Raw genomic sequence first — 72,089 nt, 5'->3', positions numbered from 1 at the left:
GTTGTTGTTTTCTCCATTCTGAAATTTCTACTGGCTTGAAAGATTCCTTGAATGGGAGTCTGACTATCACGGATCTCCTGAGACTGATATTGCTTTTTAGCTTTTAGTCCAGAAACATGAGGCTCAGAGGGAACTCCACAATCGTCAAGGACCATAATTTGCAGGCAATCACTTTATGTAATCTGTCTTTGAAAACTCACCTATCTCTGTCTTAAATATCAGTCTTCTCCCTTGTTCCTACTAAAAGGCTGTACAGAACCTTAATACCCTCTGTCTTTGCAAGACTTTCTCTACTTTCCAGACTGAATGTGCTAATGACAAATGTATGCTTATATGTTTTTTATGTCCAAACTGTGTTATTCTGTTAACTGGTGCACTCCTATAATTTCTGCCTATATCATTAATAAATTACCAAAAAATATCAAAAATCTTCTTTTAGGGACATTAATAATTCCATAACTTAATGCTTCCTTCTTTGATACAACTATTTTTCTTCTCCTTCTTAGCTTCCTCACATTTTTGAACCTTTCTCCTTCAGAGTTACTGTCTCAAATGGCACCATAGCATATAAAAACGTGGTAAAAACATGTTACATTCTTGTCTTCCTTGGATCATTTACTTCGATGGTATTAATTAGTATTTGTTCCAAATGTATTTTAGAGATTTGCTTACTACTGAGATAAATCTCTTGTGGCTGATATTTCTCCATATTTTTCTTTTTTGAAATATGCAGTTCTCCAGTCATGAAGCACCACCCAGAAATGACAGACTAATTTTAAAACTTGAAGTTGAGATCTGTGATTTCATATGAAAGTTCTTTCCAGATTCTTGGATGTTGATTCTCTGATCGTATTGCATTTCTTGAGTGAGCATATTTCATTTCTTGAGTGAGTTTTCTACTCTGCTTGAGGTAATTTCATTTTTCTTTTAATGCATGCCCATTATTTGCTCTGCCTTTACTTTCTCAGTCAATAACGTGGTAGTTATTTAACTAAAGATGCTGTGGAGGATGGTAAAAGAGAAAAACTAAGTCTTATTTAACTTCAATAATACAATTTCTGTATAGAAATTTCCTTCTTATTTCCCTGCTTAGAAACATAGAAAAAATATACTGGGTCAGACTAGAGGTCCACCTCCCACAATACCATCCTTCCAAGAATAACCTAAGTTTTCACTCCAGTAGGAGTAATAACATGGAAATTTAGATGACATTTACCTTGTACTGTCAGCCTTTCAAGACCTGGTATTGTGAGATTCATTTAAGCAACTTGGAAAACTCATTTTTTGTCTATTTCAATTTCAGCTGTAAAACCTAACCTAATTTGACCTACGGTAAGTCTGAATTTTCTCCTTCCTGATATATGTTGTCTTCTTTCTTGTTCTGTCTCTTTTTTCTACTCCACATTACTCCTGGTGTCTTTTCAGAAATGGTAGTTCAGCCTGTTAGGCCTAGAACTCTCACCTGCATGTTTCTTCTTTACTTTACTTGAGATGCAAATTCTAAAGACCTTTTACATCTTTGATTTAAGGAAATTCCATACCAACAACTTAGAGACCCCATTCTGTACAGTTTAAATCTTACAGGCTTTTGTTTGTTTGCTTGTTTGTTTTTGTTTTGTTTTGTTTTTTGAAATTGATTGTCTTAGACAAAAAGCTAGTTTTTCTCATAAGTAAATTTGCATGAAGCAAAGCCAATGTTTTATTGCTGAGTCCAAGATTATATTCTAAAATATCTTAGAATAACATTCTCTCACATTTTAAGTAACTCAGTCTTAAACAGCACCGTTTCTTATTCATGTAAGATTTATGTGAAGAAATGTTTGAGCCAACATTTCTAGAAATACCTTTACCATACCCTTCATTTTCATTCTATCTGTTCTTCACTTTTATGTGGGTAGTTAAAATCTCCTACCATCACACAATTCCCAAAGGTATCTTCTTCTAGTGATATTTCAGATATCTCTGTTTCAGTTCACATCCAATTCTTGGATACCACATAACACCTCTAATCCTTAGACTGTTTTTTAAAATTCTTCCTCAAACAGTTTCTGACTTATCAGATTCTGTTTTGTCTGTACAATAACGGCCCAATTCATAACGATCTATCACATCATTATCTAGTTCTAACACAATAGCTTAATTTTTTTTTCTTTTTTTTCTTTTTTTTTTCTTTTTTTTTTCCTGAAGAGTATATAACTTTTAACAAACCCAATCCAATCATGTCTGCTATTTTACCATGATTCCATTATCCCTATTATGTTCCTAATTCATCTTCATTATACTTCCAATTCTTCCATGTCTTAAAAAAATAGAACACTTTCCTTACTGGTGTAAAGATAACACATCTTGACTTGGTGTATTTTTTTTATCTGAAAGAGGTATGGACTGTGTACCCTTGACAGCAACTTTAAGTAATAAGATGTTTATACTTGAAATTCTCAGTCTTAAGTGCTTGTACAGTCCATTTAAAAAGAAATCTGAAAATACATGACTGTGAAAATATACAAATATTTTGAAAGTTAATACCAGGTTATATACTATTCCACTTCAAAACTGTTTTCCTGTATTAAGTATATGCAGTCAGTCTTAGAAACACAAACATCTGCGCACAATTCAGGAGGTAGTATTTTCTTTTTGAACAATTTTAAAAACATTTTTAAGAGATATTTTTATTAAAAATAGATGACTGCGTGTGGTACATGAAAAATGTAAAATAAAATAATATTCAAATGATAATTGTGTGTTCGGTGAGAGTTTTTGGACATTCTGAGACTGCTAGTTACTCAGACCTGAGAGATCTAAATAGCAACTTTGGAGTCTAAACACCTCTTAGCATTTTCAGATACACCCCAAAATTCTCAGCGTATTCCTACACTGGTTCTCTTTCAGGGTAATTATTGTACCTATAGAAATGAAGCACTATTCTTTGACAAAATATCATCATTCAGTGATACAAAGTTGATGTTTGTGAATGTATGGTTAGATATTCAGAAACATGTATTTCCTGTACTATGCCAGTGTCCCATATTAATTTATATATTTCAAAATCTGAATGAAGAATTTGTTTTAAACTGGAAGAGGCTATTAAATCACCTTCTAGTGCCTCCTCCTTTAAAGACTTTGATTCTGTGGAGGCACTGCTTGAGGCTGTATACCTCAGGTTTCCTTTAGCAACTTCATCTTTCATTATTGACCCGCTCCACCAATACTCTGCACCAAGAAAAGCTGCTGCCTCCTCAGCCCCATGAACTGGTAATGTCTAGAAATAATGCAGAAAAAGACACTTGTGGTTAAGCTGTTGGATTGACATCTCCAAATTGCCCCATAATACATATATGACAGTAGGTTGTATTTATCATATATAACTGCAACAATTTATCATAAATAACTGTCAGACATGTCTAACATCTGTTAGCACTCTCCACAGAGCAACAAAGACAGTCTTATTGCAGGACTCTAGTTAGGTGCCTAAAGTTAGGTGTCCTGAATCTTGGGAGATTGCTTCCAGTTCAGAGAAAAGCTGAAATTTTGGACTAGATGATCTTGTATGTCCTTTCCAACCTTCTGTTTCCATGATTCTATGATTCTATTCTCTTCTTGATGTTTCTATGAAATATGGGTAAATTCAAGTTCTTGACTAGAATTAAGTGAAGTCAGTGGGTTTTAAGAACATGCTAAAAATAAAGTTTGTATGTGTTTTGTTTAATGGAGTTGAAATTCTGAAATTAAATATGCGAAAATATATTAATGAATTTTCCTTCTGTGTATCTCACTTTGTCAGTAAGAAACAGAAGACATTTTTCTGCTTTATTTTATTCAGCTTGTGATATCTCAGAAGGAGTCTCTGAAAGTGGAATCGACAAGGTCTGATGCTGTCTGTGACTCTGTATTTCTTTGAAATGTTATTCTCCTAAATTCATCTGGATACTCTGGAATCTTTCATTTCAAAAATGGAAAGCCATTCTGCTTCACAGAAATGGAGAAAAGTTTGAATACATGTTAAAATTTATCTTGGCAGTTTAGCAATCAGATAACAGAAAAAAAAGGAATGAAAATCTTTAAAGCATCATTACTTTTAAATTGAACTGATGATAATTGGAGCTTCATTTACAGGTCTTGAAATGTTAAAATTGGCAATTCTGATCTCAGTAGTGCAATGGTATAAAATGTTCACAGGAATCAAGCACTGTAAAAAAATGCCTTATTAGCAAATGTACACTTTGATTGCATGACCTCACATACAGACATTTCTTTTTTATCTAGACATATTCCATATTCTTTGTCACAGATAGGGACCCAGAACATATGAGCTCTCCCCATCACCCTTCTTAGTTGAGGCACTTATTTCAAACATCCCCAGTTATGGGCAGCAAACTGAAAATGTAAAATCAGACATTTCAGGTGGAGGCTGCTTCTTCCCTGTTTTTATTTTATTTATGTAATCAGGTAGCATATTCCCAAAGAATAAAAATGTCCAAGATGTGCTTAAGTTTGTTCTTCTGTTTTAGAAGGAACCTAATCAACAAAACTACTGAGCAATCAGAAGAATCTTTTAAATTTTTTTCCCAGGTTTATACGAAACCTAGAAACACTTTTGGTGGTTACTACTTGCTGTACCTTGAAAAACAAACAAATAAAACCACACTTTTTTTTTCATCTCGTGAAGGTTTGGCTAGGGCTTATTTCATCTGTATCCATTTGCCCATCCACAACTGTTTGCATTCTGTACAGGAGTCTGGTCCCTAAGATAGCTTCAGGTATTAAACTATGTCTCAGCAGGTTAGCTACTTATAACTGCAGCCACTTGAAAACAGTAGCAGTAGGAGAGCAAAGTGAGATTATCATATGCTTTTGAGAACAGAACAAGAAGTCAAGGGAAACAAAAGTGTCTCAGAGAAATAAATACTAGAAAAAGAACCCAATTATAGAACAAGCACATCTTATGTTCTGTTTTTTGTTTTTGTTTTTTCCCTTCCTCTATACAAGAATAACAATGCTTCAGTAACTGAGGAATCTTTTCGTATTTAAAGACCAAGTACTTTTCAATTACTTCAAATTAAAGCTTGAGTGAGGTAACGGTGTATTTTTGCCTCAATAAATGTACTTCAAATTAAAACTAGTGGAAATGAAGAACAACATCTTACCAAATACATGGAAAGCAGGATATATCCTAGTACCCACATTATAATAGATTTCACCAAAGCCATTCATTTAGCCAGCCAACCAGTGAGAGGAAGCATAATCCTTGATACTTTATTTGTTTGGATTATGTCTAGTTAGTAATTCAAAATTGGAGTTGTTAACACCCAGATAGCCAATCCATACCCTGAAAATTAAACTGAAGAGTAAGAAAGGAAAGAAGGAGAACAGAAATGCTCTCCAGAGATACTGACTTCTCTCCAGACAGCTAATAAGGGAAATTTAGAAATTTATTCAGAGTATCTACTGAAGTCTCAAAATATATAAAGTCAAGTGAGATATATACCAGAAAAAGGAAATAGTGACAATAGGGCTTGATCAATATATGTTTCTTATAGGAATCAAATATATTCCATACACTATTTAATTTAGTTAATCAACTATTAACAGGAATATGTTAGGAGTTAGGTATAGTTGTGAACAAGAATATCAATATTGATCTGCTAAGAATAGTCTGGAGATTTATTTCTCCTAGGGCACTTTCTGGTTTTTTTTTTGTTTGTTTATTTTCATTTTTTTTTTCTAATATAAATTGTCATATATATTTTTGTTTGTTTTTTTTGTTTGTTTGTTTGTTTTTTATTCCCCATAGGATTTTGTGTCTGTCCTTTTTATGCTTGCAACAGAATGATTTTGTTTCTTCTTAAAAATATTTTGCTCTTTATCTGGCTAGTAGTGGGGAAAATGTTGACTGTTTGTTTGTTTGTTTGTTTGTTTGTTTTACCAGTTCCAATTACACATTAATCGGTTAATTTGTGATTCTGTCATTTAGATGCTTCTGCAGCCCTATTTCTTCCCCCTGAATATTTGGAAGGGATCAGTTTCTACACAAACCATACTTGTGCTTTTGGTAGGAGTCCTCACCAAGACATTCCATCTTCTCGAGAATGCAAATATTTAAACAAGACTAGAGAAATGTTGTAAAAGAATTGGCTTTTCTCATACAAAATAATCCAAGCCTAAACATCAGCAGCAGTGAGGCAGAGAAAGTTGGATGATCAAACATTCTTTGACTTAAAACATTTACATTTCTTTCAAGTACAGTGCATAGAAAAAGTTATCAGTAATGCAAGCAAATACCAAGGCAGAAGGCATAAATATTGCTGCCTCTGTTGACTCCAGCAACATTCATTTATGCAACATTCAGGATTCTGCAGCTTATTTCTGTTAGGAGGATGAATGGGTGGAACCGGGTACCTTTGATGCTGTCCTTTTTATTTACAAACAGTGGAGACAAAATCCTTGTTCTCTCAACACGGCGGGAATGAAAAAGCCAGAGGCAGTTTTCTTGCTTGCAATTCTACCCCCCTTCTCAGCTCACCACTGTTTAATAAATAGCTTCCTCTCATAGCAGAAATCTGAGAAAAGGTAACTGTACTTCTCTGTTCGTATCGTGGCCTCCTTGTTGTTTCTTTGTGGTGAATGGTGGTGGTTTTAGTAATTCTCTTCAGTTTATCACATCAGTCTTCCTTTACCTCCTTTGTTGTTGATATCAGACATTCAGGAAAATCCTGGAACAAGAAGACCAAAGTTAACATTCAGATACATTATTGCAAAACTAGGAAAAGATTTCTCAATAAAATGAAATAAAATAAAGATTAAGGGAGGTAAACATCCAAAGTTCTCTAAATTGTAATATTTCTATTGGTTGTTTCTTCTTCGGAACCATCACAAAAAGGAGAATAGCTGGTCAGGAGCCAACTAACCTACGTAGCCTCAATGATAGACATCAATTCCATTCAACTAATTTCATTGAACAGCATAAGCGTACTACTGGTTATTTGCTATCTGGGGGCACTTTTTCACACTGAAAAATGTAATTGCTTCTATCATAACCAATGTATACAGTGATACTGACAGGCCCCTGAGCACATCACTACGCTCCTGGGGATTTATCTGGCTAGGCTCAGGGTCAGCAGGTAATGGTGCAGGTGCCTGGCCTTGAAGAGAGCTGTTGGTGAAAGCTCTGCTTAAATGCCTCAGTGAAGGATCCCATAAACAAATCTGCTAAGACACCCCTGTGAGGAACCCACCTCCTTGCCCAGGAGCTGATTTTAAGATGAGGTTTGTTCCCCAAGTCACTGCCAGAGCTACATGGCAGCATGGCCATTCCCATGCCTTGCCATGTACACATGTAGGTAACCAAAAGACAGGCGTATCTGCACTGTTAATAATGGAGGCTACAGTCTATTTTCAACGGTATCCAAAGGTGCTACATGTTCTTACTCCTAAGCAACCCAAAAGACGCTTTGCAAACTATGCCTATCATCAAGCACATGGTCATGACTTAAATCAGGATTTGGCCCTGACTTATTGCACAATCTCAAAAACAAAACAAAACAAAACAAACAAACAAAAAAACCCATGTAAATATAATCTTTGTTGTCTCTCCATATAATGGATGACGTATTCATTTTTAATACCATTTTGTTTTAAAATGTGTCTTAGTTCATTTAACAAGACACAGATTTTAATGAAAAAATATTTGACTGTCTCCAATAAGTATGATAATAATTAAAACTATTTAAACTGTATTATTGTTAGAAGCCTTAGGTTAAATGGATTCAGATCAGCTTGTAACAGCTACACAGATCATAAATCCTCTTTTCCTAAAAAAAAAAAAAAAAAAGTGCAAAAAACATTTGAAACTTGTTCCAATAATGCTTCTTGTAAGCATCAGTTTACAGGGAAACAGTCTCAGCCACATTATTTTATTATTTCTGTATTTCTGTGCATTTATAGAGAAGAATCTACTATTTCTAATGAAAGCATGCTCCATAAACGGAAGTGCACCACTGAAGGAATAATAATCTTGATTCAAAATGTAAGTACTTGGTAAATTCTTACTTAGCCTGTAAACTAGAAGTATGTGGTGCTTTTTGCATTCCAAGTAAAACGTTGATGCATTCTTGGTAAGTGTTATCTTACTCTGTAAGTTATTTAGATGAAATCAGGAAGAATAATCAGACAGTAAAGTGACACCTATTGTGAAAAAGTAACAGGGAATCTGATCATCATTGGATAAAAATAAAAGGCCAAGACTGAAAAATACTATTAGCATTCAGGAATACTTTCAGGATGGAAAGGAAGACAATGTTAAAAAATAAATAGAACAAGAATAAAAAAATATATATGCTAATTTGGTGGTGGGATGAAGCTTGAAGTTAGCTGTATAGACTATGATCAGAATATGATACAGGAAAAGAGAATGGCCATCAACACTAAAGAATAATCAATGAACAGAATGTTAATAACACAAAGCGTACTGCCATGTAGACTGAAACAGTTCTGAGAATTTATTTGTAAACATGGAGTTTATACTTAGTGTGGATGAATTTCAGGGAACAGAATGTCACTAAAGAAATATGTCTGCTAAACTGATGAAATCATGAAAAACACAACTTTAAATCTAGAAGGTATGCCTTACTACAGGGAGAGAGAGAAGTATGAGTAGTATAGTCCTCTGGAGGTCCCATCAGGCAAATCATACTGTTCTGATTATCTGTGTTCATGGTGATGAATTGAGATAAAATAAACTCAGGGAAGATTAACTAGACTGTTCCAGAGAATGGAAAACACATTTTAATAGCTGAGACTGAGAAGTGTGGCTTGCTTAGACAAGCAGAAAGAATGCTGTGAGGGGGTGTCATTGTTGTCTATAAATATCTCAAGCAGAGAAAGAACAAGAATGATACAGATCTGCTTATGCTAAAGAGCAGCTTTGACATAGGTATGAATGGACCATAAATGCATTTACTGATTCTTTCTAAATATCACAATGAAGTGCTGAACAGATTCTTTGGAGATGTCTCAGCAATTCCTTTCCCATCTTGTTGAACATGTTGTGGCATAGAGGAGGTAACAAAGACTAGCAAAAAAACCCTCAGATATCCTAGGAAGAGGTTGTTGGACACCAGATTAAGATTGCCTTCCTAAGGTATCTTTTGCATAGTATTGCTTTGAAATACTTGAACAATTACTGTTGGTGGAATTATTTACTATTGTGCACAGAGAATTTATATACATTTCTATTGTGAAAACAACAATGACAGCAAAATCATTGTAACGTTAGAAAATGCTATTACAGGAGCATTTATTGTAACATCACTCTTCCACAGAGCCATACCTGATTTTATTCACAGTCTGTATTTAATGTTTAATGTGGATAAAGAATGGGTAAGGGCAAAAAGGTAGCAGAGTTGTCTAGCTTCTCCCAGAGTTAGACACTACAATGTGGAGGGAAGTTAATATCCTGATACTCAAAGTGTTTCCAAGATTGGTAGAGCTTACTGAAAATAATCTTTTTTTTTTTTTTTTCTTTCCCGATGACAGAAATCAGTTGTGTTTTGCAACTTTCATATAACTTATAATTGTGATATCTGTTACTTCAGCTCCTTTCTGACCTTCCAGTTTGTTCTTTGGCTCACTGAAACTCAGCATGGTTCTCACCAGTGAAGGTGGCATATTTTTCCCTTTATGCTTCTGTTTAAGACCACATTTCTGCTGGGTCACCAGTATCAGAAATTGCATGGAGATACAGAAAATCAGAGTTCTATATTGCTCATGCTATGCTCATTTCTTCACTGTTTGCTGTGACATTTTTTTTGTCCTCATGCCTCTCTGCATGGCATTTAGAATGAGGGAACTCTTTAAATCACAGTGCCATCAAAAAGCTGGAGCTCAGACAGGGCTAGAGGAGCAGTCAGTGGCCAGTTAATGTGGCAGCTACAGTTACAGATTTTTCAAATCAATGTTGTGGGCTTTCTGAAGATAGTTGTTTAGGGAGGGTGACTTCCCATCCAGATCCTCTGCAAGGGATAGAAGAATTGTTCTGAAAAAAAACTAGATGCTCAGTGCCTTGCTCTGCATCCTGCAGTACTAAAGGTCTGTTCACCATTTTGCTCTATACTGCCGGTCTAAGCATACTCGATATTCAGAAATCATATCACATATCCCAAGCACTGTGTGAATGATTCTCCATACAATTCTCTGAGCTACTGTCCTGTGTATAAATACAATATTTCACACATACTATAAGGCCAACAACTATAAGGTCAATTCTTTGGTCCTGCTGACTTTGGGGCTAGGAGTGTCCCCAGCATGGATAATGAATAACAGACAGCAGAGTCCCATGAGAAAGTGCTTTGAAATCCTACATCTATGCTACCTTCTGTTAGATTGTTCCCAAAGGACATGCCAGCAAGGAAGGCCAAGACTTCCTCACTTATTTTGGGTCCATAAAATACCTTCTGCCCTTCCCAGTCATCTTCACACATTGCAAGTTATTTGGGGATTCTTTGGGAATACCAGCTGTGCTACAGGTCCTTGTGATACCTTTGGCAAGGCCATTCCAGACCCCAGGTCACATTCTAATTTGTCTTCAGTTCATATGTTTTTAAACATAGAATCATAGAATGGCTTGGGTTGGAAGGGACCTTAAAGACCACCCAGTTCCAACCCCCCCTGCCATAGGCAGGGATGCCACCCACTAGATCAGGTTGCCCAGGGCCCCATCCAGCCTGGCCTTGAACACCTCCAGGGATGGGGCATCCACAGCTGTTCCAGGACCTCACCACCCTCTGAGCGAAAAACTTCTTCCTAAAATCCAATCTAAATCTCTCCTCTTTCAGTTTAAAACCGTTCCTGCCTTCCTCTCTAAGGGAACTGCCTCTCACAGTGCCTCAGGATCCACACTGCTCCTGCTCTGCAGCACACTGGTACAAGCTATGACTCAGAAGTCTGAGAAACAGTAACAGAAAGAGCAAATATGCTGCAGCATCACAGTGCTACTGCATCACTGTATACCCAGGCGAGAATGTCATTCTTCAGAATGGGATGATCAAAAGCACACAATTAAATTTAGGATATGAAAAATCTGCTTTATAGATCTTTACTGTTTTCTGGAGAGCAGCACAAATGCTTCCAGGATCCCATCTGAGTCCACGAGGAGAGCATCACTTTCAGAACTCTAGTGTGGTCTTCTGAGAGACAAACTTACACCCTCTACTTATCAGACATGCTGAATCCATGGCATGAGGGTACACAAAGTCTCTGGAAGCCATATGTACCTTGTTTGTGATGCAGTTTGTGATAGTCCCAAGCACACTGGGAATAGACATTCTCAGCCTCTTTCCTTTCTTTTTCTGTGTGATTGTCAGATGCTTCTTGCAGACACTCAAAACCATCAGTGAAGCCTACATCACCCTGAAGTTGGTACCGTGTACTGCTGTGGTCTGGGTTGTGCTTTCTCACAGTAATAGCTCTTAACGAATTTGAGTTTGTGTTTTATTTTTTTATTTTTTTTATTTTTTATTTTATTTTTTTTTTATTTATTTATTTTTTGTATCTGGGAGACTAGAAAGCTCATGAGCATCAGCAGATCAGTCCCAGACCTGGTCCCCCAGTTGCCCAGGCATTAGTTTATTCTTGAGCTCTCTTGCCTGGTGGACTAGTTTACTCTAAAACAAAATCCTGTCATGGTTCTGGTGAAAGATGATTTGAGATGGCTATCAAAAAGCGGTCACAACAACAGTACACCAGATTTGTCTCCTATCATTTTGTGTACCTCCAAAAAACTTCACATACCTGTATCCTTGTTGGCATGCTATGCTCTAGGGTGTGTAACACACATCGTTAGTTTCATAACATAAATAATCGGTTATGTATGTGTCCTGGTTTCAGCTGTTATGCAGCTAATTCTCCTCATAGTATATGATATGGTGCGGTGTTCTGGATTTAGGATGGAAATAATGTTGATAGCACACTGATGTTTTAATTGTTTCTCAGCAGTGTTTGCACTAAGTCAAGGACTTTTCTGCTTCTCATGCTGCCCTGACAGAGAGGAGTCTGGGGGTGCACAAAGAGCTGAGAGGGGACACAACCAGGACAGCTGACCCAAATGGACCAAAGGGATATTCCCTGCCATATGATGACACACTGAACAATAAAACTGGTGAGAGTTGGCCCTAGGGGTGCTCAGGGACTGGCTGGGCATTGGTTGGCTGCTGGTGAGCAATTGCATTATGCATTTTTATATATGTATTATTTTTAAGAAAGACATTCTTTTCAATAAAGAACAAATAAAGAACAACCTTTGCAGGGTGGAAGATGTTAGTTTAATGTTAAGGGGACTTGTCCTGTGTGAATGCAGTCACCCCATATCAGAGGCTAAATTTTGTACTCTGAAGCAGACACTTTAGTCTTAGCCCATGTACATATCATTTGCATTTACAGTCCACTATAGCCTTAAATACCTGCAAAAGCCAACCTTTGCCTAGCCTCGAGGTGCCTATTCTGTCTTTACCAACTCTCTTCTTCAGACTTCAAAGGACCTTCCCTCACATTTTTCTACATGTTCCATCATTTTTCTGTTGCCATAACAATACCATAACAGCCTGAATTAAACAGCTAATCCATGGCAAATTTCTCAGCCCTTTCTCATCTAAAGTTTTTTATTTGAGAAGATATTTATTTATGTTCTGTACACTGATCAGAATGTACTGTGAAGTAAAACAGGCAGCTTCTCCTTCCTCCTGCAAATCCGAGGAACTAGGCCTACCTTGAACTACATATATAGTTTAACAATTTTCCAACCATTTTCCACTCCTTCCCAGACTTTCTGCCAAGAGGCCAGGTCCCAGTACTGTACCCTACATTCTCACCTTATTTCATTCTAAATGTAAGACTTGAGAGTGCTCTCTTTTCAATGAAATGCCACCATACTGCCTTAACCTATGTAACTGGCCCACACTTCCAAGGACTGCGCATAAAATACAGTACTTGGGGTGCTACTAATTCCGGAGGATATTGTGTCAAGGGAACTAACACATACTAAATGTGATAACTATTTTTTTTTTTTCTGTTCTATTGCAGATAAACTTTAAGTCTGCAGATAAACAGGCCAATGAAAAAGGCAACCCTAAAAAACAGCCCACATCTAAGAGCACTACGCTGTTTAGAAGGGCAAATGAGTGTTCAGAGAACATATATATAAAGAATAGGTGCCTTCCAGAGCTAGCATGCCAAATCTGAAAAAATCTTATAATACATACGGAGAGGCTCATATTTCTACTGAGAACACTGTGTGTTACTTAGAATCAGTGGCTCTGAAACACTTTTTTCCTCAACCCATTGTTTACTTGAGCCCACTTCAATTACGCCAAGTGCTGTCACAGAGCAGTGACATTTCAAATATCTTTATTTACTTGAGTCACCAGGAATCCCTCAATGACCCTTCAGACTAAATACACAGATTAAATATCAATGACAGCAGGTTATTTAAAGAAAAAAAAGGAACAGGAGCATGCTATTCTCTGAGAAACAGATTTTCTTCTTGTGTCCAAGAACCAGTTACATGGCAGTGCTGAGGTAATGCCTCCCAGGTGCACAGAGGAGGTTCTGTGGTGAGGACAGAGGAACCTCGAACAGCCAAAGGGGGTCCTACTCCATCTGATGCACAAGAGCAACTTCAACACCTACCTGCCAGGTTTGCAACCCAAAAGGGTGTTGTTTAGCATCATGCCCTGGATGAACAACATCATTCTGCTGCTTGCTGGGTTAGTAATAGGTCTCTAGTAAATATCAAGTAGACTCCTGGGTGCCTGTGGGGAGAGGAAACATCCACATATATGTTTGTAGCTTTAGTAATTCCCTCTGTGTACTAAGTTTGAAAGTCTGGGGGTCTTCCTCTTCCTTCCCATAATGATTTTTTTCCTCAGTCAAGATTAGGCTAAGCATGGCCAAGGGCCACCTAGCAGCTTTGTTGATGAAGCCCTTATATAAAACCTTTTAGCTGTGTCAGGACTGCTCATCTCAGATGCTGTTCGTCAGTGTCAAACTTTTAAGCAATTCTTCCTTAAATGTCAGGAAGATCTGGGCAAAGACTCATAAGCATTCAGTCTATCCATGGAAAATTCAAAATTATAGACTCAAATTTCAGCTATCAAATAGTGTGTAGGTTTTTTTGTTGTTTTTTAGTTATACACTTAATTCTGTAGAAACAGAAAAACTTTGAAGAATATCTGTTTGTTGTTGTTGTTTTTGTTTTAATACAGAATCCAATATCCCTTGTCTGATTTAGTTCCCAGTGTTGTTTTATTATACAAATAAAGTAAATACTTTTCTTAAGACTATTACACTTCAGACAAATGTGAACAGGCCACAGTGTAAATTATTACTAGGCCCATGGATTTTCTTGACCTTTTTCTTTCAGAAATTTCCTTATATAATTGTGTCTTTCCTTTTCATTGTTGTTGTTCTGCTATGCTTTTGAAAGGCTTGGATAAAGCAATTTATTTTACTGTATTTTCTTGAATAAAGGGGTTAAACTAATTGTCTAAGGAATCACACTTGACTAAGATCAGACATCATTGTTGGAAGCCTAACACTTAGGATTTTGTGAAGAGAATGAAGAACATAATGAGTATTCCTGTACAGCCAAGGTAAAGTAACTCTATGTCTGAAAGTTAAGAGAAGCTTCAAGAGGCAGAGGCATCATTTTACCCTTTAATATACCATTCACTGTTTGCACATGATGATCCAAATTTAATGTGAAGAAGCTGTCATTCTTAAAAAACAGCCAAAGGGAAAACTTGTCTTTCAATATACAGCAGATAGTCACTAAAGGTATAGCTTTAACACTTTAACAAATAAAAGGTCATATGAGTTAATTAGGCTTTTTTTTTTCCCTCTTCCATTTAATAAGAAACAAAGTTACCATGGAGACTGACTGGATAATGCATTCTATTTTGGTACAAAAACACCTTTTAGAAAGAACATATTTAGTGAGGAAATTTCAAAGGCAGTGAGTGCTGTGGAAAAAAAAAAAAGTTTTTTTTTTTTTTTTTTTGTGAGTGCATTAGTGGTTCTGACCCTGTTGTCTGGGGGTTGCCTGCAAAGATTTCTGTGCTCTCTGTATAATAAATATGTTGGAATAGCAATTTTGGCAAGGGTAGCAGCTATACCTTTGTTGAGATTGCAAACTAACAGTCCATATTATCCATGGATCTGATACTTGTGGCTCCTCCAAACCCTTTGAAACTCCACTCAGTTGCTTTCTAATGCCATAGACCCTAAATTCCCTATGTCTAAGTTGTCTTAGGTCTCACATTATAGCTCCTAACCTACAGTAAGGCCTTCACAGGAAAGAGAAATGGGAGAGAAGAATCTTTCTGGACCTCTCTGTATTCATTCTTGCCTCAGGGAGCTGAGCCATGACTAGGAAAAAAGGTGTTAAAAGGAACGTTTTCCCTCTTATTTATTTCTTTGTTTATTTATTTATTTATTTATTTTCATTTGGTATAGGCACCTCATTCAGATGAAGGCCTCCTTGGGTAGGTTTTCTACTGAGACAAATTTTTCTATGCCATTTGCATCTTGATAGGTGGTTGTAAGTACTTTCTCAGGCACCAATCCTCTGTTTCTCCAGACCGTGCTTTGAACAGGTGACTGACTCAGACTACTATTTGCTGAAACACCTAAAAGTTTCCACAAGCCAAGGGGATTGCCATTGCTATTTATAACTATTTTAGTTTTTATGAAAAGAAATTTGTCTTATGGAATATATTGAGACTGTGACTGTATCTCTGAGACTTGTTAACTATTTAGTATTCTAGCTTTATATTTCTCAGTAATATTTCATTCAGGTTATTGGAAGATCCATTCTTTACCTTGAGAAACAGTTCCAAAACCTTTTCTGATTTGTAATTAAGTTTACCTTGACAACAGATTTTTCATGTGGGCTTTCACATGAACTCAGCATGAATTTGCTTCTTCAGTCACAGAAAAGCTAATGAAAATAGACAATAATAATAAAAAATTAAATTATATTCAGAAGTGTTTGAAATGTTACTTAATGTTTTTTTCAGTATTCACTCAGTTTCAGAATACTAATGTTTAATAAAAATATATTACCCTTACTCAGAAACCAAGCTTATACATGAATTATAAAATGCATGTAGTAAGAATATTTTGAAGGACAGTCATTATCTGTTCACTAGATTAAATACAAACTGAATGTAAATTACTTATGCAGCCTATCATGTGGAAAACTCTCTACAATGGCAAAGGCCTTTTTTTTTTTTTTCCTCACTGATTTTTAATTCCATTCTTTTTCTTGTACCTAAAACAATTTAAGGAAATAACTGCACATACTCCAGTTTAAATATTTATTTTAAGTAATATACCATTCTTTCAGCATTTATATACACAGAAAAAACCTTGACTGAAAGTGGGCTATTTTAAAGTCTCACAAAGAGTCCTTATCTAGAAGGCAAGGAGGCAAAAACATCTGGATGAGCTTGATTATGGTCTTCAAACAAAGCAGGTAGTAGCTGTGTGGAACCAAGCATAATTTATCATACGAAAGGCTTACTCAGGGCACTTGGTACAAGTGAGACCATTTAGAAAGGAAGTCATTTTTCTTAAATTTATTCCCTGAAGGACAAGAGGAAATATTAAATATTTAATGACTGTGCAGAAAAATAAAATTGCCAACTTTAACTCAATTTCCAAGATTGATTGATGCTGTATTATTTCTACAGCTACATAGGTGACATGTGCCCATAGTTTGTTATAGATGTACAGAATTGTAAGCAAAATATTGGAAATACTACTAACTTTGATACATTTGGTAATTGACCAGAAGAATATTACAGTGTATTTCTCGAACACACAAGCCAGATAAATACTTCCAAAAAGGACATGCTCAGGTTCTCATTAACAGTGATAATGGGAAATTCAAATAAAGTGTTCGTAACATAAAATTGATTTATAATATGCACTTCTAATGATTTTTCCAAGACTTAAGTCTTAGCATACAGCTACTTTTAGTATTTCATTGATTTTTGTTTGATATTTACAGAGAAGGGATGAAAACAATTTTGCAGTAGAGTACTAAATAAGTAGTATGTAAGGTCTTAAATCTGTTTAAATATGAATCTATAATACAATTTAAAAAAATAAGGAAGGAAAAGCATCAAAAAGCATCAACAAGAATAAAATTGGATATGTATACAAGAGATGTCTAGTAGTGTTGTTGAAACATAAAATCATCTTTTCTTTCCACCAGCTATACTTCTAAAGGCAAGTAGGAGAGGACTTGTTGAGTGGGAGCCATATTGTCTAGATTAAGTTATCTGACAGTGAGATGTCAAGAATGATCTAATAACCTGTAGGATACTTTAAGATCAAGAGATGAAAGTACACACTACAAAAGAAGAGTTAATATCCCATTTGTTGGACTCTGATCACAAGACAACATAATTATTCTTTTTCTCTCCACTGGTAATAAAAGGAGCCTAAGGTGCCTAGACCTAATTTTCAGATGCGCAATCTAACAGTGACTCATTCCCCTTGTTTCTTGTGAAAACATACTTTCCTTTCAATTTATTCTCCAATTTAGGTACAAGAACTGATATGAAAGAGGAAGAGTTCACTGTGTTTCACTAATACAGAGAACAGACTGAGCATCCCATGATTGCTGGCATCTTGAATTAAAGGCAAGGTTCAGGGAACGTTTTGCTTGGTTTTTTTGTTTGTTTATTTATGTGTTACATTCATTGCTTATATTACAGCTTTTCATGGATATACCAGTGCTTGAGCTGAGGATGCAAAGTATAGTTACAAGTTCTTTTCTGTAGAATTATAGGTTATTTAGTTACAGTCTTATAGCCAGAAACTGCACTCAAAAAATGAATTCAAAACTGAATTTGTGTGAAAATGATTTTCCAAATTCTAGTATTTATTCTGTGTGTGCCTTGGGATCGAGTGATTACTAGTGCTCCTCATGTCCTTCCAAACACGTAATGATTAGTAGCCCTAAAAGATAAAGAAAGAGAAGTGTTACTGTTGCCACAATATACCCAATTTGTATATGCATTCCACATAAACTCAATTGTATGGGAAATTATAAAGAAACTCAACACTGAAGAGACCAGAAGAAGTAAAGCATTTCTGTAATGTTATTAATATACGTAAAATCAAACTTCTGACTTGTTAGAGGAAGGATCATGTCCTGTGTTTTGTCAGTTGAACTGCCCTCCTGTGCTATGGCTATGCCCATGCCATGGCTGGCCTGGGCTTTGATGCTCCACAGGCACCAAAGACACAGAGAGAAAATTACTGGTTGCTGTAATGAACAGTGCTCTGCTGGCTGGAAGAGCAGAGATACTGGGAGGCTTTAGAAACATCAAAAAACACATAAAAGCATGGAAACAATAAAATTTCTGAATGAAAATAAGAATTTCTCACCTCTCAAACTGCCTCATGCTGGTCACTGCTGGTTCCAAATGGCTCCACAATCAGCTGTGCTGACCCACCCTTTGATGAAACCCCATCCTTTCAGAGGAGTCTGTGGCACCGTGGCTCAGGCACATTTCATCTCCTGCAGCCAGAGACAGGAGAAGACTTGTGGGGACACATGTGAGGGCTTATCAGAGGATACAAGGAGGGACAGAAGGTGCTTTCCCTAAGTGTTTATTTAATGTTTGTCTCTTTTGTTTCCCAACAACCGAATTAGTAATTGAAAACTTACCTTAACTGGCAATAAATAAAATCAAGTGAAATTTCCTGAGTTAAGACTGTTTTGCTCATGACAATCTGATATTGGGCTTCATTTCAACCAGGTTAACTCAAAACTCACAAAATGAGCTGGTCTGGTGGCAGATGGGACAGAACTCTTTTCATCGTCACCTGAATGGAGACAGCATGAGCAGTAAGATAACACATTTCTTCAGTGTCCTGTCAATGAAATCTACCTTTAACTCTAGCCAGAGAGCATAAGTGGGTACAAGGCATGTTCTTATTTCACAGTTCAAACCTCTGCTAACACCTGCAGAACAAGCAAAGCTATTTGGCTTTTTCCTCTCTTTGTAATCCTTACATGACGTTTACAAGATTCTCCACTCTCACTTTGCGTGATTATGCTTCCATGTATATAATCATATCCATATCTATGAGAACCATTTACAAAAAATATCCTTCTTACTCACACAGACAAGGAACAAAACAAATGCATCAAATCTGCTGCAGCTTCAGTCTGAAAATACTGGCATCTTCAGCGTCAGCCAAGTGGACTTTTGCCTTGGTATAGGCAAAGTGCTTAAGTTCTATGGTAGGATTGAACATGCTTCTATCAGGGCTGACTACCCACAAATGAGTTAGAAATGCCTATGCCACCCTGGAAATCTTTAGCTGAATCATTTGGTATTGCTCTTCTTATCAGAGAAAAAGAGATTCCTCCAATACTTGCTGATGATAATACATACACCAGACACAGTGCAAATCAACCAATGACAATCTCTTCAATGTTTTCATTTTTCTCTTCCTTTTTTAATCCCAAAAGAACAGGCAGGCATGTTTTTTTTTTGTTGTTGTTTTTTTTTTTTTTTGGGGGGGGGTACCCAGTAATTGCATGCTACAAACCTTTTAAATTTTAATTTTAGGGACACACTTATTTTGCTTTAATCTCTGTCTTCTTTTATAGTGTCACTGGAACTCGTTTTACTCAGATTTAATAAAGAAAGAAGACAATGTGTAGACCTCCCATGTTTGCACTATTGATTTTCCTACATGCAATATTTTTCTTTTCTTCTTCACTGTAAACAACTTCATTATTGTGTTGATGAACAAGTAGGGATGTGCCAAGGCATGCAGCTCAAACTGTTAATTGTTAATGATGTGATTCTTCAAGCAGGAACAGCAGCCCGAGAACACAGGGTTTGTTTTTAGTAATTTACAGAATTTACATCTGTGTTCATCACTCCAGTGTAATTTAAAATATGAAGTAAGAAACACATTTTGTACACAATTTCAGCATTTGATGAATGCAAGTCTATTATAAGTAGTGGCATGCTTTGCTTAGGTAAATAATTTTGAGAACTTGGTTCAGTTATCTGACATTTTCCAAAAAAAAATTAAAAAAAAAAAGAAAAACAACAGTAATTCAATAGATGGGTATACATCTATGCATCCTGCGGAGGATCAGCTTGTGACATTTTAAGGATTTGCATTATAGACAGGGGAGAATATCTTTTTCCCAGGGTTTATCCCATAGGCTTAGACTGTTGTTTGTAGAAGCAAGTAGAAAAAAGCAACAACTTAAACATAACAAAAGATGTGTTTTTGACAGAAATAGCAATTGAACAGAAACATGAGCACACAGAGCTACAAAACAGCTCAAAAAATGCCATTTAATATTAAGACTAGATATTTTCACAGCATCCAAATCCTCTTGAAGCCTGACTGGACTGTTCCTCTACTGTATCACTGAAGGAAATGTGAGTAGGAATTTTACCTCACCAGTTCCCATGTTGGATTTCTTCCTACTGTCTTCAAAACCTGGGATCAAGTGTCCAAGTTGTCCTTTCAAATATCTTAAACTCAGCCCAAATTCAGGCTGCCTACAAACTCCACCTGCCCTTGTGACTTGGCATATGAAAATGTTCCTGGGAAAGGCTTGGTGTCCTGTCGAGGAAGGACCCAAATCATTTGTTCCACCTGACATACTCACTGCAAGGTTTCCTTCAAGAATGCCAGCTGTATAGCCTCCTACTGCTAACTTATAATTAAGTTGCTACTAATAATAACTATATTATTCTTAGTAGTAATCCTTATAATTAATTAATATGAAACTGTTTGGGCTTGAGTCTGCCCTATGGCAATGAAGGCACAGTCTTATAAAATTACAGCAGGGTTTTTTCCATCCTGCATGCCTTCATGTGCAGAACAGAACCCCAAACCAGTTAAAAATTGGATGTGTATTTAACCAAAGTGTACATGGAAATCATGCAAAATTTCTCAGTCCATCTTTTAGTGATGAAAGTAATTTACAGCATCTCTTTTCACTTAGGTGTCTTACTACTCAATCAATCTAGAATGTAATATTTTCCTCTTTACTGTATCTGCATTTATAAATTTGAATTGAGTTTAGTTTACCAACTTTATTTCAAATTTATTTTGCATTAAATTTTTTTGAAATAATTGTAGACAATAAAGGTTAGTTGTTTTGTTGTTGTTGTTGTTGTTGTACAATATGTCTTCACTGGAGACACTTTAAAAAACAAAATAAATGCCCATACGACAAGCTGTTTTAAAAATTGCTTTTAGCAAATGTAAATACAAGTGAGAATTAAACCACTATATCCTGAATGGAAAAAAAAAGCATTACAGCTTTGTTGGTATGAAGGGAAAAGACCTGTATTCCATATTTGATACCCAAGCCAAAAATTGAGCAGTAGCTTTTTTTTTTTTTCCAAATTGAATTATAGCCTGTTTTGTGGTTCAGTTTCAAACTTTTAATCACATTCACTATACTCTCTGAACACCAATAGAAGGATTTAAACATATTTCACTTCCTCATGAAATGAAGGCTACCATTAGAAATTTGGCAACTATAGTACATTTCATTTAATATTCAAAATAAAATTCACTACAGCATGTTAAAACAAAAAGATAAAATGCTCTGAATCTTCACTAATTTAGAGAAAATAAATAAAACATTGGCAGTGTGGGAGGGAAGCCCATTGAATGGGGAAAGAAGAAGCTGCAGTGCCCTTCAAAATATCTCCTGTTTTGGGTAACTAAGGGAGGAAGACCCACACTACATATGAGATACAATCATTTTACAAAACTTATATATTATGTTTATTTGGTCATGCTTTTTCCATTTTGTCAATGGCGTCTGAAATCTCAACAGCATAAGTCAGCTCTGTGTAAGACTCTTACTTGTCAGTATTTATTGACTTCCAGTTTGAGTGAACCCAGAAATTTGAAATTTGTTGAAGTAATTTCTCAGAGAAAGATAATTCAATAAAATGTAAGGTAGCCCATTAATAAATACCAATTCAAGACAGCAATACACAGTTTAGCAATTTTAGAATCAAATAACTGGTTTTAGCTTGACCTTCCCAAATTAAAATATTAGGTGTTCTATATATTTTTCTAATTGTGATAAGCTATTACATGACAAAAAAATTGATGTTTTCACTTATTAAAGTGTTTGTTGTATTTGTATTTGCATTTATATTTATGAATATGTGTGTCTATGCTTAAGTCTTCTTGAATAAGTCCTTACTTTCATTCATTGGTGGTTCCCAGGCTTAATTAGAATCGTTCACATCACAAACACTGTGGCCACTGCATCAGGGAATCCACGGATGAGATCCTTACACTGTAAATCCATTCATTAAACAGTATTATTTACAGTCCTCAGAAGAAACTTCTGTAAGTGTTCCTGGAAAAATGCTATCACTTATTCTGTAATGATGATAATGGTTTCCAGTGAGGATGAAAATGCTTGTATGTTTATACGGCCTTTTTTTTTCTTCAGCACTTTCCCTTTGTTCTGGAGGACACATCTAGAACATTTTTTCTGTAGCTGCCAGTATTACGTATTTGAAAATCTGGTCCTATATTTGTACAGTTTGTGGAGAATGCCAGCTATATTTTAACCCAAGCTTTCTGTATTTTCTATAAAAGTGACCATGCACCATTTCAGTTCTTTTGCAGTAAGCTCAAAATTACTGTTTTCATGTGCCAAAAGTGGCAGTTGGCAGTTAATATTTTAGCCCATGCAATCAAATGGTTTTGGGCAGTGGGCCATGCCCATTGCGTACAAGCAGGAGAGGACACAAGTTTCTGGAAACATAAACGGAGAAACTGCAAAACATTCCTCAGCCTGTTGCCCATCCCCATCTGTATGCCCCGCATCGTGCCATTACATACTGTGCAATCTGGAAAAATTTGCCAGTTGAGGTGAGTATTGTGAGAGGCCAATCTTATCCTGTGCACATCACGGCAATTCAGAGACAACAAAAAAAGACCAAGTACCCAGCCGAGATACATTCTACCCCCCCGGTGCGTGCCTCAATTCTTTCAAATCAACGGTGCTTTCTTGTTTGCAAGGTTTATGCAGCTATTAAGCCATGGAGACCTGAAATGACAGTAGAGAACTGAGGAAAACTACATGCTACTACAAAGTTTTGTCATCGTATTTTTATGTTTTACTCATGTTCATATCCGCCACTGATTTACATCCTTACAACAGCAAGCTCTGTTATATAGTTCACTTTAGTACTGGCATGTCGGCAGTAGCCTGACAGAGTTATATCACTATGTCAGGTAGAGAGATCCGTATTTGAACAGTACTCAGGAAAAGTACATTTGCTCTACAGTAAATGGAAGATCACCTTACAGACATACAAACATAACTATTCAAGGCTAGGCTAAAAATTATTGGAACAACCCATATATTTGTGTCTTGAATGAAGCTACATAATGACTTCCACAATTTTATGGCCTGATGCAAAGAAGTAACCAGGTTATTGAACCATATTTAACAAGTCAATAACAAATTATCATTAATTTGTAAAGCAGCCAAGAACAGGACCATGGTTCACAGACCAGATAGAAGATTGGTACCAGTTTTTCTGGTACAGTTCTCACACATCTTATCTGTGCTTTTGCAGAGCACTTATTACAAGGTTCTGATAATGGATCTGGTATGTTATTGATAATTTTTTAGTGGAATTTAACAAATTGACATAATGGCAAAGATTGTGACCTGTGTGGGGCTTGGGCAAGACCATATCTAAAATGCACAAAAATTCGGTTTAGTCCCAAAGTCACATAGAAAGTATCTCAGATAATGTGGGAAGTCATTTCTATAAAAGCTCTCTACTATTACCATGCAGTAGAGAGGAGCTCCTTTCTAACCCTGTCAAGATGCCCAGAGGAAGAAGAGATGTGAAGAGACAAAAAGAGAAAGTGAAAGATACAGTCATTAGCTGTGTTTAACCCAGCACTGCATGAAAGATTGGTCATAATAAATAATCACATGAAGCAGAGAGGCCAGAAAATGAAGATGACATTTCCTTTCCTTATTTGGGAGGAGGTGTCATTTTGCTCTCGTTGAGTGTAGACAGGCTTTTTTACATGCAAGTGTAAGTGTATGAACAGAAAAGGATATCTATAGACTCCTAAGAGCCCAGACTGTGAAATCTATCATTATTGTCTGTCTTCTAGAAAGAAATGAAAAAAAAAAAAAAGAAGAAAAAAAAAAAAGCAGCAGCTTTTCATTTCAGAAGCATCCACTGAATTTTAAGTTTCCTAAATTTTCTACTTTTATGTATGAAGAAAATAGCACAGAAGAAATAAAAAGACTACTTTAGTGGATATGAGTTCTAACTAGAAACGGTGAACAGTAAAAGAGTCCCTTCAGTCTCTGAATTTCTGTAAAACAGGTAAAGAAAATTTTACTGCCTGTCTTGGTTAATCTTCCTTCCTAAAAGGTCATCACCTGATCAGTGCTCATTTTCTAGCTGGAGCACCAGTTAGATTCAAGTGAAAGGAAAAAAATTCTCCTTCAGCTACTAGGGCAGAAATAAAGAGAAGAAAAAAAATCTTTCTTCTGCCAACATTATAATTAAATTTAAGTAGTTGTATTAATTTGGTGACTTGATAATTTGATGCCATTGATTTATTGATTCAATTTCAATGATTACCTTGATTTAATTCTTGTATTAGTCTATTTTCAATTAATCTCACACAGCAATAGTAGCTTTAATCAGTGATGTATACATTTAATTATAGATTACTTTGGTCTTTTAATAAAATTCATAAAAGTAATCAGTTTTGAAACATTCTTTCAACCTGCATTCCTCTAAAACAAATATGTTCGGTGTTTGGAAACCAAATGGTTTTCCTTCCAAATTCATAGTTTTACCTCTCACAGTTATGTCATGCCAGTCAGCAATAATGTTTTGATCCATGAATTGCTGTTTACTGGCAGTCCTGATAAGAAGTTGTTTTGGTAATGTTATCTCTATCACCAGCAGAAACAGAATAAGCAACCAGAGACTGTGATTTAAAAGAAAGTAAAATGTAACTATATTATGATGTGTGTTTTGCCTCAAAATAAAACTCTCGGTGCTCTCCCTTAGCCAGGACAACATAATTTTATCATCCCTTTGTTCTCTAAACAAAAATAATTATTTTATTGAACATTAAGAATGAGAAATATCAAGAGTCATGGGAGAAATAAAACACTAGAATTTGTTCACTGTTTATTAAATTTAAGAGAGGATGATGTGCATAGCAAATCATCCTTGGATTTGAATACCTATTAACTGGCTGTCCTAGGAAATTCTGTCACTACAGCACATCCATCCTTCAGACCTATCAGGGGACAGCAGTGTAAGGATGAAAAGAAGAATAAGATGTGCAGCATCCTGTCCTGGCACCCAAAGGCTGAAGCCAGTGATTTGTCAAAGTCAATACTGTGCTGTAGCATTACTGTTTCTACCTGCCTCAGTTTCTACCTACAATATACCTCCAATATGTTAATGCATAAACCATGGTCATTCATCAAGACCTTGCTTCCAGACCGTGCATGCAGCACCTGTGAGCTGCCCTCCCCTCCATGACCTTTCACTGAGTAAGGGCATATTAAATTAATGCATATTTTGTGATGTTGCCGTTGTTTTTTGGCAACCTGTGACACACTTTGCTGGCAACAAGATGAAGCTGTTTTAGAAGCCATGCTAAATAACATTACAAATGATTTACCCATAAGAATCTGATAGTCTGTGTAGCCAAATGGGAATTTATACTCATTAAACTTTCCAGTCTTTTGTAGACCCTAGAGGTCTTACAGACTTTAGCAGATAAAGGAAATAATAAGAATCTGATCTTTTCTCCAAGAATATCATTAGATGTCCACAGGGTCTTCAGAAAACATTGTCATTATCTGCAACAGGCTAAAACTTGGATTAATGCTAGAAATTTGTCCCTAGGACGTAGTTGTGTTAAAGCAGTTAAGTTCACCATTAGTATAGATGCAGTCTGCAACAATAGGCATGTGAATACATGTGAGTACTTCTTACTGCTTAAAGACATAACATATAATTAAGAAACCTCTCCAGTATATAAGGGTCTTCTAGCATGTCAAAGATGACAGATATGTCTGTAGCTTTACTGAATTCAGTATAACTTTCTACCATTCATTGAAATAATCTTTCTCTGGAGTTATGAATCTGACAAATTGTATTTAAGAAAAATTCAAATGGAACCAAGTAATAGGTGACTGTGAAAAAATCCTGCACACTTTAAAGACGAAAATATCTGGGTTTTGAGATATTATTTTCTGATATTTCAATTATCTGTGTACTCCAAGTTTTTAGTAATAATTTTGAGGCTTTTTCTCAGTCATGAAATACTTGAAGAGTGAAAAGGCTGAATAAAGGCATGAATAAAATTCACCTCTTCCCTCACAGCCAAGAGGAACAGACAAAATGGTTCCCTTTTTAAAGACTGTTAGATGACTTCAAAGATAGCAGTCAGATGACAGATGCCATTCATACATTAAAAACAGGGAAATCCAAGCTCAGATGCTAGATGCAGAGCTTCCATGAGTTCAAGCTGTGGGATGTAGAATCCTTGTCAGAGAAATGTAGATTGGGTCTTAACTTAATGTGATATGTTTAATATATAATACACAATTTTTTGGCCATTTCTCTCCTTTCACTTACAGTGACATATTCCCTTGATATTTGAGGAACAAGAGCAGAAAAAAAAATGGAAAAAGGGTAAAGAAAATAGGTAGCATGAGGAATGTTGAAGTAATAGAGGGACATTGTCATAAGAATTTTAAATACTAAAAGTATTTGTACAGAGCAGAGATACCAACATGAAAAGCATGTGAACAACATCAGGTATATAGCTTTGTGTCCTCTGGATTTGGCTTTAAAACTGTAACATAATATAGTGAGGAATGCATCCATCAAATCTAAAATAGATGTAGCTACTGGTGTGCACTACAGAAACCTATCTCCTAATAAAGACTGGCTGTCAAGACTTTATTTGTCCACTAGCGAGTGGACACCCAATCGAGGTCTAACATCTAGTCTTGACGTCAGCCCCACTCGAATATTTATTTCACTATTACACTGATGGGAAAAAAGGAGATAGACAGACGCATAGGAATGCATCTCCTGCGTATAGCTTTCCTATGACGGATTCCACCAGTGTCATGACAATATAAGATGAATCATCCCCTTTCACAGGAAAACATAAAGTATATTTTTGTTATACTTCATATTCCATGCATATTCTTTCACATCTCAGAGACCCTCTGGAACAGAAAGGAAAACCAAGGGAGTATCAACCAGGTCGAACAAGAGAAACAAATAGAGTCCCATGGAAAGAAAGTAGATTGTTGCACAGGTCATCTGTTTAGAATGCATCAGTAGTGAAGGCATGCTCATTCTACAGCAGCTAGTGGCGTAGATGGCTTAAAGGCATTGAAAATAAAGTTGAAAATTATATCCAGCTCAGATTCTAGTGCAGTCACTTGGTTTTATTTTGCTGAAAACAGTATTTTATCTGATATTCTTGCATAAGCAAGAATACAATATCTGTATAGTTATTTCCACAAAATTAAGGGCATTCTATAATGTAGAATAAGACCTTTATAAAATATAAGTTATTAGTTTGAGAAATCATATTCACTTACAAACACAGTTTGGTCTTAAAATTTTATGGATTCATAACTATCAGCATACTGCAGCTAATGTTATTTACAGTCAGTCTTTCTTAGGTCCCATAAAACATATACATGCTTCACATGAAAATTTTTGAATACTTTCCTTCATAGACCAGCTTTCTAAATGATGGACAGAGGTATCTACATATAAAATACTCATTAATTGCCACTCTACTAGTCAGAAGAGCTATTAGTGCCAAGAAAATTGTTGACTGTAGCAGTTTTCTGTTGGTAAAACAATTCAGAGCTGCAGCCAGCAATGACCAGAGGAACAAAATTTTATACACACACATATGTAGTATGTACAAACATATGTATATACTGATATCGGTGATGGGTTTCTCACAGAAGGACCTTCAATATACAATCAGTATATTAAAAATAAATAAATAAATAAATTCAATCATGTTTCCTGTTTGCATTTCATTCCCAGCCATTTAGAAGCTGCTACACTAACGCATACCTCCAGCTATTTTGGTGCTAAGAATTGCAATGAAGATGGCAAAGAGAATCCCTATGATACATTTATTTGGATTTTGCTTGTGTAGAAGCTTCTCTGGCCAACAAACAGTACAGTCAAGATTATATAGAAGGACAAGAATATATATATATATATATATGCTTTATGTAGATCAATCTGAATGCAGATAAATTTAAATTAATATCCTAATCTGATTCAATTACAAATTTGGACATAATTGCTTACAGAAAAAAAGTAATCTGAACATAAACTTTCATAATTGTTACTCTTCAATCTGTAAGTCTGAAAAATGTCTATGACACACAGTTTTGGTGTGCTAAGCCATGTTTAAATGGACTCCTGATGTCTCATTCAGACTAACTTTCGTTAGGATCTTTGCTCATCCTCACCAGATATCACATAAAGCTTTAGAATTTCCTTTAAGGAAATAAAATTATATTAATTCAGAAATCCAAAATATTGCATACATGTTTATATACAGTTTGCCCGTATTGCTAACACTTTCAGAAGCAGATTTTTATGTTTTACCTGCTGTGATTGCATAGGCTCCCCACCAGGACTAGAAAAGGATTAAAGGGCCACCCATTGAGAAGAGGCACCACATCTGTGAAGCCTAGTTAGTTTAAGGAGCAATTATAAAAGCTTACTGGAAAGGGAGAAATAATCAGAAATTGACTCCTACCATGAAGAGTGTGGCACATTGTTTTCCCTTCTTGGAAAAAGTAGGAATTAGGAGTGTTGTTTGCCTTGAAAGAAGAATGACTTCAATGCATGGATTTAGAAAATACTTAAAATGGACTCCTGCAAAAGAGAAGATGCATAGGATAGCTTTGCCAAACTTTCAACACATTAAGCAAAAAAGGCTTTCTGATGGCTGGAGGCTTCAGGTGAAAACTGATATACATGTTTCTGCATGTTGCATCTTTTTCAAATATTGAGTACTGTTTTTAGAAATATAATGGATATTTGTACTGAGAGTTCTCATTATTACCTTATAAAAAAAAAAAAAAGACCATCAATTGGATCATTTAGAAATATTTTGATGTTGATTTCAAAGTGAAATGCCCTCTCCATACTTTCTATTTTTTCTTGCAACAAAATAATTTGAAATCTTTAGAGGCTCATCTTCCTTACCTGAGCTGATTTTTTTTTTAAGTAGAATGAGCTGTGAATGATGAAAAGAACAGTTTTTCCAGCATTTCAGATTATGAAAAATATTTTGAACCTATCTCTGTTAGAACATTTTTTTTATCTATCAAATAACTAAGTCATCAATATACATGAATATCTTTATATAGTGTGAATATCCATACTACTGTTGAGTAATTTCCAACTAATTTCATACTTTAGACCATACCTAAAACTTGAAATAGACTTTTAAGTGTGGCTTCTTTAATAGGTTACTCTAAGACTTTGTTCAGACACAAAGAATAAATCTTCTCAAGATATTCCTTATTGCTCTTCAGACAATCACTAGAAGTTTAATCTCAGCATATCAAGCTTACCCTCAGGAACTGATGATTCAGAGTAGTCAATCAAAAACATTTAATTAATAGATACTGTTCATTACTTTAGAGGACTGACACACTCAGGAGATATGCATTACATCCCCTCATATTTTCAAGTTATAGATTTCCTAAAGGAAGAAAGGTTTCTGCAGTGGAGAACTCTGAAAAATTGAATCAATCTATAGACATGCTATTTAAGTCTTTCACTGTCTTTCTATTTATTACTGAATAAGAGCTATCTGGTCCTGTAACTATGATTTGTCTTTCAAACCATGAACTAGTTGAGGGAATAGGAACAAATATCTACTAAACTAAAGCACTGAAAATACCTAAATAAATAACAATATATATTAATTAGAATTTATAATGTTTCCATTTTCAAAAACCCATGCATATATTAGTTCACTGTTGTACTATCAACTCATTTGCTACATACTAAAACTTCATTAGGTCCTAATCCTTTCTTGCTCAGTCTATATAAAATATATGGTAAGAATTTCACTTTTCCAAGCAGCACAGAATGCATGTTTTCTTTATTGGTACGTTTTTTCAGCATCAGTCACGTAAATATAGTGCTCGGTGTCTTGAAAATTTCCTCCAAAATTCTTCCACGCTTTAAACAAAATGAGTATCTCCCCTAACTCAGTAAATTCCACTTCCACTTTTGTTTCTGCTTCTTAGAAGGACCTCACTCCAATTTTCTGACCTGTTATCACTCAAGTTCTGCAATTTAGGCACAAACGTAAAACCTCTGCTTTTGCATGAATAAATTCCTTTACACCAAACAAGAGAAAAGTATGAAAGAAAAATAACAAAGTTTTTTTTAGACACAATATTGTTTTTCTTTGTTCGTTTTTGTTTTGTTTTGTTTTGTTTTTTTCCTGTAATATGTTGCAACACTCTGACTGACTGGCAGATTACTCAGTTAACATTAAGTGAAGTAAATCGCATCCAGTGAGTCTTTATTCTTACAAAACCATGACCCACCCCACAAAAATCACTGAAATTTGCTTGCATTCTCTGCTGAACTCACAGACTTTTCTGCTTCAGGATGAAAATTATTTAGCATTGTGCATTTGAATATTTCTAAACAGCAATTTTTTATTTTTTTTTTTGTCCGTAAGGAAGAACACAAATGCTTCCCACCTATAGGAATGCTTCCCACCTTTTCCCCTGTTTGGTCAGGGGCAATGCTGTTGTGCAAGTATCAGCCTAAACAGACTGTTATCTTATTTGGCCAACTAAACTAGTCACCTGGGCTCCCTGTGTATTACTGGAAGGACACAGACACCTCTGGGACATAACTTCTACCTGTATTTGAGATTTTTCTTAGGATGAGCTCAATTGTTGTCTCTCTTTCAAACCTTTCTATAAATGTAGGAGGTGCACTTTGTAATCTTCAGGGGGATAGCTGAGTTTTAGAAGGTTAAATTCATGCAGATGTACGTCCATCATTTTGTGTCTATTCTGTTATCTATAAGAATCACGTTGTTCATTCCTGGTCAAGCTGGTGAGGGGTCTGGAGAACAAGTCTTATGAGGAGCGGCTGAGGGACCTGGGGTTGTTTAGCCTAGAGAAGAGGAGGCTCCAGGGTGACCTTATCGCTCTCTATAGGTACCTTAAAGAAGGCCGTAGTGAGGTGGGGGTTGGTCTGTTCTCCCACGTGCCCGGTGACAGAACGAGGGGGAATGGGCTAAAGTTGCGCCAGGGGAGGTTTAGGTTGGATATTAGGAAGAACTTTACAGAAAGAGTTGTTAGGCATTGGAATGGGCTGCCCAGGGAAGTGGTTGAGTCACCATCCCTGGAGGTCTTTAAAAGACATTTAGATGTAGAGCTTAGTGATATGGTTTAGTGGAGGACTTGTCAATGTTAGGTCAGAGGTTGGACTAGGTGATCTTGGAGGTCTCTTCCAACCTAGATGATTCTGTGATTCTGTGATTCTCTTGTGGTGTAAAAAGAAGACGAATCCAGCAGTGACTTTCCAAATTTTCTAATCCAGTCTTATGCTACACTTTCTAAATTGAGGTGTAACAGTCTTATAGCAATTAATAGATTTTATTTAGTAAATAGGATTGCTTGATCATTTTTCTAAACTTACCAGAACTGACAGTTGGTAGGACTGAAGGACTTGAAAGCATTTCTGATTTTCTCAGGTTCAGGTGATATTCTGATGAGTTTGACAGCATGGTATGCCTTAGCTGCATATTGTATAATTGGTAAATGGAAGCCATGTCATAGTTATGGTGCATTCTGCAGAGTTCTGTGATCTGACATTCAGTGGACTCAACTGCAATAATACTGCAGCATTCCTCTGCTATTCATCATAGGTGAGTTGAGATCCTTCTCCAGCAATGTTCCAGCCTCCCTTCTGCAGACAACATACTTCCATGACTTCAGGCACATCTTGTCAAAGGATGTGAATATTTGAATTTAACACCCTTTAAATTAATGATAACATGACTTTTTGAAATCATTTGATGCTTGAGAATGCTCAGCCTCCTTTTGTATACATGCTGATTTGGAGAATGAAAGCAAGACAAAGGACAAAATGTAAGCATTCAGTCATTGCAATCTTACAATTAAAATGGTGTTCACGCACAAAGATGGAGTGCATCCTACTACACCAAAACAGTCCACCACAGGTGGATAGTGTTTTGCTACACTGTTGAAAAATGAATGGAGAACTTTTTAAACAAAGCAAGTCCACATAGAGATCAACAGCAGACTGTGTTGCAAATATAAACAAAAGCACTGCATTCATCAGAAGAAAACTAGGAAACAAACAAAAACAAAACTCTGCAGTAGAGTAATCAAATTATTTGATGTGAAAATGTTAACTATATAAAAAATAAGCAAATAAGTACAGGGCAAAAGCCATTTTGTTTTATTAACTGAAGTGAACTCTTCCACAGATAATTATTTTCAGTCTCACATTTCACTGAAAACTTGATGTATTAAGAAGTATAGTTCTCTTCTTTTTCTTCTGTAATTACACAAGGTTTATCATGGTAATACAGTCTGTCATTCTTTACACAGGCACACAGCAAAATATGAAACAGTTGGCTTAAAAAAAAAAAAAAAAAAGGATTCCAAACTTTCCTTGTATGGCACGTCATTGCCTCTCATGGATATCACAAAAATGTAATTATAGTGTCACAGAGTTTTATCAAATACAATTCATATTAGTCTGTCTGAGTCTACTGTATAGATCTTTGAGTGTACACAAAGTGTGAAAGCAAAACATCATCTGACAATGCTTTTTGATGTCTCAGATATCCTCATCACTCATATGTTGGTGAGTCTATATCATCTACCCTGATCCTCTATTTTATCGTGAATAAAAATTCATTTTTATTTTATTTTATTTTATTTTATTTTATTTTATTTTATTTTGTTTTGTTTTGTTTTGTTTTATTTTATTTTATTTTATTTTATTTTATTTATTTTCAAACTGACTAGCCATTGATACAATGCCAATGTTGAGAATTTATGGGACTTCCATATAACAAGCTTCTACCTATTCTTTATAGATATATTTGTTATATAAATGAATATATGGCACAATCTATATAAACAGTAGTTGGAAAAAATAATTAAATGCATATTCAAGGGAGTAAATAACAATACAACATTGTCTTGAATTCTGGGAATTTCTTTTACTGTAGTCAATATGTCAAAGATATGCACAATATGGATATTAGAATGGTAATGATGAGGATAAATTAATGGTCTATGACATTACAACTATGAGCCTGTTAAAATAGCAGGACATATTATGGAGAACCCATAGCATGAAGAAATTGTAGTGTTATTTGCTGTGGACACAAAGGTAAAATTAATGAAAATACAGATGCATTTTGAAGTAAAGTTTATTCAGGGAATGAGATGACAGTCTTTAAGATCTTTCAGTCAGTGGAAGAAAATGATATTACTCTTAAAACTACAAAAACAGAATTATACTTGTGTCCTTGTTTCATATATAGAAAGAGTTATTTCTGAAATTTAAGTACTATAATGCTGTAAAGCAGTACATGTTCATATTCTCACATTCTCATCATTCTACTAGAGGAAATGGTAGAATATCTACTTTCAATAAAGTACAACTTTACTAAAGTCATAGATCAAATTGACATATAAAAGCCCAGAATGAGATGAAAGAAAAATCTGAAGAACTCACTTACATGACACATTTCATTTAAGACATTTTAACTAAGTTAAAATACCTTAAACCTTATATTATGCCTTATATATATTTTACCCTAAAATGTGATAATAGTTTAAGTAAGAGAATCTACTTCCATTCCATCTAGTGAGGCTATGTGTAGCAGCTTTGCTTTTCAGATCATTTGAATATACATTATTTAAGATTTGAGATGCAAACATAATAAAAGACGACTCTAAATTATGTGATATATTTCAGCAATCAAATGCAGACAAATGAAGTAGGCATTTGTGGTCTCAATTTTCTCAGAAGATGAATAGTTGCTAATTACAGTAGACACTATTCTATCCTTCTTAAAATACCTAGTAATATTGTATCTTTGTTACTAGGAAACCATTAACACATTATAGGGAACATGAAATACCATAGTAATGCATAATTTTGTTATTTAGTCTTTCCTTTTCCCCATGAACCCTTCGAAATGGGCATTTTTCTGTGCTTTACTGTGAAGAGAGGAAATATTTTTTAGCACTCATGGAAGGCATCATATTTAAGACAAAAATCCTTAATATATTCATATGGTTGAAAATACAAATTTACACATGCTAATTTGTTAATATACATCACAAACTAGAATAAGCCTTTCAGGCATAAAGGATTTCTCTGGTACTTCTATGAAGTTTGCCAAAAAGGTTGCCATTTGATATCCTTGGATATAGTTTATGTGGTGGTACTACAACCACTGGAAAGCAATTTAAATATGCATAACATCTTGGTCAAATAATAATCATAATAAAGAAGTATGAAATATCAATAATTCTTATGTTAAATGAAGTAGGAATAAGCTGAGAATACCAATCCACAATACAGTAGCAGGAAAGTCAGCTTAATTTTTTGCTAGTTTAATCACAGATCTGTACTAATTCGCTGATATAACTGACACAATGAAGAGAGCAGCATACACCTGCAGGAGGAAGGGAACAAATATTTAGGCATGCAGGAAGCATAAACTTGTTGAGCCAACATTGCTTCTGAGCTACTTAAACTGAGAAACTGAGGTTCCACAGAACTCAGAAGAGGCTTTAGCAGCAAGCAATCAGTACTAAAAGTAAAGTGCCATTTTGTGCTTTTAAAAATGAACAGGAATAAATCATATTATATTGAATATATAGTTTTCAAGTGGATTTACCTCTAGGAATGGCAAACAAAGGAAGAATTCATACATTTACCATTAGGAATGGCAAACAATTGTAGAAATCATACTAAGGACATTTAAGGCAGAATCCATATAAGGAAAAACATTTTTGAGAAAGCTTCAGAATGAGAACTATAAACTAGAAAACAACTCAGAAAAGATAAACAAGTGACAGTGGACAGATAGCTCAGAATGATATCCTAACATCACTTTTCAGTGTAAACACAGGGGAGTATTTGAGATGATCTTTTCCCTCAGTATATGACATTCCAGGACTAGAACATTGCATGTAGTTTTTGCATTCAAACCCCAAAAAGGGTGTGGAAAAAATATGGTAGGAACAGAAATATCATTCAAATTATTCAGAGCTAAGAAAATAACTTTTAATTGTAGACTGAAGGTGCTCACTGGGTTCTGCTTATTAAAAGGGAGTATGAATGATTTGTATACATGTAAACAGATGTTCCGAGAGATAAAATAGTAGATATAAAAGGGTTCTATTTGGACAAAGATTTGTATTCTGTCTTAAATATCCATTTCCACATATTGCTGAGACACTTCAGCTTCTAATGACATTACCTCTTACAGATAATTTCAGTCTTACCAATAGGATTTCTTTGTACCAAAAATAAAAGTAGTGGTTGTTTTTTAACACCCCTGTGCTTATGCTTCACAAATATAAGAAAAAAGTACCTTGTTTTATTGGATTTTGAAATTGGATGCAATTGTTCTTTCTTTTCTAAAAGAAAATAAAAATGTGTAGCTTTACAAATGTACATGGAGATGAGCACCAAACACCTATAATTTCATGAGGAAATAATATGGAAAAAACTTAGTTCTGCAGAAATGAAAGATCATATAGGAGTGTCTGCCAATCCTTAAAACACAATATTCTTTTCTCCAAATATATGAGCATCATTTTTAATTGTTAAAAACAAACAAAAAACCATGCTATCAGAGAAAAATTTGCCAGCATTTCATTGATCAAAACCCCCAGAAATTCAGACAGACTGATTCTAACAGCAAAATATATCATCAATATAGCACAAAAATATGTTACAATGGTAAAAAACAGGCTCTTCTTTCTCACTGTAAAAGATAAGAAACCATCTAAGAACTGCTTCTTTCCAGGTAAGGTGTGGGGTTTTTTGTTTGTTTGTTTGTTTTTGTTTGTTTGTTTTTTTGTTTTTTTCAGATTTGGTGACATGAGAAATGATGTCAGTAAAGATCCACTTTGGTAAATAACCAGAATGTGTGTACAAACATGCAATGTACAGTTTCTCAGTGTTGTCAGTTTGAATTTGAATTAAAGATTAACATTTCCTGATTGTTTATTATTTATTTATGTTTGCTTAAATAAACAGAAGAACACAGGTGCAGCAGTAGAGTACAATAGCATCGTGTTATTCATCTTGCACTTTCTTTGAAAAAAATATTAAAGCAACACGTCATACTTATGACATTCAGAAGAAAGGATCAGTGTAATAAACCTGTAACACACAGTGTGCTGGCAGGAGACTGATTGTTTTTTTCCTGGCACAACTCACACAATCTGGATAATGGCCACCATATTGACTTTCACAGTGTAGGCCACAAGAGGACAGGATGCTAATCTTATAATGTTTGTACAGTGACTCATCTTCCACATAACTAATAAAGGCAGAGAAGCAGTAATGTCATTGTTGTAAGTCTTTCCACAGTAGACATTACCAGAATCTGTGGGGTGAAATATGGGAGATAGTGAGGCAAAGAAGAAAAATCACAAAATATGCGTAAAAAAGGAGGATGTGTAGAATTGCTGAGCTTTGCAGTTCCATTTCTGCTCTTTCTCAGAAATGAAGATTATTAATTACCTACTCTCACACCTAGGACAAATGATAAGAATGGAGATTTAAGCCCACCAAAACTCTACATTCTAGAAAAATAAATATGATTATGATCTTCACACTTTCAACTTCCCTTTAAGGAAAAAAAATGTAGAATGATAATCATTTCTCATGCAGGAGACTGAAAGAATAAAGGGTAGGAAGTGCCAGGGGAGCTGGATTACTTACAGTAGACAGGAGTATAGGACAGAAGGATGGCAACTGGTTTATGGGAGAGCTCAGTTTATCAGGCAGGGTTGAGCAGTAATGAAGTGGCAAGAATTGCAATAGGACATCTCCAGCTACTGCAGGGTGTTGGCATGTGTATGTGTGACTGTGTGGTATTGGGTGGTTTATTTGCTTCTAAGAGATGGGTTGCTTATATGTCAGGGGTGAAAGTCAGAGCCCTGGTACTGGAGACAGTATTGTTCTTGCTCTTTCTCTACCATTGCTCTTCATATCTGTGGCACTTGCTCAGAGATGCTGGATGTAAGATCAGTGAAAAACAATGGAAAAAATCACATGACTGGATGAAAAACATACAACTGGATGTTAAAGCAAAGAAAGAACTACTGAGTAATGTCATCTGTCCTGATGAATGTCTAGCATTCCAGCAGATCTGCTAGGGATGCAAAATGCATATGACAGATTAGAAAATAAATCTAAACTCTGAAAATGCTGTTGCTTATTGCAGCTTTTCTCCTTTTACCTAAAGTAGATTAGCTTTCAAGATTAGTTGTTGATGCAAGAAAGAGCTATGGGTTCAACAAAAGGAGATGCATGTCATTAGAAGGAAAAGCCCAAGCGAAATGCTTAGTTTCAGTCCTGATAGATATGTTGGCAAAGATAAGTTATAGGAGCTGGTGTGGTGAACACTTTGATGGTCCAAATAAGAAAGCACAAGAAAAGACTGAAAGGGAAGAAGACTGCCGGTTGGAGAATTTGGATACGAAAGCATGCTTCCTTTGCTAATACCAAAATTGAACTTTTCATGAACTTTAAAGTACATAACCATTTCTTATTTAGAAGGCAATTGGGACACATGGGAAAACTAAGAACTGATGAGGGAATATTAGTTTTCTAAGAGGGTCCAGTTTAACGACTGTGAATGGGAGGGGAACAAATACATGCTCTGCAGGGACAGTAGCCACAGAAGACAGGATCTTTGAAGGGAGCAGCACAGTGCTATGGAGAATCACTTTATTTCAATGAGCAGGAACAGCCCTATATAACCGCATGCTGTAATCAGAGGGAGGAGTTGCAAGAATGCTGCAAGAGATAAAGAGATATATACAAAGTAGTATTTGTCTGAAAAGGGAATTGATGATACAGTGATAAGGTTTGTGGAAATTGTTAGACAACAGCAGGAACTATTGACAAAGAATGAGGAGACACATTGAAAGCATGTGAGCAGAAAGAGATCTACAGTAGGAAACAGCATTGTAATCAGCAGGAAAGCTATTTAGCAGAATGTGACAGGAGATCAGTGGAAAGGTCTGGAAAAAAAAATAAATAAAAAAAAATTGCCAGAAAGGAAGCAAAAGTAGAAGGAAAAAAAGGTCAAGGGACACATGAATTACATTTTCATACTGTACGTCAAAATGTTACATAAAAATGTTATGTAAAAAGTATTTGGGGGCTTTGTGTTGTTCTGAAGGCATATGACTTTTTCAGGAATAGGAATTGTATTGAAGATTTCTATTTTGTGAAGTACCTGATACTTTGGGATCCTCATTTTGACTGAGGTCTCTGAAGTTTGTTGTACTACCAATATTGTGTGACAGTAATTTTATTACTTCTGTACAACAGCTAGTGTGGAAATAATATGGCTTTGGGTGTATTATTTGTGTTTGTACATATAAGATCATTTCAGACATGCATATGCAGACCTAACTCATTTGGACCTGGAAAAATATAAATATGGATAAATAGGGTGCTCTGTGCACACTGTCACAAGAGCTATGTGTAACACAAAGCAAATCTGATGATGGGTATCTTCCTTATCTTCCTGGGCATCATAACAGAGGCAGAGAATTCTTTGTCTCCCACATAGCCTTGACAAAAATTTTAGTAAATTTGTCACAATCAGCTGAATCTTGTGTCTTTCCTGACTTGTATTCTAGAATCACTTTGTTTCTCAAATGTGTCCTGAAAACCAAGGAGACCATGAAGGACAAGGTATTAGCAGAATCCAGGATTAAAACAGACTTGCTTTGTGGAAAGTTTGGATTTAAATCATTCTACTTTACTCTTTTAACTGGACTATGTTTTCTCCAGTTTTCTCTTTGTAAAGAAGAGAGAAGAATCAAGTCTTATTATTTCTGAACATAATATTAATGTTAAACAAAGAATTATTAACAACAGCATTATTAGTCAACAGAAATAAAAGGAGTAAGAATGACTTTTTTATGCCAAGGAAAAAAAAAAAAAAAAGGACCTAAAGCGAAAGAGTCTAATTAATAAACGAAAAGGAAGAAAATTAGTGATGATGATATAATTGCTGAGCTGCTGACTACTGGGTTTTTAATGAGGGGAAAAAAGGAGGGAAGTAAGTATAATTAGAAAGTAATGAAGCTTTTCTAAATACAGATGTTGATAAAATAGAGGTAAGAGAACATACTGGAATGTTTAATGGCAATATTCACCAGCATATAGTTTTGTACCAAAAGCACCAACAGAGGCCAGATTCTCTTTTTCTTAGACAGTTGTCACAACCTATCAAAGGAGCATAAGGGTTATCTAAGGTTTTCTGGAGAAGCTAAAAATAACATTTAACCTAAAATATTCTAAAGTGGATTGTCTAACTAATTTACTGACATTGTTCTTGAAAAGTCATAAAGAAATGAGAGCACACTTAGATAAGTTTCTGGAGTTAAAAATAAATAAAAATATTTTCTGGCATTCAGTTTTTGTTGGTTCAACACTTGTCTTCTAAAAGCTGGTAAAATGGCTGGAAGGTATGTCCTATGAGGAGAGGAAGAGGACACTTGGGTTGTGTGGTCTGGAGAAAAGAAGACTGAGAGGTTGCTCTCTACTACTTCCTGAGGAGGGAAAGTGTAGAGGGATGTGCAAGTCTCTTCTCCCTGGTAACTGATGACAGGACGCATGGGAATGACACAAAGCTGCACCTGATGTTCAAGCTGGACATCAGGAAAAATTTATTTAATCTGAGGATAGTCAAACACTGAAACAGGCTTCCTAGTGAGGTGGTTGATGTTCCATGCCTGTCAGTGTTCAAGAGATGTTTGGATAATGTGTTCAATAATAGGTTTTAATTTTTGGTTAGCCCTGAAATTGTCAAGAAATTGTTCTAGGTGGTCATTAATATTATGGTCAGATAAAGGTCCCTTCCAACTGAACTATTGCATTGTATTGCATTGTATTGCATTGTATTAAATTGCATTGTACGCTATTCTATTCAATCCCACTCTATTCTAAAAGAGAGAACCAGTCATTACCTACATTAATGTTGTTTGGAAACAATGGCTGCTACATATCTGAAAATGGTTCTGTACTTTCAGTTTATTTATTAGTGAACAATAGTCAATTTGTTCTGAAGTCATTGGTGCTCCTGTCAGACAGGACAAGATGGGAAGAGGTATTCTAGAGAAGTTAACCTGTAAGGATGATCATCCAAGGTCACACATGGAGCACCTAACTGATAAACGTAATGAAATTTGTAACATTTCCTGTAATCTACTTGTACACATGCTAGTTCCTGACTTCAGTCTCTGTGATTATGGATGAGTTCTCATGAGTAGAAATTTCACAAGCTTTTTCCATATAAAATACAAGAGACGGTAAGGGAGTTCATGGGACATATAAACAAAATTGATCACATAAATAGTAAACTGCAAGGACCAGTTTAAGGCAGGGATGTTATATTCAGCACTAAAAGTTCACACACAAAATGAACAGTCATATGAATGGCTGGTGACATCAACATACGGAGGATATTTAGGAATTATAGATAACTTTGTATGAGTAGCAATTTTGTTGGTCATATTGGCATGGTAGCAAGCAAGTTAAATATGTTTTACATGCAAGAAAATCTGAAGAGAATGGGTAAAGAAGAAAAACAACATGTTCTTTATACCTGGTGATCTGCAAGAACAAACAAACTGTTTTTTCATACTTAAAATGAGGTTTTACATTTTAAAAGGTGTTGTATACCAAAGGAAGCACAGATATTTCCAAGTTTCATTTTACACTCTCAGCTCTTGAGAGCCAAATTCAGTTCTGATATCACACAGAACTCACAGCGTATCTAACATCTTCTCTATTTATGTTCAAGACTCTACAGCTATACTAGAGATTTTTCTTGCAAATAAAAACCATTCATTCTAGGAAGTAATACGTGTACAGTGACTATTATGATAGGATATATCTCTAATTGGTGTCTCCGGCAACATTTAAAACATAAATACATTTAGTCTACACAGTACCAAATAAAAGCAATACTGGGTTTATCCAATTCAATACCAAATAAATACAAAATGAAGCAACAGTACTATTTATTCCTATTTTCAAATTCACTGAACCTAATCAATTACATTTAGCATATTTTAAATTAATCTGTTCAGATAATATTAGTGAATTCACCTTACCATAACAAACAGTTTCTGCTAGTTTTACAGCAAAACAAAACAAAACAAAACAAATAAAATATTGAGCATGCAGACGAGGTCTGCTTTAGCTAAATCTATTCACCTCTTCTCTCTCTTCAGTGGATGATGGTAAATGAAGATGTTCTGTCCCTTGTAAGTCGCCAGGGAATGCTGAGCTTTTCAGGGATATTCCTTGGTGGGGAACTCACCAAAAAGACAACTCAATACATTGCATGCTTCAGTTCATCAGGTTTATGCATTTGACAGAATGTATGATACATGGAACCTGTTTTTTTTTTCTTTTTTTTTTTTTTTTTTTTTCAGTTTTATCATTCCACTCCCACAGACAGAAACCAGTTTTGCCTGATTATCAGGAATGAGACATTGAAACTAACTGGTCTGTCATTCAGGCATTCAGGGCACCTACATCCTCTTTGGCAGTAGTATAGTGCAAATAAAGAGTGGGCAAGGTTGTTTTGTTTTTTTTTGATGTATATGAGATGAGAGTACACTATAATTCCCAAATGACAAGTGGATAAATTCTACAAACCTGTGTTATCTTCAGCTATGTTCCAACCATAATCCAGAGAAGTAAAATGGAAAATATCATTAAAAGAGCAGGTCTGTAGCTCTTCAGCTCTTGCAAGAAACATATGTGTGTCAAAAAGGTGGGCCTTATAGCAAGGCAGTTGAAAAAGAGTGAAGACCGCTAATTATCACAGGACGCTGGAGATTCAAGTAATCACCCTTCAACCTGTGTTACTGATGCTGTGAGGCAATAGGTGCAACTGTTGTTCTGCTGTTCTTGCCAATCTGTCTTCAAACTTCTGTTTTCCAGCTTCTTCCAATGACTCCCTTCTTTCTTTCTTCTCCCTGTCACACTCAGCTGTCTCCATCATTTACTTCCTGAGGATGTGCAGTTGCTCTTCAGGAAAGGTGTAACATCCCTCTAAAGCATTCTACCTGATCCAGTCAATTCAATCTTAAAAGAAGACAAGAGATTAATTCAAATCAGTCAGTGAAGAGAACATATACTGTACATCATGGCTGAATATATTGCTACTTGGTAGAAGTAGGTATACCCTGCTCTTCTGCGTGATGATATATTGAATTCCTTTGGACCTTCTAGGTTTAGGTCAAGATCTCAGAGTTTAAGCTTTTTTTTTTTTTTTGTGCTCTGAGTAAACTTGGATTACAAGTTCTAAGCTCCTCTTGCTCTCATATGGGTATTAGCATGGTTGCATGTTCCTCAGAGCAATGGTTTCCAAGACTCTATCAAATGAATGCTCAACCTGCATTTTGAACGTCTGAGCTCCCACCCCTCTAAGAGGATGATAAACGGGATAAATACAGTGAAACTGGGATAAATACAGTGACAGAAGTAATATTTTTAATTCTGAAACCTTGAAAACACAAGACTAAGACAAATATCACCAAACAATTTGCTTGAGGACCAAAGTGTCAGAAAATACAAATGAGTTAATAAGAGTCAGGTTAGACCATCTGCATATTTGGCAGGGCTTTAACTGGACAAAAAGACTAACTGAATATTGCAGAGGAGGGAGGCAGTATATTATAAAAGATGTAGAAGGGGTAAATGGAATATTATCTGTCATACGTTTAATTTTAGTTTCACCAACACAATAGTTAACTATTAACATTTTGAGAATTATGACCTGCAGTTTCTCTCCATGCCCTTTTAGCAAGTCTACCTTCCAAATATTTTATACCATGAATTTTATTTCTATTCCATTATAAGAAATCATAGAGAGATTGTGTAGATGGGGCCTACAAAAGTATTTTACAGTGTTTAACTTTCCACAGTGGTAGAAGAAATATACATGATATATGAAACACCTTTAATGAATTTTATTTCTTGAAAAAAAAAAAAAGTAAAACAAATCTTCCAATTTTATTCTCAGAAAATCAATGCCAAATGTGCTAACGCTGTTGACCCTCTTGCTCTTTATGATCCAGTCTATATGATTTCACAGTAAGACCTGGATTCATCTCATCCATCTTTGGTTATTTAGCTGGAATGCTAAATGCACAATGGTGTATAGTGACCCTAAATACCTCTGTCATATACAAAAAAGGTGTCTGCAAGGGTAAATGGAAGAAGAAAAAATTAAATTTGCACTTACCTATGTCTTAACTTTATATTTGTCTGGTGTCTGAGGTTTTGATTTTGCTATATTCTGGAAGGACATAAGACATAATCAGGAAACCTTAACTCTGCATTAGCAATGACTCATGACACTGAATATAGACATCACACTCAAAAAGAAAGATAAGCTTTCTTTTCATTTGGCATTGCTATGACATCATCTAGAATAATTCATTCTAATCTTAATGATACAAAGATTTTAATAAAATTGAGAAGAAGACTTCAGAAGTGAAAAACAAATTATTAGGAAGATAACATGGTAACATTCAGTTGAAAGGTGATTGTTTCTGCAAATAATGAAGAAGCGGGACTGTGACAACATTCAGAAAATACAGAAAAGTGTAAACACTGGGAGTAGCTGAAGTTGTTCCAAAACATTCTCACTTATTGAAGCAGGAAAACTGTGTAAAAGAAAATGATTGAACAGTAAGAAAAAATAAATCATGGACACTTCTTTAAAAAAGGTAATGCATGTTTCATTGTAATTGCAAATGGTACTGGGAGGCACATAAAGGATAATGTAGGGAACAGCCTCATGTTTTTAGGCACAGATCTCCTAACCTGACTATTTAAACTCATTGAATATATGCAGCCGTGGGGAGGTCAGAATGCTCAGACTCTCTAAAACTGTTTGCCTCAGGTAAGAATGTTATGTTCTAGCTTCAACATTTAAGTTAACTAAAGTAAATCATTTAGATCTCTAAGTCAGATTTAGTAACCGCAGATATTCTTTATAGCTAATGGCCAGAAACATGCATCTGCAGTGAGCAATGCAACCCAAGGCATCTAAGAATCCTTGACATTAATGATCTGGATGATGGGGCAGAGTGTATGCTCAACAAGTTTGCTGATGCTGCAAAACAGTGAGGAATGGCTGATTGTAGGCATTGGAACAGGTTGCCCAGGGAGGTGGTGGAGTCACAGTCCCTGGAGGTGTTTAAGGAAAGGTTGGACATGGAACTTAGGGACATTGTTTAGTGGGTAATATTTGTGGTTGGAAAATGGTTGGACTAGATGATCTTGGAGGTCTTTTCCAACCTTAATGATTCTATGACAAATTAATGGGTCATGCTGCCATACAGAGGGACCTCAAGAGCTTGAGGCTGACAGGAAACTCCTGGAGTTCAACAAGGGGAAGTGCGAAGACCTGCACCTGAGGAAAGTCCTGCACAGGTTGCACAGAGTGGTTGTGGAATTTCCCTCCTTGTGGATACTCAAAAGCAACCTGAACATGATCGATCCTGAGCAAACAGCTCTAGGTGTCCCCACTTGAGCAGGATGGTTGGACCAAATGGTCTCCAGAAGTCCCTTCCAACCTCAGACATTCTGAGATACTTTGAAGGAAACTGACATACTCCACCCTCAGCAAATGCTTGCTTCTCTCATTTGATTATGATCAGAAAAGATGGTGAATAGCCCAGTATTAGAGGTTTGGCTTCTGCATATAAAATTAGGTGAAATGACTGATAATTTCCACTCACTCACAGTTAATTAAATACAGATTTAATTGCTTAAGTAGCTGGATTTTGGACATATGGACATAGGCAAGCCCATAAGATGATTTCTGCATTAATTTTCAGTCCAGCAAACTGTGTTCAAGTTCCAAACATGAACATGAAGAATATAAAACTTATTATTCCATAAATAGCAGTTCTGATCTGAGCTAAATTCCTTTCCTCTGGAAAAAAAAATTCACAGTGGAAGAGAAACAAAATTAAATATTGTAAGCACAGCAACTATAGCATAATTATTGTCAACATAAATTACCATATAATTGTAACATAATCTTTCAAAGTTGTCACCTTTGCCTTATTTTTAGTAAATGTTATTCCTGTAGCTAATTTAGTTGTAAGTAGAAATTTTGCAAACTGCCTTGAAGTAGCTTAAGAGCAGAGAAACAACAACACACAAAAGTTAGTCCATGTGACGTTTTGATTTTCTCAGTATTCTCTTCCTCAGGTTTGAATATAACCAAAGTACTCACTGGAAACCACTCAGTAAACTGACATTACTTAAAGCTTTGTAAATACAAACCAAGACAAAATTATTGTATACATAAGTCTCCTGAATTTTTAAAGTGCTTCCTTTTTTCTTTTTTTTTTTCCCGTTCAAATAGAATCCAATAGTATAAAGAATCATAATTTCTCAGATGAAAGGTACTGTTTCTGTTCATCATATTCCTCAGCTGAAATACAGTCACCATCATCGAGACAAAGAATCCGTCAGGCTGGAAGTGATCCTGGGAGGTCTCAAGACCAACCTTCTGCTCAAAACAGGGTCAATGCTGAATTCAAAGCAAGTTGCTCAGTTTAAACTACCTCATCATAGGACCAGAAAAGCAGAAGAAAAAGGAAGGAACATACAGCTGGGGATGCAAAGAAAAGCCAGAAACAGCCACCTCTGACTCAGACTGAACCACCACAGAACCACCTACTCAGCTGAATGCCAGCACCTTGCCATTTTTACGAACCTTGGGGACAGACAACTGCAAAGAAAAAGTCATATTGTTCTAAAACAGAAGCAACAGAGTCTTCTATATGTTCTTGACTATGGAAGCAGCATGGGCTGACTACATCTGAGACAAATCATTATTTGATTATGGCTGATTTCAACAGTAGTTTCAGCATATCAGTCATACCTGACCTACAAAGAGATGGCTTAGTGTAATTCACTGGACAGTACAGAGGGAAAAGCATATGGTGAAGCTAGGACCTGTTTATGCCAGCACTGTCAGCTAAAGAAATGCTTCTCAGACTGCATCCTTGCCTGAAGAAGTTTTAGATATCTGAAGTTGGTCTAGACAGATTCCACTGTACACAAGGTAACTCTGGAAGTTTGTATGTGTGAAATATTCAAAGTTCTGTCTTTTGTAAAAAAAAATATGTACCACCATTTTTTTCATTTATTCCTCTTTGTACCTGCCTTATGTATACATAATAAAATTGTGGAAGGCTTATTACAGCTAATGGTAAGTTATTTTAAAATATCGACCTAGGAAGTTGGGACCAAAGATATGAGCATTTCCAGGAATGCACCAAGTACAAGGTTTAATGTAATAGTTATGGGCTAATACTTGAAGATTGATATCTTTTGGATGTGAATGTTGGTTTAAGTATTTTCCCTGTTTTGTTATTTTCATTTTTAGGAAAATTTGTCATTAATTTCAGCAAATTTTATTCTAAATCTAATCTTTTGGAGGCTTAGTTTAGAGGAAATTAATATTTGTTCTTGGTGGAAGAAGTAACAAACAGAATGTTAAAAACACCCATGTTAATAAATAAATGTTTCGAATACGTTGAGTTCTAAGTAAAAGCAATTTCTAGCTTACTATCAAAGTTTAACTTTTTTTTCTTTTTTTCTCTGAAAGACTCTTACACTCAGCTACACGTGCTGAAGTAGCTTAATGATTCAATAAATAAATGCATTCTTTAATTATTTAGTACAGTGCCAGAGTAAAAGAAAGCAGCCAATGTCACCCATGGATTTTCCATTTTTCTAGAAATTATCACAATAGTATTGACATTGAAAAGGAAGTAATATATATTACTGTGGTTTGAAAAACAAAGAGGTGAAAAGGGGCTGTTGTGCTGTTCCTGGTGCCATAGTTGCTACTGAAAGAGTTTCATTCTGTTGTTATAAATGATCTGGCCTTAAAATTTCCACTCTAGTGTCACTCAGAGAAATGTTAATGACTTTTCAATCCCACTTTTTTTTTTTTTTTTAATGTCACTGTTCTACCTAAGTTCAAGGCATTGTCTTGGAATATATTTATGCTCATAAATAAAATCATCAGATGATCAATGTTTAGTGTTTACACTACAGACACATAAAGATTCTTTAACACTTTATCTGTATTATCAGATTACTGCAGCAAACTCTTGGACTAGATTCTTATCCACAACAATATATATTATGACGTTGATTTCAGTGGTGTCCCATTGAACTGTTGATTTATATTAATTAAAAATCTAGCTCTCAGTGTAAGAGAGATTAAAATTGGGTGGGTGCAGGTAAGAGTACAGGTATGCCTTTTTGTCATTTTTATCAGACTTGCTTTTCCAAGATGGATTACAAGAAATTCAGAGAAAGAAAACTGTGGTTTGTTACACTTATGTTATTTCCTTACATTGCAAATAATTATAATGTCTCTATTAGTGGTAATTAAGACTATTTTTGTGACAAGTTGCATATCACCACCCATTCAGCCTTATGACCAAGCTGTACACATGCATTTATTGCACATTCATCAACATAAATTACACACATAAATGTTCACTTATTTTAATTTCCCCCCATTCCTTCAATTTTAATCTAAGAAAATAACAGTGATGATATAGCAAAAATTCTCAGTCACATAAGCAAGTTTCTATCTTTCCTCCTTCTGTTCTTTTCTAGATTCCTAAGGTGGCGTTCCCACAGCAGGTTTCAAAAATGAGATGAAAAAATCATTTTTTATATGGAATTACTTGTTCCATTGATTAATCAGTGCATCATTCATTTTATGATATGAATAAAAATAGGCATTTAAAATATTATTAGTTATTTAGTAATACTATTAAGAAACTGTAGTTTGAGTCAGGCTCCTATTGCATGTACTTTATACAAAAAAGGGAAAAACAATTTCTCCTGGCTATGCTAAAATGACGAGAAAGACAAAAACTGCTGTCAGGTACTAAAAAAACTGAAAACAAGAGGAGAGGGTGAATTTAGCAATAACAGTAACACTGACAGTAAACCATTATAAAGCCACATGTACAATTTCTGTGGTTCAGAATTGTATTTACATTACAACTCTCTTTAGGAATAAAACAAGTGTCAGCAAAGAATGTAAGACTTCTTTTTTGTAACATATGTAAAAAGCATATAACAGTAGACATTTGTGCAAGCCTTGTTAGCATTTATGTTATGTGATAGGTTAGAGTAATAAATGTGAAAGAAAAAAAGAAAACATAAGAATAAAGACATATAAGCAAAAGAGCAGTTGGAAAACAGTACAGTACTTTTTTTACACCAGAAAGTGTTTTCAGCGTTTTGGTGACAACAAAGAATTCTGTGCATTCAGGTGGAAATATTTGCATTTGACAATTCTGTATGTTTTTCTTTAAGTTCTTTGCTCAACTCTGTTTCGCCTAGGAAAGTAAATCACCTAAAGACCATCAGGAATAATTGTTATTCTGAAAGATAAGCAATATTTGAAAATATGTCCTTAAATTTATTTCTGATAGTTAAGTAGACAAAAAAATATTTATTTGGATAGTAATCTTTGAAAAGACAAGTAATTGCTTACCTTGCCGTATCTGATTCTGTGGGATGTGGGGTTTATAGTTTCCTCTCTCTTTGTGCATTTGTATCCCAGGTATGAGAAATGTAATTCCTTTCTTATAAACTAATGAGACATGCCAACTTTAGCAGCTTCCCATTTTGCTAATAAAGGCTACTAATTGTCAGGCCTTCAGATTTGTCAAGAGAGAACACAGGCTTGAGAAGCTTAGTTACAATGATGTAAATGAGCATTCTTTCTCCTTTGGCAGAGTAGAAACTCTTGGTGAGTTGCAACCAACGTCTTATTTGTGGAGACGTGTAAGTAGCATACTGTAGTATCATCAGAAAGGGTTGATCAAACTTTGTGTGTAAGGAAAAGATAATAGATCAGCACAATGTGGTGAATGCCATGTTGATGTTAAAAATTTAAATCACAGGAATGTTTTCAAATAGATTGCAGCAAAAATTATGTGGGTTCAGACCGTTTAAATTGTCATAGATTATTAAAAATCCTTCATTATTAAAACATGGCATGTGCATTTACTGGTTGAAACCCACTCAGACTGTTTGAAGGTACCTACCATTCTGAAAATATCATGAATTGTTTTGGTGGAGACGTAATTGTGTGTCTAATCCAGACTACACCAGGAAGAAGAAAATCGGTATAAATATATCCTTGGTCCAAAGCTTTGTTTCAGCTTGAGAAGGAGGTCTGCGAAAGGAAACTAAGTAAAGGACTAATTAATTAGGAGGTTAAACAGCTGCAGTGGAGAACCTAAGCTGAAACTGCCACATGCTTTCATGGAAACCTATCTAGGAAGAGCCACTATGACTTTGGGATTTACTATATTCTGATTTCATGAAAATTCCATGCATGTAATTCTACAAGGGAGTGGGACAGTGTCTATCCTTTCTGATGGACCTTTATGCAGAAAGAAGGACAAAACTGATGGCGGTTAAGGAAAAAAAAAAAAGGGGGGGGGTTGACTTCTCAGTTCAAAGAGAAGGAAGCTCCCAAAGAAGACTGAGTCCCATGTTCCAGCTGCTGAAGAGAACTTCACTGTGAATGGAGATATGGTATATCCTTGATTTAAGTTCTTATTCAAGCATGCTCTCTTAGTCATTATTTCATATTGGTCATCTCTAGGCAGTTCTTTACACAGTATATGAGAACCCTAAACCGTCTTTGGGGGCAATTATGTACAGAGGTACTTGCCTCAAATAGCGGAGAAATACAAGTACCTCACTTAGGTCTTCTAAAAGATGGCTTTGTTGGGAAATTTCTATTCTCGAGAGAGAGACAGAGCCCACATATGATTCAAACCATACTGCTGCAGTCTATCAACTTAATAGCAGGGGGAGGACATCTCAAAATCTGTCACTGGATCTGGTCAATTGGTCCATTTTTGTGAATGTGCAGGAAAAAAAATATTAGACAAAGGAATCTGTCCCATCATGCAGTGCTTGCTCTGAGAATAGAAATGGATGCTGAACAAAAATAATAATAACAATAATAAAAAATAGATATATATATTCTGGAAGGGCACTGGTCTGAGTGCATAAGGCAGAGCAAATTGTCAATAAATGTGAAATGTTTATCAGAATGTCCTGGATCATCAGCAAGCCAAAATGGGATGTTTTGCTAAAGAAACATTTAGCCAGAAGATCACAAAATAATGACTATTTTTGCTTTTAAATGCAAGAATGAAAGTCCAATCAATAGTACAAAGCATTCACAAACTCAGCTAACTATGTTTGAAAGGAAAGCCCTTTATGTCTAAGCTTGTTAGAACTTGATTTCAGGAGGCTGAGAATAACTCCAAATGACCCTACCCAGAATAAAAGCAAGTACAATATTCTGTAACATGTACTGAACAGAGACTATCTAAATTTCCAATGAATCTTAAAATATAAAAAAAATAGGCAAGAAAAAATTCTGTACAAAAAAAAAAAAAGAGGTACGATGTAAGAGTGGAAGGACAATCTTAGGTATAATTTTGCCTGCTTCTGCAAAAATATAAAGATACAGGTTAGACAGACCAGTTGTTGTGATAACAGCTCCCACAGATAGTGTTATGTGCAAAGAAAACTGTCATAGATAGGGAAAATATGGAGAATCTTCAAAGCTTAAAAAAGAAATAAAAGTAGAAATAAGATACTATAGTAAGATCTTTCGGGTCTTCAATTAAACTCAGTGAACAACTCTGTGAAAGGAGAAATTATTTATGTAACATTTATCCATACTCAACATTGAAGTTAAAAGCTGAGGTAAAGATTGTTTCCTTCACACCCACACCAAACTCAAATACCTTGCCAGCTACCTATAAAGAAATTAAGGATGACATTGATATGTCTACCTAAATTTGAAACTGCAAGTAATTGAACTCCATGGAGATTAATAAAAACACAATAGTTACCCAAGAAAATGAGTCAAAGCTGTCCTTTGCCTCTCCGCTTCCCCTCCCCTCCCGAAAATGCAACCCTTTGAGATGCAATGTGTACAAGGTATGGTAAGACTGACAGTTCCGATCAAATATAATTTTGGCACTGTTCTAACATTGCAACTTAGTTATTACTTGCCAGATCTGTATAACCTGTAGGGAAAGTAGCCTGATGTTACACTACATCATGCTAGTATACACAGAAATAGATTGAAGTTATTTCAGTGTAAGAAAAAATAAAAAGAATTTAAAAAAAAAGTTGATGAAGTTCTATCTAGAATAAGTTGTATTAATGTATTCTTTAAAGCTACCTCCTACTTACTCAATAATAAGAAAAATAAAATAAATAAAATAATAAAATAAAATAAAATAAAATAAAATAAAATAAAATAAAATAAAATAAAATAAAATAAAATAAAATAAAATAAAATAAAATAAAATAAAATAAAATAAAAGCTGTAGAAAGCATGATCCCACAGTCCAGACATCCCAAATTTAAGTTTTCCCATGCAACTTCCCTTGTGGTTATGTATTATGACAGCCTAATTGCTTGATCACCTACTAATTTTCAAATGATATATTATAATGTTTGGCAATAAGTTCTACAGCTCTTATGAAACACATTTTGGAAGATATAGTTTTGCTAGAGACTTTCCTTCACTGGGTATCTTGTTAAACAAATATTATGAATGGACTTTCTCATTCAAAAGACTTCTACATTTATAAATAGGTTGCTGAAAATTTATATATTTTTATCAACAAAATGATATGTAACTGTGACATTCAAGGCAAATTTGCCACGTTGCAGAAGTGTGCAAATGGCTTCAGTGAGGCTTACCAACTTTACCAAGTTCCCATCCCATTTCTCTCTCTAACTGTCCTCTTTATTGTAGTCCTAGGAAGACCAGATCCTGTCAAGAACTTCAGCTAGGGATGTATATGCTGAAAAAGTAACCCATGTTACCCTTCTCCTGGAGAAGACTCCAGGAGTCTTCTGGAGTCTTCTGAGGACACTGCCTGGAGTGTGCAGGGATGATATTGGGAAAATGCTACCTATGGTAGAGGAAGAGTGAGCTGGTGATAACTTAAACAAGCTGGACATATACCAACATTCAGTACTGCAGAGGAAGTTGGCCAATATCATCGTAGGACTGCTTGTTAGCATCTTTAAAAGGTCATAGTGGGCAGGGGAAATTCCTGATGACTGGAAAAACCCAAATGTCACAATCATATTCAAGAAGATTGAGAAAGAGAATTGTAGGAACTACAAGTCAGTCAGCCTCACACCAGGCACCAGTCAGCCTCACACCAGCCTCACACCACGAAAATTGTGCAGCAAGTCCTCCTGGAAGTCATTTTCTGGCATGTGAAGGAGAACATGAGTTGAAACAGTCAACATGGATTTATCAAAACAAGATATGCTTGATGAACTTACTTGCCCTCTTTAATAATTTGGCTGGCTCTGTGGGTAATGGGAAAACAGTGAATGTTGTTTACCTTGGCTTTAGCAAAGCTTTTGACATAATCTTTCATAGTATCTTTGTAGATAGGAGACAGAGGAACTTCATGGGTGGACTACAAAGTGCCAGATTTATAGCACAGTGGTCAGCAACACAAAGTCCAATTGAGATTTAGTTATTAGTGGCAATCATCAAGGGTGGATACCAAGTTGTCCACATGGATTTTAGTAAAGCATTTGACCCTGTTTCCCACAGTATTCTCCTGGGGAAACTGGCTTCTCATGAGTTGGACAGGTGTACAGTTCACCAGGCGATGAACTGGCTGGATGGCCTGGCTCGAAGAATCATAGTGAATGAAGTTCAATCCAGATGGCTTGTCTCTAGTGGCATTTCCCAGAGCTCAACATTCATGCTAGTTTTAGCATTTTTATCAGTGGTCTGGCTGAGGGAATCAAGTTCACCCTCAGTAAGTTCACAGATAACACCAAGTCAGTGGCACTATTGATCTTCTTGAGGGTGGGAAGGCTCTGCAGAGAGATCTGGAGAGGCTGGATCAATGGACTGAGTCTCATTGTATGAAATTCAACACAGGTAAGTGATGGGTCCTGCATTTGTGTCATAACAACCCAATGTAGTGGTATAGGCTCGGGGAAGAGTGGCTGGGAAGTTGTCCAGCAGAAAAGGACATGGGAACGCTGGTCGACAGCCAGCTGAATGTAAGCCAGCAATGTGCCTGGGTAACCAAGAAGACCAACAGTATCTTGGCCTGCATCCGAACTAGTGTGGCCAGCAGGACTAGGGAAGTAATTGTTCCCCTGTACGTGGTGGCACTGGTGAGACCACACCTTGAATATTGTGTTCAGTTTTGGGCCTCTCACTACAAGAAGGGTATTGAATTTCTTGTGCACAGTAAAGAAACAAAGTTGATGAAGAGACTAGAAAGCAAGGCTTTCATCAGGAGCAACTTAGGAAACTGGGGTTGTTTAGTCTGGAGAAAAGGTGGCTGCGGGGAGACTTGATAGTTCTCTACAACTACCTGACAGGAGGGTGTCAGTCTCTTTTCTCAGGTGACAAGTAATAGGATGCAAGGAAGTGGCCTCAAGTTGTACCAGGTGGGGTTTAGGTTGCACATTAGGAAGAATTTCTTCACAAAGGGCATGGTCGAGCATTGGAAATGCTGCCCAGGGAAGTTGTGGAGTCCCCATTCTTGGAGGTATTTAAGAGGTGTGTGGATGTGGCACTAAGGGATGTGGTTTAGTGGAGAACTCAGTAGGTCAAGTTGATGGTTGTACTTGATGATGTCAAAGGTCTTTTCCAACCTAAATGATCTTATGACTCTCTGATACTGGGGCTGATTATAAGGCAGCAGTGAAATCCTACTGCTCCATGAGGGATGGGGCACCAGGACTCAGGAGCTGAGTATGACAACACAGTCAGAGTGACAGGGACCTTGCAACTAAGGGCCCAGTACCACCATACCAGAATGAGTTAAGCAAGGCAGGTCTGGTGGTGGTAACCAGGCTCAGACACAGTCCAGTGATCGCAAGGCAAGCCCATCATGACAAGGCAGGTCAAGACAGGAAATAAGTCCACAGGTTGGGGTCCAAGTCTGGATCAGCAGGGCTTGTGAGGAGGCACAGGAATAGCTGCAACACAATGGGAGCTGTAGCTCAGCTGGGGATCAAAGAGGTTTGCTGCAGCTTAAAGCAGCTCCCAAGACAAAGGAGTCAGACTTCACTGAGACCTTCCTGCAGAGCTGTCTGGGAGCACTTGGTCCAAGACTGCCAAAGGACGCACATCAGACCTCAACTGCCCTGTGTCTAAGTGGGCTTTAAGCCCAGAAAGCCAGACCTCTAGGAGGGAGGATACTCTCAGGACTCTCATGCTGATATTGCTTAATGTCTTTATTAAAAAGCAGAATGACGGCATGGAGTGCATGCCCAGAACTGTGACTAACACCACTGCGAGGAATGGCTGATAAGGTGGAGGGCCAGGCTGCCATCTCAAGTGACCTCAACAGGGAGAGAAACAGGCTGATAGGGCTTGTCAGTGAGCAGCAGGGACTGGCTACCCTGCAAGGGAAAATGAACAGGGAGCCAAGAGTGGCTGCGAGGCAGTCCGGTGCAGACTCACTAACAAGGATCAGAGTGTTGAGTCGTTAAGCCTGGGTCAGGATCAGGTCCAGACACAGTGAACAGGTCAGACCCCAGACCAGTGATCACCCCAAAAGTCTGCAATGACAAGGCAGGTCCAATGTCAGGCCAGCAAGCTAAACCAGAGGGCCTGGGCCAGGGTCACAATCAAGAAGGTACAAAATCAGGTGCAGACATAGATGGTACACAACTGCAATACAGCACAGGCTGGAGCCAGCAGTAAAGCCTCAGCTAAAAAGCAGTTCCCAAGGGAACGGAGGGGCATGCCCTCACTTGTCTTGCTTCACAACTGCTCTTACCAGTGAAGGAGCTGCCCTTGGACTCAGACAGCTAAACTCCTTAACTCAGACAACCGAATTACTAGAAGGGAGTTTAGTCCTCAGGAACCTGATAGTGCCTCATGAAATTCAACAAAAGCAAATGCAAAATCCTGCATCTAGGATAGAATATTACTATGGCACAGTCTGACTATCTAAAAAGCAGATCTGTAGAAAAGGACCAAGAGTTACCTAAAGGACAAGAAGATAAGCATGAATAATCAGTGCACTTTTGCAGCAATGCAAGTTTAGGAGCAGCTGAGGGAACTGGGGTTATTTAGTCTGGAGAAGAAGAGGCTCAGGGGAGACCTCATTGCTCTCTGCAACTACCTGAAAGGAAAGTGTGGGGAGCTGGGGGTCAGCCTCTTCTCACCGATAACTAGTGATAGGACTAGAGGGAATGGCCTCAAGTTACACCAGGGGAGGTTGAGGCTGGAGATTAGGAGACATTTCCTCTCAGAAAGAGCAGTCAGGCATTGGAATGGGTTGCCCAGGGAGGTGGTGGCGTCACCGTCCCTGGGGGTGTTCAAGGAAAGGTTGGACGTGGTGCTTAGGGACATGGTTTAGTGGGTGACATTGGTAGTAGGGTGATGTGTGGACCAGATGATCTTGAAGGTCTTTTCCAACCTTAATGATTCTATGATTCTATTATAACAAGTGAGTCAGTCAAAATTATTATTCTACCCTAGCTGGCACTAGTGAGAAGGCCTTTGGAGAATTGTGTCAAGTTTGGGTCTCCCCAGTATAAGAAAGACATTGACAAACCAGTAGAGTGAGTCCATCAGAGGTCGTCAATACGGTTAGAGAACCAAAAGACATGACATACAAGGACAGGCTGAGAGAGTTGGGTTTGCTCATTTTGAAGAAAATGAGGGCAGGAAGGCTCTGCAGGAGGATCTGGATAGGCTGGAGCGATGGGCTGGGGTCAACTGCATGAAGTTCAACAAGGCCAAGTGCCGGGTCCTGCACCTGGGCTGCAACAACCCCAAGCAGAGCTACAGGCTGGGAGATGAGTGGCTGGAAAGCTGCCTGGCCGAGAAGGACCTGGGAGTATTGGTGGATAGTCGGCTGAATATGAGCCAGCAGTGTGCTCAGGTGGCCAAGAAGGCCAACGGCATCCTGGCCTGTATAAGAAGCAGTGTGGCCAGCAGGTCGAGGGAAGTGATTGTGCCCCTGTACTCGGCTCTGGTGAGGCCGCACCTCGAGTACTGTGTTCAGTTTTGGGCCCCTCGCTACAGGAAGGACATGGACGTGCTCGAGCGAGTCCAGAGAAGGGCGACCAAGCTGGTGAGGGGTCTGGAGAACAAGTCTTACGAGGAGCGGCTGAGGGAGCTGGGCTTGTTCAGCCTGGAGAAGAGGAGGCTCAGGGGAGACCTCATCGCTCTCTACAGTTACCTGAAAGGAGGCTGTAGAGAGGTGGGGGTTGGTCTATTCTCCCACGTGCCTGGTGACAGGACGAGGGGGAATGGGCTAAAGTTGCGACAGGGGAGTTTTAGGTTGGATGTTAGGAAGTACTTCTTTACCGAAAGGGTTATTAAGCATTGGAACGGGCTGCCCAGGGAGGTGGTGGAGTCACCATCCCTGGAGGTCTTTAAAAGACGTTTAGATGTAGAGCTTAGGGATATGGTTTAGTGGAGTACTTAGTGTTAGGTCGGAGGTTGGACTCGATGATCTTGAGGTCTCTTCCAACCTAGAGAAATCTGTGAATCTGTGAATCTGTGAAAAGGAGGCTAAAAAACAGCTATTCACTGTCTTCAGATACCCAGTTGGTGGAAATAGAGAAAACAGAGACTGACTTCTCAGAAAAGTACAGAAGAAAGATGAGAGGCAATGAACAAAATTTGCAGCAGGAGAAATTCCTATTAGTTAAAAGGGAAAAAAATGTCACCGTGAGTGCAATCAAATATTGGAAGAAGATACCCAGAGAGGCTGTAAAATCTTCAACCCTGGAGGTATTCAAAACTTGACTGGACAAGGTTCCTCAGCAACCTCAGTTAAATGTTAGATCTAACTTCAAAGTTGACCCTATTTAAGACCTCACAGTGTTGGAGGTTGGAGGGTCAGAGAAGGAAGAATTAAACCAGTTCACCTCCCAAGGACCCTCCCAGTCAAAATTATTCTATATTATGCACCTCAGTGTCAGCTCAGCTTTTAGGAATGTCTTAGAACATATTTTGAAAGCAAGACTTTGAAACATGGTCTGTATATAACTAATAAGATTACAATGTATTGTTACAATGAAGAATAGGTATCAATGTCTCACTGTCCACATGAAAAATTGTCTTATATACTTCCACAGGGAGGACAAAGGCTAGATACTATACAAAAATGTCATTAATGATCTAGATTATGGAATAGAGTGTGTACTTATTAAATCTGCAAACAACACAAGGCTGGAAGCAACTGTGTGTACACTGGAGGACAAGATTAGAATTTAGAACGATCCTGAAAAACTGTAGGAATGGTCTGAGGAAAAAAAAAAAAAGATTTTTTTTTTTCTGTCACACAGACAGAAGTGTGAGGCATTACTTTTAGAAGGCATACCAAATTGCACAAATACAGGATGTGGCTCATCCAGCTTGTTTGTACTTCTACAGAACAGGATCCAGGGGCAAGAGAGGATCACAAGCTGAATAAGAGTCAACAATGTCAGGTTGCAGCAATAAAAGCAAACAACCCTGGCATTTTTTCTTTAAAAGGTGTAGTCTGCAAGACATGTGAAATAATCTTTCCGCTCTACACAGTACTATAAGAACTCAATTGAAGTAGCAAATCCAGTTTTAAACTCTACTTCAGGAAACTATAGAACAATTAATTCAAGATCATGACCTTAAACATAAACCCTATTGGAATTCTGATGAAAGGGTAAGTTTGACTTACTTTCCTGGGGCAACCGTAAACATCCATGAGTACATCCTTTTCTCTGCTGTGTGCCACACCCCTTCTACTACAGTCATAGATCGAAATGATTAAGCCAAAATCAATAAAATATCATGAAGGGTAATCCTAAAGCAAGGAAAATTAAATAACATTCGGAACTTGAAGTGTATCATGGCTCCTTTATAGATGGCTTTTTTTTTTTTCTCCCAGTAACGTCAGAGGAGAAAAGAGCTATCTTGAATAACACATTCTTTTCATTGTAGTGCGTGGAAACAAGCAACTAAATAAATCCCCTTGGGCAAATCCTGCACTTACTTTCATTCATGAAACTTCTCTGAAATCAAATGTTTTGCATGACTGTAATGAGAACTATGTTTACTGGGTATTTTTTTTTAACTATTTATAATGTAGCTAATATAAAAGCTAAATGTATATTTTATGAAGATAACATCTAATAACACAGTTACTGTAGGTTCCTGCTAATATCAATATTTCGGTAAATTGTTGATTATTCCCAGATGATAAAAGTAGGCCTTAAAACATATATACATTTCTGACATAAACTAGACTATCAATTTTAAATCTTTCAGCAATCTCTATTCCTTGGTGTATTATAAATGTAATACCAATAAAATTATAATTTGACATTATCTGTTTTGCAAAATGCTTGTAATCAGACATGAGAGTATGTCATCCTTTTTGTCACCTGTTATTGGTCATACTGCAGTATCTAGACAAAGCTGCATAGACAAAGATGCAGCATAATTTCTCTGTAAGCATTTACTAGGTTCCAAGTGGTTGAAGTATGAACATGCAGAAGCATATAAAACAAACATAAATTGCCAATGGATCAAGTCCTTTTCTTTAACTAATAAAAACTAATAAACACATATAATAACAATGATTAGTCTGCCATACTGTTGCAGGGAATGTTTCCACAGAAAGTTAATTTCCATGGCAAGTTACTATCTAGAATCATAGAATTACAGAATATCCTGAGTTGGAAGGGACCCACAAGGATCATCAAGTCCAACTATCTAGAAACACATTAAAACAAAAATATCCAAAGTAGCAGTAATTTAGGTCATACATATGGAGCTTAAAAAAAATGCTAGTTTGTAGTTTCTTTACTGTTAGGGTAACAGAGCACTGGAACAGGATGTCCAGAGAGGCTGTGGAGTCTCCTTCTCTGGAGATATTCAAAACCCACTTGGATGTGACCCTGCCTGGCTGGGGGGCTGGGCTAGATAATTTCCAGGGTCCCATCCAACCCCAACCATTCTGTGATTCTATATCCTTTCAGGATGCCTGAATTCCCTAAGAGCTACATGCTTTTAGCCTCTAATTACAGTTTGAAATTCATAAGAAAAACTATTATTCACTAAATATGGCATATGGAAATAAGTTGTAAAAATCGTCTTGGACTAACAGTGGCAGTATGGACTGATTTCCTTGTGAATTGTCCACATTGTGATGGAATTTCAAAATATCAGCATTAGAGGATAATTCTTAAAGTTAGCTGGCCGTTTGACACATGGAAGGCAGAGTGCTTATCAAAGAGTAAGAGATAGGGAGAAGAGAGAGGAACATCATGTTTCTTAAGGTCCTTACTGTTGTATAGAAAATAGATCTTCATGGATTCTCATGTTACCAAATTCCCATTGTGCAAGAGGTAACATTATACAGATCGTGGAGATGAGATATCAATAAAAACAAAATGAAAAATAAGTTATGGAAAGGATCAACAAAGAGGTTACCTCAATATTAAAAATTGCTGTATTCATTTCAGTATTGAAAAGGTTTTCATGGTTATGTATGTACAAATAAATAAACAACATGTGAATAAAATGGCTGAATTATTTAAGTAGCTCTGGCTCGTGGTTTTACAGTAAGACTTGTGGATGAATCACAGAATAAACCCTCTCAAAGCCTATAAAAACTAAAAAAAAAAAAACCTATGCATTACCATAACAAATTATGCTGTCTATTTTCTGTAATATTATGAAACCTGTTATTTACATCTATGCATCTTTTATTATGATTATATCATAATGAAGGCAATTAAGCAAAAAATGACAAATGGAATACATATTTTCATTTAAAAGAAAGACATATTTTAGTGGTTTTGGTTACTGTTTAAGTGCTTCTAAGACTATTACGTCTTTACTCTAAAAGCTTATGCTGAATGCAATCTTACCAGTAATATTTACAACCAGGAGAACAAAGATAATATCCACTTTATTTTTATAGCACAGAGTATAAAAAGCAGAGAGAAAATTAATTTTGAATAATACAAATTTCATATGGTTATTAACTACATTTTTTAAATTACAAAGGAAATATTTGGATAACATATTGCAATAAAATTCAAAGTAACTTAGAGAAGTCATACTGGCTTCAAATACGTCATTGTGACTGAGATATGTATAATCTTGCTTGGAAGGCCTGTTACAATGTTTCTGAAATGGCACGGTATAACAAGACTTGCGTCTGGAAACAAATAGAAGACACCTTTTTTCACGTTTTTCTCTTTCAAGACTGAAGAAAAGCAGTTATAGAAAAGCAGAGAGAAATCATTTACAGTTAGAGTAGCAAGGAAAGTCTAATGTCAGGTTTTTTATTTCTTCTTTAATGCACCCTGTTGTGTGGAAGTTTAAAAACAGTGAATGGAATGGTGAAGTGAACTATTTGGTGCAATACATATGCACAGCAGGGTAAGTTCAGATGCTGAGATGGCCTTTCAGTTTTTATTTTCTAGCTTTTATTTTATTTATTTATTTATTTATTTACTTAAAAGTTATAAGAAATCCTGGTTTTCAAGAGCAAGGGGCCAATAGCACTTCCTGAGCCTGGCACAGGAACAAATTACATTATCCTTCCTCATGAGAATAATCTAATTAAACACAACAGGAGTCCTCATATGGACATGGTAAAGCAAGCAGTATTTTGATGCCAGCGTGGCAGACAGATAAATGAAAATTCTCTGACTCCTTCAAACATGGCTCAGTACTCATCTACCTTGTCTAAATATTTGAGAAAAAAAAAAAAGTGTAAATCAAACATATGGCTCTACAAAACATTTAAGTATTACAATTGTTTGTACCCCAGCCTGTCTTCTAAAGCATGTCTCTTCATGCTTTCTCAGTTGAATGGCTACATAAGGTTGTTACTCCCCAAATACAGGAGTATCTTCTCTAGTATTGCTACAATTTATTTTACAGCTTAAATAAAAATTGAGCTAAAACTTTAAACACTTGTTAGCTTTATTTTCTCCTGCATCTGTTTGTTTGTTGCAAGCATAGGAACATAAAGATATATGTTTTTTCTTTGTTTTCTGAAATTGTACTCTAGGCCACCTCTGGCATTCATGGTGTATATGCTGAGAAAATTTAAAGAATGTCATGAAATAAACCTCCCGTCATCTATTACAGGTGATGCAACACTGTGCTCTGAGACCAAAAACATTGCTTTCTCTCATTTCAAGGGGGAGCAAGTGTTGTGAAAGGTACAGAAAGGGATGAGATCATATGCTTGCATTGGTATTTTCTTTGTGAACAATAAAGGAATGTGCAGAATCCTTCCACACATACTGCCTCCTGCCACACCTATCTGGACCTGTTTCAGTGACTGATCTCGCAAGCTGAACTGAAAATATTATAATTATGTAAATATTGGGATTTGCTAATGCAGAATACCGTGCTGGGCTGGGACCCAACTAGCCACCTCGTAAGTGGAATTGTTGCTGACAAATTCATGCTGTCTTTGTATGGAATATGTGAATTTCAAGGAGAGGAGACAAATGATGTATTCAAAGAACAGAAACTGATAATTTTCTGAAGCATTTCTAGTATATGTACTCTTTAATTTTCAGTCTGATGAGGTGTTAGAATGGAAGCAAATAAACACCAGAGCTAATACAGAGCTGAGATTAGTGTTACAGATTTGTTGTACTTTCAGTATGCCAGTGCTACAATAATGTTCACATGAGTTGACGAATGGCTCACCTCAATGAAAGTTTGCTTATCAAAACCAAACACTGTTGGTTAGAGAAGATAGCTACTTCTAAACTGTGTTCCAGCTTACAAAAATAAGAGAATATGACTCTGTAAAAAATTATTTGTAAAACCAAATATGAGTTTAAGAACTAAAAGAAGACTATAATACTAAGCACAATGTTGGAAAATCACCTTCCTTTAATAACATTTTTTTTCCTTATACTACACATGGCATATTATGTGATTTCAGCAGAGGAAATGACAGTCAGCCAGTTCTATTTTAGTCCAAGTCCTAAACTGGAAATTACATAATGAAGGATTTTGCAAATAGAACTTCCAGACAAACTCATGATTAAAATTGTATCAGAAATTCAACGTGGAGGAATGCATGAATAGTTGTATATGGAAAAGTTGTAGACAAGAAGTACCCCATCATTTGGGTATATGTATAAATTATGGAGTCTTCCATGAACAGTGTGAAGTAGAGAATGAATAAAACAGATATCGAGCCATATTTTTTTATCCCAGTTTCCTAGAGAAAGGAAGCTTATGTTGTTGTGCTATTTGTCCACCTATTCCATCACAAAGACAAGCAACAAACCAATGAAAAACATGAACTGAATTCAACAATGGATCTCAAAGTTGTGAAGTTATTCTGGGATTTGTAAAAATTGGACAGTGATCCACATTAATATACCTACCACTAGAAAAGCAATTATCACTTAACTCCTCACCCATTTATCAGACAGCAGCACGATCAATCAGAACAAGAAAACCGCTCAACCCATCAGCCAACAGGAAGCTTGCAACTATACTATTTGTAGCAACATGCCTTGCCAAATAGACCTGGATATGGGAATAGTGAAGGGAAGAGCTGTTGAGTGTTAGCTGTAAAGAGTATTACAATTTCTACTGAATGTCAGAGTTCTAGGTTAAAGTTTTAGTTTTGCAAAAAAGGCAGGTATTTTTAAATTTTCAAAACTATTTATGTGTAAAATTAAATAATTTAAGTTTACACTAACTAGAAGACCTCCAAACTCCAAGAGGATACTTGATTGCCAGATGGGAACTCTACATGAATGAAATATCCCGTTCTCAGATCAAGATGAAGATTATGAGGCAGCCTAACATCTGCATAATGTTTTAGTTTGCAGACTGGAACAGTAATTTAACAGTCCTACAAAGTTTTACCTTTTGAATTGTCACAGTTTTTGTTGTTGTTATTGTTTTTTTGTTTGTTTTTGTTGTTTGTTTGTTTTAAATGGGAAATGGGGCAAAGTAAAACAACCAATGGAATCTTTCTCTGAAAATTCCAAGTTATGGATTTTTGCCTATGGATCTTTTTCTTGATAATAATTTTAAAATCTTTTGGAATAGGACTTACTTCAGCCAGTGATACAGATAGCAAGCACAATTCAAAACATACTCCCCCATCAGCTCATCGTTATACACTACCTGGATTTTTTTGCCCCTGTATTTCCACCCATGATATACAAGAGCTCACACACTACAGTCAAAAGTCTGTCTGGTTACCTCATGGGAACACCCCTCCTTGGTGGTTTAAACTAAGATGGTTGTCTTGGTATTTAAGCAGTTAATTGCATTTGCATTCAGTTTTGCTAGTTGTGTTACGGCTCTGGTGGGAATGGAATCTCTGGCCCTCCAGGAGCATGTGAAATCAGATTATACCTTCACTTAGAGTTATACAAGGTTGCTAGATGAATACTTCCCTGGAAGAATTCAAGGACGGGTTGGATGAGGCTTTGGGCAACCTGGTCTAGTGGGAGGTGTACCTGCCCATGGCAGGGGCATTGGGACTAGGTGGTCTTTAAGGTCGCTTCCAACCCAAGCTATTCTATGATTCTATGATTCTACAATTCTAGGATGGTGGCAAGTTGCGATGAAATTTCCTTTTAAGAAAACTTTGTGCTTTCTTATCTCTCATAACAAATCTTTCATGTTTTCTTGTCATCTTTTGTAGCTTTCTGAAATAATATTGGGTCTGAGATTCCTAGGTAGCCACTGTTCTAGCCACATCTATGCATCTGGTCTATGTATACTGTCAAGCACCTACTGGGCTTGCAAAACCGTAAATGTGACGTACTGTATTTACAAGTATGTAGAGCGAATGCCTCTGATGGTACAGAGCTGAGGTCTTTTCTTGGTGGAGCCTAGAGCAGCTGTTGTAATCCCGGAGGATGTACTGATCAGGTCCTGCTGATTCACTGTGTTTGTGCAGTTTGTTGTCTACAGGAGGACTGACACTCCTGCCAAATTCCCAAATTTGGGGTTAAAGAAGAGACAGGATGAACGGTATTCTGAGGCCTGGGGGCAAGATTTGTTGTAAAATTCAACTTTGTGATTACAGTCACTATGAAGCCAAGATAGAATGCATTTGTGAATGGGGATGGATTATCTCCAGCACACATAGAGCAAATACATAGTTTTATTCAAACCACTATTTGAATAATTTAAGCCTCTTCAAAACATATCAAAGGTGCTTCTGTTTCTCTGATATAATACCAGAGAGGATTGAAAAAATGCTCGTTGGCATCACTGAAACAAATGGGCTCGGTAAAAACGCTGTTGACTGGGCATCTCCAAAAATACCACCAGCACTGAGAAACAGAGGTAGGAGATATGAGTAAGAACTCGGTGATGATATTCATCACCGTGAACAAGCAGCACGGGCACTCTCCGGCTGGAAGACCCCAGGCTTTCCCCCTTTTGTCCCCACACCAAAAGAGGTCACACCTCAGGAGCCTGTACGTAACCCCCCACGTCCCCATTGGAAATCGATTAAAAAGATGTACCAAACGCTTCGTACAGACACTTTTAACACCCAACAGCCCGGGATCAGCGCGACCACCGTGACTGGAAAACACGGGACGCTGCCACCCAGGCCCCTCCCAGCACGACGACGGGGGGCAGGCGGCGAGGGGAGGCGAGGAGGGGGCGCCTCCCCGCCACGAAGACCGCCACCCCTCTCCCTCAAGGGGGGCACGGCGAGGCGGCGGGGCCGGGGCCGAGCCCTCGGCCGGGGGCGGCCCCGCGTCGAGGCGGGCGGGCGCCACCCCGGCACTTCGGGCGGCGGCCGGGCGACGGCGGCTCCGCTCCTCGGCGCGGCCCCCTCAGGGCGGCGGCCCCCGGTGCACCTGCTCACCTGTCGCCCTGCCGGGAGGGGGGGCCCCGGCCCCTGCCCGGCCACTCCCCCCCAGCGGGCTCGGCGCAGGCGCCCTAGCGGCTACCGCAGGCAGGGGGCGGCAACATGGCGGAGTGAGCGGCGGCGGGCTAGGCTCCACAACAACAGCGGCGAGCGCTCGCCCCGCCGCCTCGCCTCCGTGCCCAGCCGAGCCGTGCCCGGCAGAGCCGAGCCGAGGAGCTCGGCGGCGCCCGCTCCTCCCGCCCCGCGGCGGGGAGGCGGCCCCGGCTGGGCAGCCTTCGGCTAACGGGGCATCGGCGCCCATAATAATCCCTCATTATAGCGGAGCGGGGGAGCGGCTCCGGGGACGGTGCCTGCGCCTCGGGCCGGCTCCCTGCGGCCCCGCCGGCTGCGGCTGCGGTGGATGCTCGGCTCGGCCCGGCCGGGCGGGGAGGAGGAGGCGGCGGCGGCAGGTGCCGGTAACGGCGGGGGGTAAATGGCGAGCGAGAAGCCGGTGTCGGGGCCGGAGCCGCAGCCCGCGGGGCTCATCTCCGTCGGGGCCGGTGGAGGAGGAGGAGGAGGAGGAGGAGGAGGAGGAGGAGGCGGCGTGGCGGTGATGGGGGAGCTGAGGGCGCCGGGCGCCGGGTCCGTGGTGCTCCCCGCGGGGATGATTAACCCGTCGGTGCCGATCCGCAACATCCGGATGAAATTCGCCGTCCTCATCGGGCTCATCCAGGTCGGCGAGGTCAGCAACCGGGATATCGTGGAGACGGTGCTGAACCTGGTAAGCGGCCCGCCACCCCGCCCCGTAACGCTCCGGCGGGCCCCGGTCGTCCTCCCCCGGGGCACCGGCCACCCCCTGCCGGGACTGCCCCCTGCGGCCCTCCAGACACCCGCACGGCCCCTGCCCCGAGCCCCCCGCACGCCCACGGCCCTTCTCCAGCCGTGGGCGGACAGCCTCGCCTTCCCCGGCTCCTCTCGTGCCTGTTTTCCCGATAATAACACGAGCCGCTCTTTGCCTCGGCAGAGCCCCCCTCAGCGCTGCCCAAACTCCAGGCAGGACCCTGTGAGGTGCGGGCAGGCCGCTCGTCCCCTGCCCACAGCCTCCCCGCCGCCTCCCGCAGCCTGATTCTTAACATTAAATACATAATACAGAGATGAAGTAATTAGCAACTTCGGGTTCTGGGTGCTGCCGTGTAACCTGACTTCTTTGGAAGAAGAGCGGTGTGGATGTAGTAGCTGTTTTTAATTGAAAAAAAAAAAAAAGGTTAGAAAAGCAGCCTGAGCTGATGGCTTTTCTTAGTGGCTGAAGCATGTGAGGGGTTTAACCCTGTGAGCTCAGAGCTGGCTGAGCGTTTTATGTAGGGGAAGGGGGAGGAAGGAGATTTTTGCAAGGATTTAACGTGCTTTAATATCTCTAATAAAGAGTTAGTTGTATTGCAGCGTTGGGCTGCTCGTGTCTTAATCTGTCACGCTTTCCAAAACACATTCTTGTCTGCAAAGTAAGTGCTGTTCCCAAATTCAGGGTCTGTGCATTGCAAAATGTTGTTATTTTACGTTGGCGAATAGCTTGAAACGAGGAGATGGTAAGATGTAGCTCCTTAGTCATCTGCTCACTTCATGGAGTGAAAGAGTTACTGCAGGACTGTATGACTTAATGTTTTTGCGCTACCTACACCAAAGCCTGAGGAACCTACAGAAGCCAAACGAGTGGATCTAAAAATGAATCACTTTCAATTATGTGCAATTTGGTGCTGCTCCTGAATGCAAGATTTGCTGCAGCAAAGCTTTTGAAGCAGTTCAGTCAATGAAATATCCTCTATTTTTGCATATAAAATAGGATGGAAAAATGACTGCTTCAAACTGAATGGCTATTAATTGAAACTGCCTTTGTTTCATTTAATGCTTCTGACCTATACCCATTTTGTAGAAAGTCGTGTAAAAATATATTTTGTTTCAAACACTAAAAGGATGTATTCCTCTGTTTGTTTGGTAGCTATTTGCATTTGACCTAGCACAGGCTGAATGGAAAAGCTGCAGCATGCAGAGAAAGACATGATTTGGCCAGATCATTTTAATATTATGGCTTATACAAATGCACAGGGTTAAAACCTTAATAGTTTTTTGAATATGTCAGAACAATAATGTCATATATTTCCCACTCCTCTCTACAAGACGTTTGACACTTAACTGAAGCATGTTTTTTAAATATATATATTTTTGTATAACTGTAGGACAAGTCATCATAACTTTATTGGATTTTTACCCATTGCTTTAAAAGTAGCACTCAAAAGAAGGGAATGACACACACTTATTTCATTAACTGGCTTTGTGTGGATCATAACAGATACTAAAATTTTTAATCCTTTCCTGATTATTTTTCTTCTTTCATTCTACTTACTGATATTTAAGCTTACTTTAAATCTGGCTGTTAATGCATCAGCAACTGGACTAACATTGGCTTATGCTTTGGGGGTGTTAGAATGTGTTTTAGCATTTATTTGGAGGACGTACAGTGCTTGGCTGTAAGATCTACCTACTTAATTAGTTGCTATTGCTGGAAACTATGCTTATATTTAAAAATAAATGCAACTGTTTCACAGTTCTCTCAGCACCAGGAGACGTATATGAATGTGAAACTGCTTGGGAGTCTGCTGCAGTAGCGATGCATTCTGGATCAGTCATTACTTAACAGATGGACTGTAATATATAATAGTCAGTATTCCCACAGCAGAGAGAGGTTATATTGTCTGCTAATCTTTTTCTTCTCAGTGCAGCAAATGTCTCAAACTTCTGCCTATATATCTGAACCTTAATTTACTCACGTGTAAAACAAACATAGTGAATAGGGCAAATACAAAGTAAAGCTGATATCATACCCCTAAACCACTAAATTTTAGCTGATTCTTTATTAAGGATTTTAATAGCAACTTTAAATAAAATGAAATTTTGTATTTTAGAAGCATTCTTGCGGGATTAGAGAGAACTTGATTTTCTTTTTTCTTTTTCTTCATCTTTACCTTTACTATGCTGTTTCTGAATGACTTTTAATGCAAATGTGATAATGAGTAGCCAGTGTTTAGAGCTGATTTCAGTCTGTGTTGTCTTTGAAAGGAATATAACCTATAGTATACCACAGTGGGTATCTGTAAGTCATTTGATAATAGCATTTTAGTATCAGAATGCTGCATAGCTATGACTTTAGTTATTACCAGGTAGAATCAGAGGTTAGTTTGAGATACTTTTTTTTTTCCTGTTTGAGATTTCTGCTTTCTTCTATGTAAAGCTTAAAGAAGTCTTTTGATTCTTCCTACATCTGTTATGAAAGCAGCAGAAAATGCCTGAGACAGAACTTTTGTTTGGCTTGTCCTTGCCCAGGAGATAGTCACATTTCTTTCCTGTTAGTTTTCTTCTTGGACTTTCTCTAGGACAGTTGGTACTTTCAAATGTTTGATTTGGTGATCCCACACAGTGGTTTGCTACTGCATTTCAGAGTTATTTCATGTGCTACATTCTGATGTTGATAGATACAGTGACTTACCGTGTCTGCAAGTTGATTATATGCTTTAATCCAGTGTTGAAAATCTTTTTCCATGTTTAATGTTGTTGGATTTTCACCGTTGTTAAATTTTAATAGTTGACTTTCCACTCAGACAGTGTTTTGTTTGTGTGCATGGCTACACTGTTTATGGGGTTTGTAGCAACAAACACTTATCTTTTCCTTAGTGACACTTCTTGTCCTCTGAAATTGCTGTGTGTTCACACAATCGTGTTATACCGGTGAATTTGTTTAATGAAACATCTCTTGGTAGAGTTGTTAGTATAGCTTATATTATTCTTCGTGGTTTAACGTTAAGTGGAAAACGTAATGGAGAGAGGATTCTGCCCTTCACGTGCAAATGCCAGTGAACTACTTAACTTTAACTCCTAGCTAAGGAGTTAACTCCTTAAAAAAAAGTGCTAGTATTTATAGTATGAAGGTCAGAAGATGTTAAGAGTCTACGAACTGCAGGCTTTTCTACCATGATTTTCTAGAATGTAGTATTTCTTTCCCATTTCTGGAAATGGGAGGGAACTTCCCATCATACCTCATGCATTCTTCTATGCTGATGCTTATTTTGATGTTTGTTTTATGGGTATAATATGAATTCCCAGGTTTGGTGTGCTCCATCTGACGTACTGACCTTTGTGTACTACAAAGTAGCAAACTGAAAAATGCTTTCCTCCCAAACTGTGTAATCCTTTCATTGTTCTTTGTGATTTCTCTTTGGGGGTATTTTGACCCCAGTTCCATGCATCTGTTGATGAAGGAGGCTTTTCCCCTTTGAACAACTCTATTAGTTTTCTTAAAATACTGTCAAGGACCTTGTTATAGCTATGATAGATGTGCTTATTTGCGTTCTCCATAGTCCCTTTGCTTCTTGATAACCCTTTCATACTTACGGTACATGTTAGGCTGATGTTTAAATTGAAGTTCTGCACAGTGTGCTCCAGCAAATATGATATTAGGGGTGGAACTGGGTCAGCCTGCCCATCTGTATTTTTACTTTACTTCAAGGATATTTTTGTTTCACTTGTTTCCTAGTTAAAAATTTCATGCATGGCTTTAATTAATTGGTCTATAATGCATCTCCAATGGCCTTTCCTTTCATTATTTTTACTGATTTGCTTCCTTAATTCTCAGCTTTTTCAGTATCTTAATGGTTTTGGGACTTTTTTCCTTCATTATGTGTTTTTAAATGTCACTTGTATGGCCAGCTTTCATCAAATAAGCCCATGTGAATTGCATTGTCTTTTTGTTTTAGAAAGCTTTCTTTGTTCCAGTTTGAATTTCTTAGAATTTGAGTTCTGTAATGCTGATTCCATAGCAGTGCAAAATATGAAAGGTGAACAGGAAGCCAGCTGACACTAAAAAATTGTGACTGCTGCTGACACATGCTGCTTGTTTTGCCTATGCATGTTGAACAGATGATGTGATGCAGATTTATACAGATTTCAGATTGATGCAGGTGTAACTGACCAGTGTTCTTGTGCAATCTGGAAAACTTTGTTTCTTTATGTATATTTTTTTTGTTAAGCTACAGAGTGCTTGTAAGAAGTAGGTCAAACACCAGGCATAGTTCAGAAAGTCTCTTGCTGTTCTTGTTGACTTCAGCCCACGCTCCTGCCTAGCTCTTCTCATTTTCTTGACTGTTCCATCCCACTTCAGTGTTAGTCACCCCTCAGAAGAGGTAAGCCATTTTTTAGTGCTCCATCATGTGTTGTACTTGCAGGAATAGCATTTGCTGCTTCAAAGCAATTGGTTTGGATCATGTGAGAGATGATTCTGGCCCTATGGTCTCTTTGTAGCAGTGGTTGTGAGGAAAAACGTGAAATGAGGTACATATAAGAAAGATCTTTTAACCCACTGGTTGAGGGTTGTCTTGAGCTAATGTTGGGTTTTGATATTTGAGTTCTTTTAATCCATTTACAGTCTTGGTTGCTCCAACTTCCTGGGGCAGAGTTCTGCTGTTGTGTGGGGAGAATTGCTTTTGTGCTCTGAGAAAGAGGGGACCTCGTGAGCTTTAGCCTCAATCATGTGGCTTATGTTTGTCTTGTAGAACTGGCTCTGCAGGCTCAAGAATCTCACTCAATTTTCTTTGTGGAAGCCCTTCCATTTTTGTAGTATAATTCTGTGTTGGTGGATGGTATTATTCAGAAAAAGCAAAGTTTGGGGGAATTTTTATTTATTTATTAAATTTTTATTATTGTATTTGTGTTTCTGGTTTTAGGTAATATTTAAATTGAGGTGTCAGTTCTTGTTCCCAGTTGCTGTCTGTCCCACTGGTCCTTATCCTGCCCATCCTGTCTTCATTCTAAACTGTCTGGGAGTGACTGTAGAAACTACCAGACCTACATGAAAAGTGCAGTATTTGATACTAGAGGTTGTAATAGCACTCCATGGGCAGCTACACAAGCATACTGTAGTCATTGTTGCTATCTAGTACCTTCGTGGAAAACTCAGTTCTGGTTACAGAAAATCTTTGACTGGATGTTTGCTTGTTTTCTTCTAGAATAACTACTTGCTTTTAGCTTTCTAGGTGTTTATACCTGGGTGGATATTTTTTTTCAATTCTTGTGTTAGTCGTGAAGCCCTAGTGATATCCCAGCAAGGTGGCTTGGAATCTGCTGTGGTTCTGGTGTAATGGATTGATACATTCCTATAGGCAATATATTTTTAACTTTTACTGACTTGCTTCCTTAATTCTCTACTTTCTTAATATTTTAATGGTCTCGGGACTTTTTCCTTCATTGTGTGTTTTTTAGCTGTCTCTTGTACGGCCAGCTTTCATCAAATAAGACCATGTGAATTTCATTGTCATTTCACTTTAGAAAGCTTGCTTTGTTTCAGTTTGAATTTCTTACAATTTGAGCTTGTAATGCTGATTCCTGTATTTCTTACCACTTAAATATGAATAGTTTTTTTCTTCTTAGGTTTACATCTCACTTATTTTTACAGGATTCAGTTCACGGATTATAAAGAAAGTGAACAACTAAGGCTTTTTTTTTTTGTCACACTGAAGTAATAAAGCTCTGAGACTGGTATCAATAAAACTCATCCGTTCTTTGTCCTTTTCCCCCCACCCGGTACCTTAGAATCGTAGAATATCCTGAGTTGGAAGGGACCCACAGGGATCACTGAGTCCAACTCTAACCCTAGCTATGTTTTATCCTTTTG

General features: G+C 37.2%; 1 protein-coding gene and 1 long non-coding RNA gene across 11 annotated transcripts in view; one reads left to right on the top strand and one right to left on the bottom strand.

The window, feature by feature from the left end:
• Nucleotides 1–16,253: 16,253 nt before the first annotated feature.
• Nucleotides 16,254–20,736, bottom strand: LOC310892748. The gene is made up of 4 exons (XR_014578375.1): nucleotides 20,492–20,736; nucleotides 18,731–18,888; nucleotides 18,448–18,580; nucleotides 16,254–18,015 (listed from the first exon to the last, which is right to left on the bottom strand). It is a non-coding gene; the product is annotated as an uncharacterized lncRNA (long non-coding RNA).
• A 44,756-nt stretch (nucleotides 20,737–65,492) lies between these two features.
• Nucleotides 65,493–72,089, top strand: part of NBEA (neurobeachin) — a 520,716-nt gene continuing 514,119 nt past the window's right edge. For 7 of the 10 annotated variants that reach the window (XM_083801105.1, XM_083801107.1, XM_083801110.1 and 4 more), the window contains exon 1: nucleotides 65,500–66,155. In XM_083801105.1, coding sequence (XP_083657231.1) covers nucleotides 65,868–66,155 — 288 coding nt within the window. In that variant the 5' untranslated portion in view covers nucleotides 65,500–65,867. Of the gene's footprint in view, nucleotides 66,156–72,089 lie in introns of all 10 variants that reach the window. The other 3 variants (XM_083801114.1, XM_083801108.1, XM_083801111.1) reach the window with 3 other exon arrangements.

The sequence above is a fragment of the Anser anser genome (genome assembly GCF_964211835.1).
Source record: "Anser anser genome assembly, chromosome: 1".
Classification (NCBI taxonomy): Eukaryota; Metazoa; Chordata; class Aves; order Anseriformes; family Anatidae; genus Anser; species Anser anser.
Note: the sequence above shows the minus strand (reverse complement) of the source record. Positions and strands in the feature narration are given on the sequence as shown.